At 41.4% G+C, this 72,089-nt stretch overlaps 5 protein-coding genes and 1 long non-coding RNA gene across 6 annotated transcripts; 3 read left to right on the plus strand and 3 right to left on the minus strand.

The window, feature by feature from the left end:
- Positions 1-17,514: 17,514 nt before the first annotated feature.
- Positions 17,515-19,276, plus strand: LOC149685290 (uncharacterized). Its single transcript, XM_089870993.1, has 3 exons — positions 17,515-17,874; positions 17,954-18,411; positions 19,080-19,276. Exons 2-3 carry the CDS (start codon positions 17,955-17,957, stop codon positions 19,274-19,276), a joined length of 654 nt encoding a protein of 217 aa, XP_089727119.1. The 5' UTR covers positions 17,515-17,874; position 17,954.
- A 3,621-nt stretch (positions 19,277-22,897) lies between these two features.
- Positions 22,898-24,235, plus strand: LOC149685291 (uncharacterized protein F54H12.2-like). Its single transcript, XM_089870994.1, has one exon. It carries the CDS (start codon positions 22,898-22,900, stop codon positions 24,233-24,235), a length of 1,338 nt encoding a protein of 445 aa, XP_089727120.1.
- Positions 24,236-24,709: 474 nt separating this feature from the next.
- Positions 24,710-29,273, minus strand: LOC149685292 (uncharacterized). The gene is made up of 9 exons (XM_089870995.1): positions 28,928-29,273; positions 27,563-28,770; positions 27,359-27,500; positions 26,983-27,298; positions 26,509-26,918; positions 26,131-26,448; positions 25,556-26,084; positions 25,231-25,433; positions 24,710-25,173 (listed from the first exon to the last, which is right to left on the minus strand). The coding sequence occupies exons 1-9, from the start codon at positions 29,271-29,273 to the stop codon at positions 24,710-24,712; spliced, it is 3,936 nt and encodes a 1,311-aa protein (XP_089727121.1).
- Positions 29,274-30,126: 853 nt separating this feature from the next.
- LOC149685293 (uncharacterized) lies at positions 30,127-31,046 on the plus strand. The gene is made up of 5 exons (XM_089870996.1): positions 30,127-30,329; positions 30,396-30,464; positions 30,523-30,630; positions 30,698-30,772; positions 30,866-31,046. Exons 1-5 carry the CDS (start codon positions 30,127-30,129, stop codon positions 31,044-31,046), a joined length of 636 nt encoding a protein of 211 aa, XP_089727122.1.
- Positions 31,047-31,086: 40 nt separating this feature from the next.
- Positions 31,087-32,061, minus strand: LOC149685294 (uncharacterized). The gene is made up of 2 exons (XM_089871117.1): positions 31,739-32,061; positions 31,087-31,644 (listed from the first exon to the last, which is right to left on the minus strand). Coding segments are annotated over exons 1-2 (546 nt in total). The 5' UTR covers positions 31,741-32,061; the 3' UTR covers positions 31,087-31,100.
- Positions 32,062-34,201: 2,140 nt separating this feature from the next.
- On the minus strand, positions 34,202-35,333 carry LOC149685295 (uncharacterized). Its single transcript, XR_016384062.1, has 2 exons — positions 35,066-35,333; positions 34,202-34,300 (listed from the first exon to the last, which is right to left on the minus strand). It is a non-coding gene; the product is annotated as an uncharacterized LOC149685295 (long non-coding RNA).
- Positions 35,334-72,089: the final 36,756 nt, after the last annotated feature.

Consider the following 72,089-nt stretch of genomic DNA (forward strand, 5'->3'; position numbering starts at 1 on the left):
CAGAATCAAAATCAACTACGGTAAAACCACCAAGCCCAGTTCAGAATCAGAGTTTTCAGACACCGGAAACATTTAGGGGAAGGGCCCAGGGCACCAAGAATATGTTTGGTATGACTGAAACAAAAACTCCTGTAACGGCCGAATATACATCTAATTTTCCGGAAACATTTAGGGGAAGGGCCCAGGGCACCAAGAATATGTTTGGTATGAGTGAAACAAAAACTCCTGAAACACCCGAATATACATCTAATTTTCCGGAAACATTTAGGGGAAGGGCCCAGGGCACCAAGAATATGTTTGGTATGACTGAAACAAAAACTACTGTAACGCCCAAATATACATCTAATTTTCCAGAATATCTTAAGAATTTAAAATAACCATTTTTGTTTTGATTTTTAATTGTTTATAAACTTTTCTTTATTGAATTAAATTAAAATTGTATAAAATGAAATTTTGTTAAAAGCGACATAATTTAATCAAATTTCTATTAACACATGAAAATGAAGTGAAACTATTATAAATAAATATCTGGAAAAATTATAAACAAGTTGAATTAATTAAAAAACACTTCCTAGCTTATTTCTAGTCTTGTTTAATTTTTTTTTCGTATGGTTCAGTGCAGTGAACTACTACAATCGGTATAGTAATGTACCGACTCTTACGGTCTCACTGCGCTATTGCACTGAACGCATATCGCTCAGTCTTCGTTCCTCGTTTTGTTTATTATTGGACGGTACGGTTTGGTTTGTTGACTTTCATTGTTTTTGCTTCTTAATTGTTCAATGATTAGTTCGGTTTCCATAATCTCGGATGTTCTTTACCCTGAATTACTAACTTAAAGCAAAAATAAATAGGGGAAAGTGTCGGACTCTCTCTTTCGTCTGTGACATGCATTTGGAAGGGTGAATGAATACTCGCGAAATCTGTTTCATCCCCTCGCCTATTCACCATGTACCTAAGATAATTTGTGATATTGCGCGTGAAGAAATAGTGCGGTTTTATTTTACATTAGTGGCTTTTGACTGAGGCTAACCGTGGCCACAATTTAATTTGATGATGTGCATGATTGTATTAATTTAGTTTGCTAATATTGATGTTATTTACTAATATTAAAACCATTTAGCTTATAATGACAACCCAGGGCCTAAGTTTGAACGAAATTCTGAAGGATTTTACCCATGAGTTTTTTGAAATAAATGATGATTTGCGGCATTTTTAAATTATTTTCGGCGTGCTAACGTTTTAAACAAATTTTAACCTCGTTCAAACGCGAAAATAACACTAAAGAAAATAGAACAGAGCGCTGAGGTCCGAGGTTGTGACTCTTCCTTGAGATACGCCTATGCCAAATTGTCCCGTTTGGTGGCGTACGAGCGTTATTTTCGGGAAGAATGACATCATCAACTTCAAATTTGATTGGCTAAACACCTCTCGAAATGCATGTCAAGCTTGACTAGAGTCAAAGTTCGGTATTAGTCCTACAGATGCAGCAAGTTCTGAAGTTAATGTTCAGCAGGACGTAGCTATCAAGAATGCAGTCAAAATTGTTGAGCCTGCGCCTAAAATTGAAACTGAAGCCCAGTTTCCTGCTAATGAGGAAATGCCTAAGCCCAATGAAACTCCAGAGACCCCAGTCAAAAAAGCAGCTCCTATGATAACAACTAAAACTCCCCTACGCAGAAAATTGTTTAGCACTATCGCGACTCCCGAAACCCCAAAGCTTTTATCAAATATGGAGGAGGTTCAGAAGTTGTTGGATCCAATGGCTACTTTTGAAAATAATACAGAATAAAAATCAACTACGGTAAAACCACCAAGCCCAGTTCAGAATCAGAGTTTTCAGACACCGGAAACATTTAGGGGAAGGGCCCAGGGCACCAAGAATATGTTTGGTATGACTGAAACAAAAACTCCTGTAACGGCCGAATATACATCTAATTTTCCGGAAACATTTAGGGGAAGTGCCCAGGGCACCAAGAATATGTTTGGTATGAGTGAAACAAAAACTCCTGTAACACCCGAATATACATCTAATTTTCCGGAAACATTTAGGGGAAGGGCCCAGGGCACCAAGAATATGTTTGGTATGACTGAAACAAAAACTGTAACGCCCGAATATACATCTAATTTTCCGGAAACATTTAGGGGAAGGGCCCAGGGCACCAAGAATATTTTTGGTATGAGTGAAACAAAAACTCCTGTAACGCCCGAATATACATCTAATTTTCCGGAAACATTTAGGGGAAGGGCCCAGGGCACCAAGAATATGTTTGGTATGAGTGAAACAAAAACTCCTGTAACGCCCGAATATACATCTAATTTTCCGGAAACATTTAGGGGAAGGGCCCAGGGCACCAAGAATATGTTTGGTATGAGTGAAACAAAAACTCCTGTAACGCCCGAATATACATCTAATTTTCCGGAAACATTTAGGGGAAGGGCCCAGGGCACCAAGAATATGTTTGGTATGAGTGAAACAAAAACTCCTGTAACGCCCGAATATACATCTAATTTTCCGGAAACATTTAGGGGAATGGCCCAGGGCACCAAGAATATGTTTGGTATGACTGAAACAAAAACTCCTGTAACGCCCGAATATACATCTAATTTTCCGGAAACATTTAGGGGAAGGGCCCAGGGCACCAAGAATATGTTTGGTATGAGTGAAAGAAAACCTCCTGTAACGCCCGAATATACATCTAATTTTCCGGAAATATTTAGGGAAATGGCCCAGGGCACCAAGAATATGTTTGGTATGACTGAAACAAAAACTCCTGTAACGCCCGAATATACATCTAATTTTCCGGAAACATTTAGTGGAAGGGCCCAGGGCACCAAGAATATGTTTGGTATGAGTGAGACAAAAACTCCTGTAACGCCCGAATATACATCTAATTTTCCGGAAACATTTAGGGGAAGGGCCCAGGGCACCAAGAATATGTTTGGTATGACTGAAACAAAAACTCCTGTAACGCCCGAATATACATCTAATTTTCCGGAAACATTTAGGGGAAGGGCCCAGGGCACCAAGAGTATGTTTGGTATGACTGAAACAAAAACTACTGTAACGCCCAAATATACATCTAATTTTCCAGAATATCTTAAGAATTTAAAATAACCATTTTTGTTTTGATTTTTAATTGTTTATAAACTTTTCTTTATTGAATTAAATTAAAATTGTATAAAATGAAATTTTGTTAAAAGCGACATAATTTAATCAAATTTCTATTAACACATGAAAATGAAGCGAAACTATTATAAATAAATATCTGGAAAAATTATAAACAAGTTGAATTAATTAAAAAACACTTCCTAGCTTATTTCTAGTCTTGTTTAATTTTTTTTTCGTATGGTTCAGTGCACTGCACTACTACAATCGGTATAGTAATGTACTGACTCTTACGGTCTCACTGCGCTATTGCACTGAACGCATATCGCTCAGTCTTCGTTCCTCGTTTTGTTTATTATTGGACGGTACGGTTTGGTTTGTTGACTTTCATTGTTTTTGCTTCTTAATTGTTCAATGATTAGTTCGGTTTCCATAATCTCGGATCTTCTTTACCCTGAATTACTAACTTAAAGCAAAAATAAATAGGGGAAAGTGTCGGACTCTCTCTTTCGTCTGTGACATGCATTTGGAAGGGTGAATGAATACTCGCGAAATCTGTTTCATCCCCTCGCCTATTCACCATGTACCTAAGATAATTTGTGATATTGCGCGTGAAGAAATAGTGCGGTTTTATTTTACATTAGTTGCTTTTGACTGAGGCTAACCGTGGCCACAATTTAATTTGATGATGTGCATGATTGTATAAACTTAGTTTGCTAATATTGATGTTATTTACTAATATTAAAACCATTAAGCTTATAATGACAACCCAGGGCCTAAGTTTGAACGAAATTCTGAAGGATTTTACCCATGAGTTTTTGAAATAAATGATGATTTGCGGCATTTTTAATTTATTTTCGGCGTGCTAACGTTTTAAACAAATTTTAACCTCGTTCAAACGCGAAAATAACACTAAAGAAAATAGAACAGAGCGCTGAGGTCCGAGGTTGTGACTCTTCCTTGAGATACGCCTATGCCAAATTGTCCCGTTTGGTGGCGTACGAGCGTTATTTTCGGGATGACATCATCAACTTCAAATTTGATTGGCTAAACACCTCGCGCGCGCTTGAGCGTCTCGAAATGCATGTGAAGCTAAGGCAAAGGCAGGAAAATATGGCAGTCCGACACTTTCTCCTATTTATTTTTGCTAATACTCGCGAAAATTTGATATTATTTGGTAATACAGAGTAAAGTGTACACCGGAAAACACATTTGACTAGCCCCTCGGGAAAACTACATTTGAAAACAAACTCTTTCATACCCGCAGTTATTGATTGAGAAAAGCTTAGGCGTATGACTACATAAGGTAGAAATATCTTAGAAAAGAAAGTAGTTTCAAATTCTGCGGGTTGGTTTAATTATATTTTATCGTAAATTCCGCAAGCGCCCATTTCTACAACATTCTGTTTGTTGTAGAAGGGAAATGTTAGAACTTCCGCCACATTTTCCTTCTCCATTGGTCCCACCACACAGAGGAGTATATACGTGTGTGAGCTTGGGGGGACAAAAGATGGCCGATGCACTTTTCAGTTTCCATCTCTCGGAACCGGTTTCTTAATTTTTCCTTCCGCCACAATAGAGATGTCCTTTTCGGTCGTTTCCGCCTTTCTTTTTGCTCCTTTTCTGGATTTTGCATTTTCTTGGGCTTTCGTTATGTAGGGGGGATCCTTACAAGTTCTACCTCTTGGTACTTGTGGCTCAACGATTTCCGGAAGGATGCAATTCTTGAAGAACGATACTAACTTCGGAACCATGTAATTCTTCCATAGATCTTCGTCGCGATCTATCACTTCAACATGAATTGGTACTTTCTCGTCAATGTAAACTATGAAGTAACACTTCGAGTGGTTTGCTATGTTTAGCTGGCCTTGTATTTGGTAGAAATACATGTGCTTTCGTTTTAGTTTCAAATTGTCGTCCAAGAGCTTGATTTTGCCTTGCTTCACGGCTTCGGCAACATCCAATCCAATGGCCGTTGGCACTGTTTTTACTTCCAATAGAGCGCCGTCCGACTCTAACACACCTATTTACGGGAAAAAGATTTCCCATATTGTATATTAAGCTAGTCGGGGAGTTAAATTGGGCAAGGAGATGACTGACGTATAGTTAAAACTTACCATCTGGACTAGCTGCCAGGAAACCGTTTTCTAAGTCAATGTAAAGTCCACTATCACGATAATCCTTTTGAATCTGAAGTCTAAATATCTCTTTAGCAACAGTTTCTTTGGTCTTTCCGTACTCTGTTGATTTGGTAAGTCCACGGGATCGGAATTCGATGTCAAGTTGCTCGGTTCTTGACACCTGAAATTGAAATATCAAAAAAAGTCAGTGCCTTCACCCTTATTTTCCATCACTTACTTGATAGCTATCGAGTCTGTTTGTCATTGACACATCCAATTCGTTTCGAGTCATTGGTAAAGCATCTGCAGAGTCCTTTTCAATCGCTGGAAGTACAGTTGCTTTTTTCCTCGGTAACCTTTTTTTGATTGTCAGCAGTTTAATTCGACGTCTATTCCAGTTTTCCCTTTTCATTCGACGCTTTTCTATGAACTGTTTAGTAAAATGCCCAGGACTTCTGTTCGTGGCTCGTTTCGTTGGGCTTTGAAACCATCCTTTGCCGCATTGATAAGCTAGTCCACTAACAATGCTTCTTCTGAGGAAAGATCCTTTTTGCGTAAAGTTAATCCTTTTTCCTGCGTTGACCTTTGCCAGAATGCTCATAAAAAGTTCGGCTCTATTGCTGGTTTCGTTACTAAATAAGCGATCCGCTTTTCTAACCAGTGGATCAACAGCCGCGACCAGGAATGGAAAAATGCCGTCAAATTTAATTTTTGGAAGCACATTTTCTTCTCCTTCTTTCGGTTTGCAGAAATAATCCTTGCATTTACGGTGGTCACCAAAAACGTGAGTACAGCCATTACGGAGGTCTTCCCGTAAGTCATTGACTGTCGAGTCACCTAGTGAATTACGCGTAATAGCACCACGAGCCGCCGCCGTATAACCTGTTTCAGAAGGGGCTGGTAATTTGACGTTGGCCGCAATTGTGTGCAGGCTCGACGTGTAATTTTTGACAGAGTGATTCGCGCATTCTAGTTTTGTGACAAACAAACCGTACGGAACTCTTTCCACAATTCGTGTATGCACGCTCGAATCTGCATTAGCGATGAACCGTTTGTATCGTAAGCCATGCATACTTTCGCTCTCTTTGAAACCTTCGACGATTATGTCCGCTTCCATCGCGGATGAGGACTTATCCCAATTCCTGTAGCAGACGTGATCCCGCGTTGTTTCATTTTTATTTGAGGCTCTAGCACAGACGGTGCAGTATTCGTTTCTGCATCCTAGCCAAAGGATTTCTTTGGTTTTATGCCCAATTATTACGGCCTATATAGATATATTTAAAGGAAACGAATTATTTCTCATTAACTTATTTTATTATATTCTAACTTACCACTCTGGATGCAGCATTGTAGTTGTGTCCATAACTTCTTTTACTCCATCCTCCATCTAAGTAAACAGTTATATATGGAACTCTGTCCGGGTCAACTTCATTTTTCTCTATCGCTAGTCTTCTCTCCTTCTCTCCAGCTGCTTTCATTTTTCGCCACAAACTTTCCTCCCAAAACTATAATATAATGTATTTTTTATTAGTGCATATAATATCACAATTAATCGTATTAATTTAACAGTCCCACACTCACCTTTCCAAGATTAGCTTCTTGAGCAGAGAATTTATCCCAATTCATTGATGGAATGTTCAAAACTCCGAGAAATTCATCAAGCTGGGAGTATCCATTACCAATGGCAACAGTGCCCCACACAGCTTTCGAAGTCATGTTTATTATTTTAATTTTTTCTTTCTTTGCTGCTTTTGGAATTTCTTCAGAGGTTTCAGTTATAATGCGTTTGCAAGTGACACACCGGAACTTAAATAAACTAATGAGTCCCGTTTTCTTCTCACTGTCGAATTTTAGATTTCCCATTGTACAAATTCTTCTATGCTTATCTTGGAGGTTTACCGCCCATTTTAAGACATGTTTAATGTCTACTATACGGTAACCTTCGATATCATCGGCTAAAGACCTACTGGGTTCCATATATTCATGTTGTAGATGATGACTTTGAATATCATCTGGTTGATATCTATAGAGCCAATAGCGGTAAGACATGTAATGTCAACAAATATTCGTATACTTTTAGATCTAAGAAATTACCCGCCCCCTTTTTTATTATAATCCCTGAGTAGGTTACTTACGTAGGCATCTTATTTTTCATCAGACGCTTTGGTGTGAGTTGCGTACTACAATCCTCTTGACTCGCTTGAAGCAAATTTTCGGCTCCTGTCATTGTTTCAGGTCTTTCTTCTAATACCGTACCTAGATCTGTTCTATTCCCCGTGACAACTGTACATATTTCGCTTAATTGTTCGCGCTTTTCGCGATACATTTTTCTAATCAATTGAGCCCGTTTGCTCCGGCTATTCATTACAACTCCCTTTTTTAAGGGCATTTTAATTTTTTAACAAAAACAATTAATGAAAACAAAGAGATATGAAACGCTCTTTATGGTTTTCAGAACCCCTTGAAGATCACAAAATTTCAGTCTTGTAGCTAAAGGGTGCTCTCCCTAAGAATGATTTCAAAGACTATGTTGCCCTAAGAACCATGACCTTCACGCATTCTAGATTATTCGAACAATAGGAGTAGGACTCTATGTATAGACAGTTCTGAATAGCTGAAACCTTTTCTAGGAATTTAGTTTGCCAATTTCGAGCGATCCCATGGAGCCGTAACAACAGGAGTTCTAGTTTAAAACGCCTCTACATATAGTTATTTGTAATCCTGGTATCCTTTGTTATTGTTCCATGCCCGCGTTACGAGAGAAGTAAAACGAAAACGCCAAAGAACACCCCTTCCCTAACAGGCAATAAAGCAAGCGTCTAACCATGAACGCTGGTAAACGGAATTGATTTTTCTCTATAGCACGTTTGCTATGTAAAAAAATAAATAAAAAAACGGGTACGGCCAAGGTCGTTTAAATTTCTTTTTAATAGGTTTATTCAGAATCACAAAAGACCGAATGGCCTTGAGTGTTCCCAAATTCACAACCGCCATCCCTTCCCCCGACGCTATGCTAGAGAGGACTCGGTTTGTACAGTGGAAGGCGGGCGTTTTCCGGTCCCTTTAGAGATCCAGCGTTCATGGTCTAACATCCTGGGGGTAACATGTCAAAAACTCAAAATACAGAGTGTTACACAATAGTGTATAACAAATTCTGTTTGGTATTTCTATACGTCAGAAAGAATAAAGAACTTAAGATATATACGTATAATTAAATAGTGCTGTCAAGAATGATTAAATTTACTCGAAAATTCAAATTGTTTTCAGAATTGTCAAATTATAACATTTTTATGAACACAGCACCCTGTACATACCCTGTATATTCAAGTCTCTTTCTGCCCTCGCTAGCCGCCAAAATTCGTATTACTCAACGAGCACCATCTGCGGAAAAAATCTGAGCTAGCGACCAAAACATAAAGCACTGAAAAATTAGGGGCTGAACATTCTAGGGAGCTAATCTAAACAAATTTAGGATTAAACAAGTTGGGAAAACCAAAATATTACCTCTCCGAGTCAAGAGGTCTACCACTACAAACTTATTTACCTAGATATGGAATTATTTCACTTTTGAAGTAAAAATTTACGAAATATTGAAGCAGTATTCCAAACATAGCGAATGTACAGTAAAGCAGACGACATTTTAGATCCAATATGGATAAATCTTGGACACATGGAAATCAGTCAATGGGGAAAAGAACAGGAAATGAAGTCTACGCTTCAGTTGTTTACCCTATATTCTGATAGCTACATTCACAACTGGTTTGCAGTGTAAACACTATCGTCTCGTCTCACCTCAACAATATTCTTAGTTTGCCAACATGAATGTTAACGTTAAATAACACCAAAGCTAAATTGTAGCTAGACGCACTAATAATCAATGCGCACCATAAAGAGAATAATAAGTCTGTAGCTACTACCCGTTTTTCATTAGCCCTTTTACTATTCTAATTGCCACCATGATCTTTTCTTCTATTATAAAATCTTAACCTGATTATTTAAGAGTGTATTTAACTTTCGGCAAAACTCTGAACCGTTAATGTCTATTCATTTCAGACACGAAAATTAAAGCCAAAATTTTACTTCACCTCAGGCCTCAATTATTTACTCTTTGTTTCACTAAGCCTATTGCGGATAATACTTGTTATACCGGCCGCAGTTTAGGTCTTAGATTTCTTCATGAAATCACTAAACCAAGGATTATTCTATGTACAGATGTAGTATAGCTTAAGTAATATATAAACAGCCATTTCAAATAACAATATTAAAAAAAATCTTTGAAATATCAAAATGAAACAGAGCTTTAAAGCTACAAAAGTACTAAATGCATCATAATTACGAAAAATACTTCCACATATTCACTTTATATTATGGAAAAAGGGAATATTAAGGTTCTGTGTGATTTCTTAACACATCAACACAAGGCTAACTGCTAACGCGACGCACTAGTGTAACAATGGACGGACACACACAGACAAAAACATAAGCTGCTTTTTAACTCTTTCCGTATTAATTTTGAGTTGAGAAACAAGATTATCTTAAATATTAAAATAAATATAATTAATATTAAATATTTTCTTCGTCACTTGTTTGCCTTATTGAGCGTTACATCGTTTTCATAAAGAACAATTAAACATTCTTGAGAGACCTGACTAATATTGGCGTTTGAAATGAAGCATACGCCGGTTGCTTCGCCTTACTCAAATAGGTAGTATATAAGGGTGTCGAACTACACTTTAAAGCAAGAACAACCGCATTTGCGAAAACCTTTGGTGGACAACCCACCCTAGGGAGGCTAGATGTTTCTCGTAACCCTAGCTGATCGCCGCGAATGTCTTAAACCAAACGATGACGATGGAGTTAGAAGCCAATGAGACAGATTGGTGTCTATGTGGAATAGACGGAAGACCAGTAGATGGTGGTGTTTAGAAGCCAGTGTGTACAGACTGGTGTCCAAGTGGGATGGACAAAGACCAGAAGATGGTGGTGATAAGAAGCCAGTATGTACAGACTGGTGTCCGTGTGGGATGGACAAAGACCAGAAGATGGTGGTGTGAGAACTCAAGTAGAGGAGCCATTTCCGTGGCTGTGAAAGCAGTTCGGAAATGGCGAACACTTTTGCTCCGATTTGGAAACTGCGAACGCGGTCACGTGGGTGTAACAACAGACAGACACACAGACACGTCAAAATTAGAACCTCTCCGCAAGGGCGATTTTCAGGTACTTATGGAAGATGACCCAGTCATATAGTTTTTACCGCCTTCTAGTAACAAGAATTAGTATTACTATATGCATTATAAGATGACCCCAGCTAATTTAGCTTTTCGGTTTTTTTTTCATTGTTTGTAAAATAGCATTCCTATTATGAATAAAATCAATCTAGTAATAAACTACAGTAACTTACTCATTAGGTTCATTTTAAACTTAACCTACAGAACTTTATCTTAATTAAATTTCAGAATAATATTTTTTAAACTAGGGTCGGTACTGGTAATTGTGAACGATTCTATTTTTTCTTTAACATTTTGTAGCTAATTTTTGGGCGGCTTAAATTAATTTTAAAAGGGCTCTATTTGTAGATTGAATATTGAGGATTACGATAAAAATGGTATGAACATTGTAGGAATACGTGGATGAAAGATACGAACCTATATACACACCAACTCGGACTAATCTTTTTTTTTTTTTGTTCCGTTTGAGGGTGACGAGCTAGGGCTTGACAAGCCTTACAGCTCCATAGGGAGGAAATGAGGGACTAGGAAGAGGAGGGTGCGAAAAGTAATTTTTTGAGACCTAATTTAAATTTTGTTAGGAACGTTAGGGAGGCGAGGTCTGAGGGTAGGGAATTCCATAGGGGAATGGACCGTCGAAAAAACGACTTAAGTTGATGCCAATTTTAGGTGTTGCTTAATACAATACCATCGGGGAATAAGCTCTAGGAAGAGTTAAAATAATCCCACGATAACAAACCTTTAATCGTTAGATAGATCACTTTTTTCACTATAAAATTGATATTAATATCTGTGTTTTCGATTCGGAATTCGAATTTAGAGTTGGAAAAAACCAGGTAAAAATTCAATTGTTTCAAGGTTAATTAGAATCCTTTTTAAGCTATTTTACTAAAAAATAAAAGTAAAAGTTATAATATTAACTTTAAAATACATCATTGACCCAAAAAAGACTCAAATTTCGCGCCATTAGTAAGTTTATCAATTTAGCGGTAAGAGGGCGGTAGCTACGACTACTTATTGGGCGGGAAAGCGAGAAAACGAGACAGCTGTTATGCGAGGTATCGAAATAAATGGGACTTCTCAACAAATTATTGAACATTTTGACTCGGTATTGATTTAACTATATTATCCTATTATCACTTATCACATCTGCGTAAACTTTAATCTAGGTGCATGGATTTAGGCCCTACGTAATGGTAGCTCCTTCAGGGTTGCCACGGAATTTTCAGAACCAAATTCCCTGACTTTTCCAGGTTTTCCCTGACCTTTTTCTCAGATTTTCCCTGACCTTTTAGGCCGAAAAGTGAATGTTTACTGCACGTTTTAAGTGGTTATAATTCAACATTAAATTTTCCCATGTATTTGTTGCACGAATACAAATAAAAAACATTTTAACTATAAATAACAGTCTAAGAGAGCATTTACTTTACAAAAACAATTCTAGACATTTTTAAGGATTAATCTAGAGTTTTCAGCGTTGAGAGAGCATGAGGAGAAACTTTCATTACTCTTTCAATAAAGACTTATTCCCAGAAGTTTTACCCACTAAATCAAATTCCCTGACTTTTCCCTGACCTTTTCGGCCCATTTTTAAATTCCCTGACTTTTCCAGATTTTCCAGGATTTCCAGGTACTGTGGCAACCCTGTCCTTTCCTAGGGCCTTTTTTATTCTTCCCATTTGATTATCATTGTTGTTCACATTTGGGTCCAGTGTTCATTCACTACCTCCTTCAGTATTTAGGGTCAGGGTGTTTACATTTACCAGCGATTGTTCACAATTGGGGTCCTCCGAGGGGATTGGGAAATAGGATATTGTGCAAAATTTAAGAGAGTTAATAGCTGAAAACATAGCGAATTGTGTATAAAGAATCATATTTCATATCCTGAAAGTTTCTGTTGTCTAACGTTAGCTCCACGGAAGTTATTCAAAGATTTGCAAAGTGTCCATAATTACCAGTACCAACCCTATAGTAACTTCCTCAATCGGTTAGTTTTAAACTTAACTAAACTACATCATTATTTGTAAAGTTATCATAAACTATAGTATCATGATAATATTAATTAAATTAAAGTATAATATTAATTAAATTAAAGTATAATATTAATTAAATTAAAGTATAATATTAATTAAATTAAAGTATAATATTAATTAAATTAAAGTATAATATTAATTAAATTAAAGTATAATATTAATTAAATTAAAGTATAATATTAATTAAATTAAAGTATAATATTAATTAAATTAAAGTATAATATTAATTAAATTAAAGTATAATATTAATTAAATTAAAGTATAATATTAATTAAATTAAAGTATATTATTAATTAAATTAAAGTATATTATTAATTAATCTAAAGTAAATTCCTCAATTAACTTACTTGAAACATCATTATTTATAATTATCATTAATCTCACTCGTGAATTTATATTTATTTTAATCTTAATTAAATTACAGAATAATTGTTATGAATCCGATCTAAATAGTTTTTTATGAATGTAACTCTTAAGCTTGTTAATCAATAGTTTTTTATGTATGTAACTCTTAAGCTTGTTAATCAATAGTTTTTTATGTATGTAACTCTTAAGCTTGTTAATCAATAGTTTTTTATGTATGTAACTCTTAAGCTTTGTTAATTTAATAATAGTTTTTTTGGCCTATTCTATACTATTTAAACTAATACTCCCTAAAGAATCGGGGTCTTGTTCCGTGGGTCACGATCGGTGATAGTTGTTTGTTTGTTCTTTTATTAATAAAGTCATTTTATTACATAATGAGTTGTCGAGGTAAAAGTTCTTAACGTTTTGAGTAACCGACAAACTCAACAGTGGCGACGGAGATGAGATATCGGCCTTGGGCGTGAACTCTACATTACCTTCTTCTAGTAAAGTCTACTCTGGAAGACCTCTTGCGCGTACTTATCAAGCAGAATGCGGAATCGGGGAAGCGTCACGACGAGCTTATGATACTCTGCTTCCTCGCACTACGGGCTTGCAGGATAAGGATTCTGTGGTCAGCCCACCGCGTTTCAATGCCATCGACGTTCCTCTTTTCAGTCCGGAGGACGATGGTTCCAATTTGGATCAATTTCTTAAGCGGTTCCAGTACTCTTTGGATGTCAATGCCCCGACTATGGATGACGAAACTAAAGTCAAGTGTCTCCTTGCCAAGCTGTCGATGGAAGCATTCAGTTAGTATGACAAGTTCTGCTCTCCCAAGGAACCGACAGATTTCGACCTCGACCAAACAATTTCACACCTGCGCAAGCTCTTCGGTAAAACGCATACGCTATTCATCGAACGGTTTAACACCATGCGTATTCAACGAAGCTTGGACGAAGACTACGCGCGCTATTTCAACCGCGTCAAGTATCAGCTTAAACGTTTTAATTTCGGCGACGTCACGGAAGAACAGTTTGGGATTCTGATTGCTCTCTCTGGGTTATCTCGACCTGAGGACGAAACTATTCGGACACGGATTCTGCAACGCTTAAACACAGAAGCCTCCGTGGCGCTAGAATCAGTTATCGAGGATATCCTAACTGTGGTAGCCACCAAATCCGAGCAGACCGTGTTTCAAGACCGCACGGCCCGACTTAATGTTGTCCAGTCTACCACTAAGCGTCCAAAGGGGAAGCCATCTCGAAGCCGTGCGCGGTCTCGTGCTCCACGGTCCTGCTCACCGACCAGCTCCGCAAGTGGAAGTGGATCTCTCAAACCACCACCCTCTCCTTGCTATCGATGCGGGAAATTGCATTGGATCCGGGACTGCCCCTATACACATAACGTCTGTTACAAGTGCGCCAAGGAGGGCCACTTGGAAAGTCAATGGGATAAGTGGCGGATACATAAACAATTCCCCAGGAGGTCCCGCAGACGGGTCAATTGCCTCGCGGTTCCAACGTTACGCCTCAACTCCGTTCAGGGGTCAAGACTAATCACGGGGAAGATCTTAGTCAATGGAGTGCCTGTCGAATTCCTTATGGATAGCGGTGCAGAAGCTAATATCATTGATGAAACGACTTACGAAGCTATAGGAAGGCCGTCACTGCAACCCTGCGAGGATGTTGGCCTTCTCTTTGATGGATCTACTGCTTCCTTCCTTGGAAAGGGTCTGGCGACGTTTCAACTGGGTCCCATCAAAGCCAATCAGTCGTTCTTTCTGGCCAAGAACGGGGCCTTAAAACTTCTAGGCGTAGGAACACTGGACGTGTTCGGGCTCCTTGATCAACTACGACGACCGTTCCAGTCTCTGAACCCTTGCATGCTACAGCGGCAGGAAGATGACCTCACGTCCCTGCGGAACGACTTCCCGGATGTCTTCGCAGATGGCTTAGGCCGCTGTACGACAGTAAAAGCCAGTCTAGAGGTCATTGAGGGGGCAGTGCCTGTTTTCTGTCGGGCCAGGCCAGTCCCATACGCTTCACGGGAGGTGGTAGATGCCGAAATAGACCGATTACTTACTCTGGGCGATATTACACCTGTCGATCACACCGAATGGGCAGCGCCAATTCTGGTAATACGGAAGGCGAATGGGAAGACACGACTCTGCGTTGACTACTCCACGGGGTTGAACGAAGCTCTTCGACCAAACCATCATCCACTCCCATTACCGGAAGATATTTTCTCCACTCTCAATGGCGGTCAAGTATTTTCCCAACTCGACCTATCGGATGCGTATCTCCAAGTCGAGCTGGACGATCCGTCAAAACGTCTATGCGGAATCTCTACCCACCGCGGAATGTTCCAGTTTCAAAGGTTATCCTTTGGAATTAAGACAGCTCCAGCTATCTTCCAAAAGATTATGGACAACATGCTCGCCGGGCTATCCTTTGCTGCGGGTTATTTGGATGACATCATTGTGGCAAGCAAGAACGTCGAGGATCATAGAGATCATTTGCGGCAGGTTCTTTCACGGATTCAAAGTTTTGGTTTCCGTTTGCGCCTGGAGAAATGCTCTTTGTTCAAGCCTTCAATTAAGTATCTGGGCATGATAATCGACAAAACGGGAAGAAGACCAGATCCAGCTAAGATCGACGCTCTCACTCATATGCCAGAACCTACCGACGTTCCTGGGCTTCGCGCATATCTGGGCATGATCAATTACTATCAGGCCTTCGTAAGCAACATGCGTCAAATACGGGCGCCACTGGACGCGTTGTTGCAGAAGTCTCAACCATGGCACTGGTCCCCACGTTGCCAAAAGGCGTTTGATGATCTGAAAGGGATCTTACAGTCTGATCTGCTTCTCACGCATTATGATCCAACACTGGAAATCATCGTAGCCGCCGATGCGTCTGAACAAGGAATTGGGGCTGTTCTGCTTCACGTCTTCCCGGATGGGACCGAGAAAGCCGTAACCCATGCCTCACGGTCGTTATTACCAGCCGAACGTAATTATGGGCAAATCGAGAAGGAAGGCTTAGCGCTGGTTTTCGCCGTCAAGAAATTTCACAAAATGCTTTACGGCCGGCATTTTACCTTACTTACGGATCACAAACCTTTGGTTTCTATCTTTGGCAGCAAGAAGGGAGTACCTATACACTCTGCTAATCGACTTCAGCGCTGGGCTGTTATCCTCCTTGCGTATGATTTTCGCATTGAGTACCGCGGAACGACTATCTTCGGTCAGGCGGATGCGTTGTCTCGCTTGATATCATCTCAGAAGTCGACAGAAGACGAGGTCATTATCGCCCACATACAAGTTGACTCTGATATGCGGGCAACTATTCGTCACCTCCCGTTGACTTATAAGGACATCCAGGCGGCCACTAGAGGTGATGATCTCCTGCAACGGGTCATGCACTTTACAAAAACCCGCTGGCCAGATTCTCGATCCTTGGGGTTCGGCAAAGGCAACGACGAGCTTCAACAATTATTTCGTCGACGTAATCAATTGGCCATACAAGAGGATTGTCTTCTATTTGACGATCGTATTGTCGTCCCGAAGCTGCTCCAACGAAAGGTTTTGGAACTTCTCCATAACGGACACCCTGGCAAAAATCGTATGAAGTCCTTAGCTCGACGCTACGCGTACTGGCCATTCATGGATCAGCAAGCTGAAGAATTGGTCCGTTCCTGTGCCAAATGCGCTCTAGCAGCCAAACTACCGACCAAAACTTTCCTCAAGTCTTGGCCTAAAGCGTCACGTCCGTGGGAGAGGATCCACATAGACTATGCAGGACCACATCATGGGGACTATTTCCTACTGGTCGTGGATGCCTATTCTAAGTTTCCGGAAATCTTCCTAACGAGGTCTACAACTACAGACGCTACGACAAAGATTCTAAGAGGCCTTGTTGCTCGTTATGGACTTCCAGACACTCTCGTTAGTGATAATGGTCCACAATTTACCTCAGAAGCCTTTGCTACGTTCTGCGCAAGTCACGGCATTCAGCATGTCTTTTCGCCACCGTATCATCCACAGTCAAATGGCCAAGTGGAACGGTTTGTGGATACGTTTAAACGGGCACTACTGAAGATTGAAGGCCAAGGCAAGGTTCAAGAGCTGTTGGAAGTTTTCCTTACGACGTACCGGACTACGCCAAATGACCGTATTCAAGGTCAGACTCCTGCGGAACTATTCCTTGGACGCAAACTCAGAACGTCCTTGGACCTTCTTCGTCCACCGGCCAAGCACGTCGCTGTCCGTGACATGGAAATGGAGCGCCAGTTTAACCGACGACATGGGGCACGTCTTCGCCGTTTTAATGCTGGTGATCTGGTCAGTAGTACTTAAATGCCGTTCCCAGCACAGGTACAGTGGAAGGCAGGGGAGGATGGGAGGATTGGAGGATGGGAGGATGGCAAGATGGCGGGAGAGAAAACGTAAACCTTTTGATTGACTCACCCCTCTCTCAGACCGGTAAGAGGGTGTTTATGATTGACTCACCCCTCTCATCCCCGCACCTGCAAGGGGTGTTTTTGATTGACAGGTCAATGAAGCGTGTTCGATTCTCGGATGTAGAAGTACATACATTGGAGTATGAAGATAGGGTAAATTATGATTTAAGAAATAAACAGTATTTTAATATGTTAATTAGATTAAAATTTGAACCATTAATTTCCCCTGTATTAATCAAATGGTTAAGGGGGTATGAAACTCCAGATGACGTTGGGGGAAAATAAAGAATCCCCGTAAAAACCCAGCTCTACCGATTTTTCTAGATCATTCCAGAAAATTTAAAATACCCCATAAAACCCAGGTTAACGTTGTTTAAGGCCATGACGTAAAATGTACAGTCAAAGTTGTAGATTGTTCGAGAATAATCTTCCCGAAAAAGCCCACCATTAATGTACAGTCAAAGCTAGGATGATGATTTTATTAATTGTATAAATAGCCAGGACCCTGAGTTAAACCATCATCACAATCTCTCTAAAGTCCGACGAGGAAGGAAGGACCATCCAACAAGTACAATGTAAGTATAAATTTTTGTGGACTTGGTGTTTTTTAAAGTTAAAGTTTGGATGTAAAACTTAGTTTTTTCTACTTGACAGAATGTCTGCCGTAGTGCTATTTCCCCTATCAGATGAGAAAGTAATTGAGGTTACCCCGAAGTTAGACGTACGACTAGGGTTCAAAGACAGTTCTACGGGACTCATACTTCACCAGTCCGATTTCCACGAGCTATACGCTAGGAAGGATGAAATATTCAAGTTCTTCGAAACCGACGACGCTCCGGAGACATCATGGTTCTTTACCGGTTCTGAAACGAAGCGTGTGGAGTTGCGAACATATCGAGACCGTAAGATTATAGACATCAGGGAACTATATCCTGGAACAGGTGCTATGTACGGCAAGTTCTTCCCAACAAAGAAGGGATTCGCCGTTGGACACTACCTTGCCAAGACGTTAATGGATACGTATAAAGACGTAGTCACTTTTCTTAACGAGGCGAGTCGAGTACGTGTGTTATTAAAAAATTGTATTGTAGAACAATTGAAATCAAACATCCGTAAATGTTGTTATGGATGTAGTATTGATCACCCCTCTCAAACTCAACACGATTGTTTGAATGGGTGGGAAATGCGTGTTTCAATGAACTTTGACACCGCGATAAGTAATCTTGATTATGTTGAAATTTATAAGATATTTACCCTAAGCACTTTTTTAAGTGACGAATTTTGTAAGTCTATGATTGGTCAAATCGTATGTAATTCTGAAAAAGTGATTCATTCCTTAAAATGGACTTCAGCTTACAACACCCATTTAATGGTCTCATAGCCGGGGCGACACAATCGGGAAAATCATACTTTGTAGCTAACCTTATAAAGTATAAAGATATATGTATATCACCCCCTCCAGATAGGATAATATGGTGTTACACTGAATATCAACCGAAATTATTTAATTCGGTATTAGATCACACACCTTCTGTAGAATTTCACGAAGGTATATTAAATGTGAATATATTAGACCCCAATATCAAGAATTTTGTTATACTTGATGATTTACTTTGTGAAATATCTAATAACAAGGATGTAACTAATTTATTCATACGGGGTTCGCACCATAAAAACACCTCTGTTTTTATTTTGATGCAAAATTTATATTACCCCGGGAAGGAAATTAGAACATTAAATTTAAACGCCCACTACTTGATAATATTCAAATCTCTTCGAGATAAATCGGCTATATTTCATTTAGCCAAACAGATTTGTCCCACTAATAGTAAATACGTTATCGACGCGTTCCATCAGGCAATCGCTAGATATTTTGGGTATTTATGGGTTGATTTAAAGCCAACGACGTCAGATGATCATAGACTACGGACGGGACTCATACCGGGCGAAGAAGCCGCAGTCTATATTCCAAAATGAAAAGAGTGCATACGCATCAACATTTCTTAAAGTATCTGACTACTTGTAATGCGTGTCAGAGAAAATACGCTATCAAACACGCTAGTAATGACTCTATCAAGGCCATAGTGGAATGTTGTATAAATGTCCTACGCGGTAACGTGAAGTTATCAGATGACCAGAAGAAACGATTGAAGAAGCACTGTCTAATGTTACGGAAGTTATCTAAACAAAGCACTGTAGCAAAACGAAAAAAGATCCTTATTCAAAAAGGTGGTTTTTTACCTCTTTTGTTAGCACCCCTCTTATCACTTGTTAGCACTGCTGCTGGTGCAGCTATAAGCAGAGCAATTAAAAATGGCTAGAAAGATGATATTGGTACCTGAAGAGGTTTACCGCCGATTAAACTCGCAACCAAAAGTTGAACATAGTGAAAATTTGGATACGAAGACTGTTTTGGTAGACAACAAATTGAACCAGACGCAAAAAGTTAACATGTACAATCATTTACTAACGAGTGCTATTAAAAAAAGAAAAAAGAAGAAACCTGTTAAACAACAGAAAAAGAAAGATTGGTATTCTGAAATAGCCATGACAATACCAGATTCACACCTCAAACCAGCCATTGCCTTATACAAGTGGATTGATATCAACTCCAAGATTAACTGGTCTCCCAACGGGGAACTCATATACAGGGGGCAACCAATCGTCAGGTCGAATATTATGGATATTTTACACGAATCCGTTAAAGGTTATAAAAGTAAACCGAAACACACTGTCGTTGGAATAAATCAGTTTTACGAAATGTTAATAAAAGAAAATGTACCAAAAACTATCGTGAGAAACAAATTCCCATTTGGAGACTCTACGAGTGTTGTACCAAATACCTATCTCGATGTATCTAAAAGCGAATTACCGAAAATTGATTATTATCCCCCAACCCCAGATTCCCACTACGGTAATGGTCTCCGCACCTGGATAAACTTGAAATAAAAAGAATATATATCAATATCACGTTTCATTTCTTTCACAAATTACTTACACGTTATCATGGAAGGATGTAACGACCCTTCTCCCACAGGGCTTCTAGCCTCCCTGTCCGTTTCATTTTTAAATAATCCCAAAGTTATTACGGCGCTTTTGATATTATTTCTTATTATAATTATCGAGTTATCTGATTTCGCTTATTGGTATACTCAAAAAAACCTTAAACTGCACGACTAATGGATAAACTAGAAGAAATATACTTCAATGAAAAAGATCCGGGGAGCTTCGGAGGTGTTCAAGGACTATATAGGGCTGCGAGGGAAAAGGGGATTAACGTTTCCTTAAATGATGTTATTGAGTTCCTACAACGTCAAGATACGTACACGCTACACAAACCCGCGAGACACAACTTCAGAAGGAACAAGACTATTGTGTACGGTATAGATGAACAATGGCAACTTGATCTGGCAGACATGCAAAACATTAAGCGTCATAATGACGGATATAGATTTCTACTGTGCTGTATTGACGTATTCAGTAAATTTGCTTTCGCCGTCGCTATTAAAGACAAGAAAGGACCTACGATGGTTGCGGCGTTTAGATCCGTATTAGAGTCTGGTAGAAAACCCAAGATTGTTCAGTCGGATCATGGGAATGAATTTCTAAATAAAGAACTGCAAAGTGAATTGAAACGTTTGTATATCAAGTTTTTCGCCACACACTCGGAAGTGAAATGCAGTATAGTTGAACGATTTAATCGAACCTTGAAGGAGCGAATGTACCGCTATTTTACGCAAAACGACACCTACAAATACATTGACGTATTACCCGACTTATTGGAATCGTATAATAACAACTACCACAAGTCAATTAAATGCAAACCCACTGAAGTGACAGAGGAAAATTCGAAAGAAATCTGGTTAAATTTGTACGGGAAAGTAAACTTTTCGCCGCCAGTTTCATACCCCTTTGAAATTGACGATTTAGTTAGAATTAGCAAAAATAAAAGAACGTTTGAAAAAGGGTATTTGGCCAATTATACCGAAGAACTATTCAAAGTAACAGAACGGATCCCGAGAGATCCACCGGTATATAAACTGAAGGATTTGAACTCCGAGCTCATTTCCGGTGTGTTCTACAAAGAGGAAATACAGAGAGTTGGCAAGGACCTAGAAAACTGTAAATTTAAAATTGAAAAAGTATTACGAAAACGTAAAAAACCTGACGGTACTAAAGAACTCCTCGTACGGTGGAGAGGGTATAGTTCCGAATTTGATTCCTGGGTGCAAGAAATCGACGTAAAATGAGTTTCTACATCACACTACCCTCTGACTCGTCAACGCAATATTTCAAAGGAAATACTATAAGCAAGTTCAGAACGTATCTACCAGAACCTATAATTCTAGAGGGATCTCACGAGGTTGCTCTGGCTGAAATAAGCTATCCTAGAACTTGGAATAATGTAAAAAGGGAATGCGCAGTTCGCATTTGGGATAATTCGTTCGTAGGTGTTGCTTCGGATGCAATGGATGAATTCCCAGAAGAGGGATCTGGTTTTGGTGAAAGTGGACAGACAATTAACGGAGTGAATGAAAACCGGGGTATATCGATAATTATACCTCCCGGATATTACGGTTCTGTAGAGGAATTACTCGAAATATTGTCAGCCGACGACGATGCTGGTGCTACTGAAAAAATAAAATCTAGGGTTGAGTTTTCATACAACAAACCAAATCGACGGGTGATGGTTGAGTTAAAAGGGACGAACCAACTTTATATCCCAAGCGAAATTGCCATTATATTAGGGTTCACGAGGAATTCCAAAAAAGACTTCACTGTGGTCGCCTCTATGACGGCCCCATTCAGTTGTGATATGGATGCTGGAATGCACTCCTTATTCGTATACTCTGATATAATTCAGTCTCGATCGGTAGGAGACTCTGACGTCCCTCTCTTAAGAATTATAAGTATCAACGGGAAAGATGGTGACACGGTGGAAAAAGAGTTTGCTAAACCCCATTACATGCCCATAGCGAAAAACAACTTCCAAACAATTGAAATAAACATTATGAGTGAAATGGGTAAACCGGTTAAGTTCGAACGTGGGAAAGTTCACGTCACTCTGCATTTCAGGCCCAGAAGAACTTGGCACTTGTTATAAGAACTACGTTGAATTCAATCTCCGCCCCATTTATGACGTGATTGCCAAAGTGTAAGGATGTCTCCATATAATACGGGTCACGTTTCTGTTAAGGATTATGAGGACTATTATCTAAATCAAATTGGACATGGATCCATCCCAGTATATAGAGGTTTGGCCGTGCAACGTGGTTATGGCCTGGGGTCAATTATCTCCTCGGCGTTCAGATCGGCCATGCCATTACTTAAAAGGGGTGCCACGTTCCTAGGTCGAAAGTTTTTAAACACTGGCGCGAAAATTGCGACGGATTATACAAGCGGTGTACCCATTAAACAAGCATTGAGAACTAGGGGTAAAGAAGCGGGTAAGGAAACATTGAGAAGGGCCGCCGAAGAAGTGACCAAGCTAACTGGAAACGGACGTAAAAGGAAACGCAAAGTGTCACCCATCATCAGTTCTGTTCGAGCTAAGAAGAAGAGAAGGTCGTCATCTTTACACCCGGATATATTTTCATAATGTCGCTCGCACACCCAAACTCTATGAACAGCGTCAGCTCGGAAATAAATGTTTTTCACGTACCCTATACCCAAACTGGGATAGTAGGAAGTCAATGGGTGGAGTATAACTCTACCTCCAATGTGGATGAAAATCAGGCTATTATATTTCCCGTCACCGGGAACTCCGAGACATACATGGACTTGAAAACCACGCTCCTGCATTTGCAAGTAAAAGTGGTTAAAGCCGATGGGTCTCTACCTAAAGCCTCTGTGTACGAATCGAATGGTGATATAACTACTCAGGCGGATAAAGTTGGACCCGAAAACCTATTACTCTCCAGTCTTTTTAGTGAACTACACGTATCGTTGAATGATAGATCAGTTACATCATGTCCTCAACAATACGCATACAAGAGCATGATTCAAACGCTATTGACATTTGGTGGTCCAGCGAAAAAGAGTTTTTTGACCGGGGCACTATTCTACAAACATACGGCGGGACATTTTGACGACTTTTCCGAAAATGAAGGGTTTTTGAAACGGAGTGAATTCGCCCAAAATGGGGTTATAGACTTGATTGGCGTCGTACACGCCGATATATGTCAGCAAAATCGCTTTATCCCCAATCTGGTCGATGTGAATTTTAAATTTATCAAAAGTCCCAACGAAATCTGCTTACATGCGGATGGAAATAAAGCGAAAGCTATATTTACCCACGCTTCGTTATTCATAAGAAGAGTTAAACTAACCCCCGAGATTATGATATCACACGCCAAAACCCTGGAATTGGCCACGATGAAATACCCCATAACACGTACGGAATGTAATACGTTTTCCATATCTCAAGGAAGTAAAATAGCAGTCAAAGACAATTTATTTAGCGGTCAACAACCGAATAAAGTTGTAATTGGATTTGTAGACCAGAACGCGTTTTTGGGTGATTATAAAATGTCGCCTTTTAATTTTAAAAATGAAGCGGTGACTCAAATCACCTTATCCGTTGATGGGGTTAGCGTACCCCATAAACCCTTAAGCCCCAACTTTAAGGATAACCTATGTATGAGATCGTACGCCAATCTCTTTCTTCAAACCGGAGAATGGAATATCGACGAGGATAATTTCATTGACCGTGACGAGTTCGCCAATGGTAATGCTCTTTTCGTATTCGACTTGACCCCCGACCTGAATGGTAGTTCGACTGAAAGTTTCAACTTTATAAAGAACGGTAGTGTCCGATTGGAGTTAATATTTGCCGAAGCGCTACCGGCTACAATTGCCGTCGTTTACTATTCCGAATTCCAATCTTTGATTGAAATTGACAAAAACCGAGCCGTTTTATTCGATCAAAGTTCATAATGGACTCTCGACAACTTGAGAGAATATTAAGGCGCGATCCATACACTAGAAATTTGTTCCGGGGAATATTTCCGGCGGATAAACTACCACTAACTGTTAAAACATTTCCATCGCTGTACATTGTGAACACTGATACGTCTAAAGGGGGAGGAAAACATTGGACGGCTATATACATTTCGAGGAAAAAGAATACTGAATTCTTTGAAAGCTATGGAAATCCTCCGGATTTATTTAAATTTAATGATTTTGTAGAGCGAAACAGCCTAACTGTTACGTTTAATTCGCGCCAACTACAAGGGGAATTAAGTCATACTTGTGGCGGATATTGCGTTTACTTTTCATTGTATCGGTGTAGGGGAGTTAAAATGTTTGATATAATAAAACGATTTTCTAAAAATAAAAATGTTAACGATCGTATGATATCTGAATATATGTATAAGAATTACTCAATAAATTTGTCATAATTTTTTCTTTTTATTCCGCATTTTTATGCCCGTGGGCTAGTGTGGTAATACCATCATTCATTATGTAACGTTTATCGTCACAGGGATTGAGACATAGTTTGTTTTGCCGTACCGTTTTTAAAATGTGTTTGTCACTCACAATTCTAACCATTTCCGCGGTGGTCAGCTCGCGGTTCTGCAAGCATTCGCGGTAATGCGCGTGCCGGACGCGTTTCTTTACGACGCGCTTGCACACGCCCTTACAAGTCTTCTTTTCTCCTTTGGCGGACAAAATGCTATACATTTTTGGCCTAAGCCCACAAAACTCCTGGATCGGTGTCCCATCTAGTTCATCCTTGAATTTCCCTAGACGCTTTTTATTCACGTCACTGTGGAGAGGATGGTCACGAGGATAGCCGGAAAAGTCGTACATGTTGGATTGGGCAGCAAAGTCCGCGTACAGATCCTCTGTCTGGATGTGGTAGGTGAGGCTATCTGTAATTTTACATAATGTTAGTACAGGTATATGTTAAATATTCACGTAATACATACCAGTATCCGTGAAGAGGAGTTTTGCCCTATCTCCATATTGTCTCCGGATGACGTCATAATGAAATTCGTACATCAATAATTTTGACAGATCCAAGATGGCGAACCCCGTGTATATCGGTCGGTTTAACACCAACTTCTTCTTGGCGGAATGAATACCGACCAGTTCATTATGAAAAATTGTGAATTTTTCAAAGGCGGGTGAGCTTCTCGGGAGTGGTTACCAATTTGAAATCTTGGCGATTCCTAAGGTTCTCCATGGTTTTACCTGAAAAAGAGAGAGAGGAAATATAATAAAAGAGCTTGATATAGTAATAATTAATTTTACTAAACACCGAATACAGCGTTGTTCATTAGTTTAAAGAGATCCTTTTCAAAATCGTCCGTCGCCTTGGTTCTCTTCTCCGTGTTAAAACTTATATATTTTTTTAACCAAGCCCCCTGTTCGAATTTCAATATCCGGTGAATATGGGTGATTTTTAACCCTTTTGCTACGTAATATTTCAGGTTGCGATAGTGCACCACATATCGTTCCTTTTTGAAAAAGTTGGGGACGAGTTTAGGTAGTGATTCCTTGATTGGGATGTTAAGAGCCGTCATCTGCTCCTTAGAATATTCGGAGAGGAATTCCGATTTTATTGTCATTGATTCCGGGGCTAGTGGGTAGCAGTTGTGGTTATCATGGAGGTCCTCAGGGTACTCCAAATCAACCTCAACTATAAAACCCTCCGGTGCAGCGTCGGGACAGTCCAATATTTCCCGCTCCGAGTTCAGGTTCGGTTCAACCCATCGAAATTGCTTCATTGGTAGGGCGTCGCACATTACAGTGCCGTAGAGGTTGTTGCAATCTATTGATACTATTCGTTAATACCATGATGTACAGAATTGTCTCAAAATTCATACCTAGGTAACATATGTAGCTATCTGATTTTGTGTTGTCGTACGTCTCCAGATATTTGTTATTAGCCTCTGCGAATCGATGACTAATCATCGACACCCCACCCCGAATCCCCTTTTCGATAAAAAGGTGCATGTCCTCGTCTAGGAATAGGTCCAAGCACACCTTGGTCATACACAAAGCGGCGTTCCAGGCGTAACCAGGTAGTGTATAGGCATGGGCGGGATCTAGACGGTAATACGTCATGCACATTTTGCGGAAGTTTTGGAACACGTCCGCTAGGAGGAGTGTGTCTGATAGCACGTACAAGTCGTGATACCCGCCTAATATATGGAATAATTAATTTCACCTGTTTGAATATGTTTATTTATATATATATTTACCTAAATTTCGAATTTTAAATGATTCCCACACATTCTGGGCATGCGTATAGTCGTCGGAGCTCAGCGGTTCATCCGTTAAGTCATTATGGAAGCTTTTGATTGGTGGTAATTGCGCCTCCTTAAATCGATCCTCGGAATCCATGTATGAATATGGGTATACACCCTTCCGTAGAAGTAATTTTACTTCTTCTGGTTTAAAAACCGAGCTCAATAAAGGGAATTTTTGAGCACCCCCCTTAGCCAAATTTGAAACCAGCGTTTCCAGCGAGGCGGGTTGAAAACGTATGCTATCTATAAAGCGGAGATTGCTCAGTGAGAATGAAATATTTGTCTCGCTATTAGACGCTATGCAGTCTATCCTCGTGTTTTTCACGGTAGCGATATGTTGCATAATGAGATGAGCATCGTATCTGTTGATTAAAAATGTTTGGTAAACACCTCCCCTTATGGTAAATGATGAATAATCTATATTACCTGCTTAAATTATGCATCACGACTGGGATGAATTTTGGCGCTTTTAGCTTCAAATTACAGCTTTGACAAGCGCTTCCCCTACACGCTCCAGTATAGTGATCATGGTCACGTGTTTTGACCGATGTTTGAAGGAATGGTTCTTCGCATACGTAACAGCGACTTGAGGATTGGAATGAGGCCTCCTCTTCCACCGTTAACTGCATTGGAATGTTTTTCTTCAATTTTTCCATTATAGTTTTGGATTCATCCATGAGCATTTTTAGAAATTTTATGCCACCATCGCACCCTCTATATGTCTTGTGTTTAACAAGTTTTCCTGAAAATAGTATATCGTTAGATGACTGTATAATATCTGTACCCACAGGCTTTAACTTACCAGTAGGACCAATAATCGTGTATGAGAACCCGCATGCTGTATGAAGCGCCAAAGTTGTTGTGGAAGATAATGTTGCTTCCGGGAGACACGTTGTCACCTTTGCCAACAACGATTCAAAATCAGCTATTATGATGTATGGAACCTATAAATAAACGTGTAACTATTATAGAATTCTACCAAACTTTTATATTGTTAATAAATTACCATTTGATTCCACCCGTAATTTTTGAATTTCAAAATGGGTTCATCATGCGGCATTAATACTCGCTGCGGGTCGTGTACGTTACATTCCCGAACGTGGTTGTTATGGGTGGCCTCGGTGGCACTTCTTTTCAAACAATACCGACAATAAAACGATTGGTGGGAATGTTTCGTGAAGCCGTTAAACAGTCGACTAATGCTACGAATTAAAACATAGTGCTTTGATTTCCCATTGGAAACCAAGAGAAGGTCTATTTGTCTCGATTCACGCACTTTATTCTCGCTCACGTAACGAGGGAAATATCCTTTTTCGTAGGCGAAGATATTCACGGATAAATTGTTTTTTAATTCGAAACGTTTCAGTTTAAAAGAGTCTAACTCAAAAGGGAAAGTGATTCCGCATAGGTCTAGTTCGTTCTCGTATGGTCTATAATGTGATACGCGGTTTGCGTTGACTAACGCTGGGTGAAGTTTTGCTAAAACCGACCATAGGAAACACTTGTTATCCTCTGGATCTTCCGGATTAACATTTACAGTAGCCCGTTTATTAGCGATCACGTCTGGCAGTTCAAAGTACGTTCCACCAACGAGGGGTAGATACTGGATAATATTAATTTGTAGAAATAGGATTCTATCCAATATCCAACCACTCCCCTTAGCCGTGAACGTATTCATGCTTTCGGCGATCTTATCCCTACTGACATTGATTTGTCCCGGAATGACTTCCGGCGTCAAAGTTGCGTGCGTGAACCCACGGAAGAATGGCGAGGTTTCCGTCTCAGTCCCGGTGTTTCCCAACTCGCGGGTGTACCGCGCTTGTATGACTATGTACCATTTGACGCCTCGTTTTTCGTTTAATTTGTTTCTAATATATCTCTCTAGCTTATGCATATGTTCATTTATGAACAAAATTGGATCCGTAACACCTTCGGGCGCGGTGATTCTGGCCGAGAAAATCGCATCGTTCAACGCGTTAATTTCCTCAATGTCCGGTTGTTGACTCCCGGGTTGTTCTACCGCGTTTTGTTCGGCCTCCCAATTGTCCATAAATTCATTTAACCCGACGTCATCTTGCGAGAGCATAACATCACCATCTACGTCCTCCCTACCTCCACCATCTAGATTATGTCTATCCTCCCACATCTTTATAAACTCATCAAGCCCTTCGAGATCTTGGGTAGATAACGGGTCATCAGACCTTGATGCATCTTCTACATAAATATATTAGGATTTAATTCTTGTACCGATTGTAAGTTCAATGTTTTATACTACTAAGCCCCTGGTGGGTACCTACACCCTGTACATCAATGTGCGGGGAGTGAGAACCTTTACAGGGTATGACTAATTATATTTTAACAAAATAATTACCATTTTCAACTGTGATTCGTTTTCTTTTCTCTGGAGTCGGTTCTCCCTTCCTCTTAACGGGGGAATTAGGAGGGGTTACACGGTGTGATGGCCCGGGTTGAGGAGATGCTGGACGCGTGTTGTTTTCCGCGACGTTATTTACCGCGGCTCCATCGTGGTTCGTTCGCCGTTGATGACGCAATAAATTATCTCTCCGCGAAAATGACTTATCGCAAACTGGACACGCAAAAGAAATATTACCGTGTTTGACCCGCATATGTCGAGTGAGGTTCTGCTGGTTCGTGAAGACATCGGCGCATGTGGAACAGGAGTACATCTTGAAATCGAATGTGGCCATAGGACCCATTTCACCTCCCTTTTATACAATTTTTAGGCCTACGTATATATTGTTTCACCCTTTCCCGTGATTCCAATTGGATAAAAATATAGCCAGCTTTAAACAGTGTCTTTTCCTTGGCTTTTCCGGGGTTTCCCCATCAACGTACAGAAATCCAATTGCACCTGGTTTAAGATGGTGTAATATGGAAGACCTAAAAAGAACCTTCTAGAAACAATGGAATGTTCTGGAATCGGAAAGAATATTCTAGATGGTTCGAGGTGATCGACACTTCATTGTACATCCGAATTCGGTCTATATTGTAGGTAGTGTAAAGTCAACAATGACGCTTTGATGTGAAGACTCCCTCGAGTCTAAGAAATTTACTCCTATGATGAAAAACCCAAACGGTATCTTTAACTATAGTAGCAGGTACGTTCGTACACGAGGGGTTTGTCGAGACGTCAAGTTGACATGTTAGGTTAAGACGCACGTGTTTTCGCCTTCTAGATGGTTCGAAACGAGGGGTCGGATACGTACTAATTCTATGTACCATGTCCTTTAAGTTATCAGTATATTTTGAACTAGTAACCGACCACCCAGCATCGGGCTTGATTTCTTCGCGGTTTTTGGGTTTTTTGGGGGAATCCCGATTGAAACCAGTGATTCATGTGTGTATGGTTTTTAATCCTACAATTCATACTAACTGTTTGAAGTTCTATTGTGATTTTTGAAAAAAGGGTTAGAGGATTTCATACTACATGATGGACCAGGGACATGGGCCATTTTCAATATTCTACTCACAACGATTTTTTCTGTCCTTGTTACAAGTCGAGTCAAATTTATTTAAAAAAAAAAAAAACTTTTATAAATTAACTTAATAATGGTTCTGGGTCGCGTCCCTATGGGTGACATGTCTTGGGTGTACGCACCAGATGATCAGCCCATAATACAAATAGAAATGGAAGGAGAGATATTTATAGATGATGAAGAGGAGGTACTTAACTTCATTGTCGAGAATGATGAGGATGAGGTTACAAGTGTTGATTCACTCGTCACGTTTCCGATTCTCCATCCAGGGGACATGTAAGTGAATTTTTCCCATTTATTGTTTTTTAGTATCAATAATTAAGTCAACTTCTATATAATTAGAGCCGATCTCGGCGATTTTGATGATTTTAATGAAGAAATAGTTTTAAACGTAAACTGCGATGGCTACCGGTAAATACCTCCATATTTATGAATCCTACCATAAATAGCGCTAATTGATTTCGTTTAGGATCATAGACACCGTACGTGTCCTACTATTACCTAGTATGGGCACCCCCACGGTCCAGGCCCTTTTAACAAGCCTGGAAGATTTAATTGCTAGGTACATACGTCCAAGGTGTGTATTGAAAATATAGCCGAGTTTCAGATTGTTTTATTAATATATTTTGGGATCCCCCCCTTAGCCCGACTAGGGATGCCGATGGGGCTTACCCCACCCCAGATGCTTGGCTCCCAACGCCTAACTGTGATGGATACGGGTATGATACATTAAAAATATTTAATCTTATTTACATTAATTACAATACACATATATCCATTAAAAAAAAATACCTCTTATTTATTGTTATCAGTGTTCAAAACGCCGTGTTCACACATATTATCAGAAGGCGGGACAACCGCAACCGTTCAGGAGGGCTAACCCCGGAAGAGTTGGAAAATGCAACCCAGCTCGATAGAGCGTTGGTTCAGCACATCGGTGTTGCGATTAATCGTAGTGTGTGTGAAAATTTAAATTTAGCATATCAAATTTAAAAAAAAAAATAAAGAAAAAAAATATATAAAATAGACTATATATTGTTTGAATTTTTATTCATCTCCTAAATTTTCATTTACAACATTCTTATGATTATAAATCCACTCAGAAAATAGTATACATTTAGAAAGTGCACATAAATACTTTTTATTATTACGGACAGTTTTATGATTTAACATGCATGTAATCATCGGACCATCATCATCGATTTCGTTAGCTTTTGGACATCCTACTCCATTCAAGTCTATAACTTCTCGATTAATAAGGTTCAACAAAAAGAAACACTTTTCCTCCCCTTTACAGAATACCCGTTCGTAGCCTTGTACTGCAGTCCGGAGGCACTCCCCGAGTTTTTCGTAGGGCGTTACTCCATCATCCCATCCCAAACCATGCAGGTTGTTAAGAAGCCACCTGTTCTGACGCACAGTGTCGTATGTAAGTTCTTTTTCACTGTACGGGGGCGCGAAAGACCATGATCCAACTCTCGGAGTTTTCTCCACGCTGGTTACCGCCACCTCTTTCGCGATTTGTTCCCGTTCAACTCCAACAATTCGCCCGGTAAGAAAATCAAAATCAACGACCACGGATTTCTTAAGCCTTGGTGAGGGTAAAAAAATCTCCCATTAACACTGATATTTACGGTTCAAACTTTAACTTTAAAAAACACCAAGTCCACAAAAACTATACTTACATTGTACTTGGTAGCTGTTCCTTCCTTCCTCGTCGGACTTTAGAGAGATTGTGATGATGGTTTAACTCAGGGTCCTAGCTATTTATACTATTTAATATGGTCACCATCCTAGCTTTGACTGTACATTAATGGTGTTTACGCAGTGGGTTTTTTCGGAAAGATTTTTCTCGAACAATCTACAACTTTGACTGTACATTTTACGTCATGACCTTAAACAACGTTAACTGGGTTTTATGGGGTATTTTAAATTTCTGGAATGATCTAGAATAATCGGTAGAGCTGGGTTTTTACTGGGATTCTTTATTTACCCCCAACGTCATCTGGAGTTTCATACCCCCCCCTTAACCATTTGATTAATACCGGGGAAATTAATGGTTCAAATTTTAATCTAATTAACATATTAAAATACTGTTTATTTCTTAAATCATAATTCAACCTATCTTCATACTCCAATGTATGTACTTCTACATCCGAGAATCGAACACGCTTCATTGACCTGTCAATCAAAAACACCCCTTGCAGGTGCGGGGATGAGAGGGGTGAGTCAATCATAAACACCCTCTTACCGGTCTGAGAGAGGGGTGAGTCAATCAAAAGGTTTACGTTTTCTCTCCCGCCATCTTGCCATCCTCCCATCCTCCAATCCTCCCATCCTCCCATCCTCCAATCCTCCCCTGCCTTCCACTGTACCTGTGCTGGGAACGGCATTTAAGTACTACTCTGGTCTGGGCAAGGAACGCCTTAGTACCCACTTGGACTGCCGGTCGGGTAACAAAATCCCGAGGGCTCGTGTATACGGTTCAACTCCAGGATGGAGTTTCTCGTGATTTTCATGCAAATCATCTTCAGCATAGGGCTGAGGCAGAAGAAAGCAGCGACCCTTATTCCATTATCTTGGATTCGTTCCAATTAACACCATGTACGGAGCCATTGGAAGTGACGGAAAACCCGGAACGTCATGTTCAATTTAATTTGCCGCACGACGCGGTCGACGAGGATCCGGACACCATCCCGCGCCGGTCGGGCCGCGAAGTTCGCAAGCCATCGCGTCTTCAAGTCAATCCGAGCCAGCGATGCTATACCTCATCTCGCGCTTCGCTTCCTCGAGAAAGGGAGATGTTATGAATCCAATCTAAATAGTTTTTTATGAATGTAACTCTTCAGCTTGTTAATCAATAGTTTTTTATGTATGTAACTCTTAAGCTTTGTTAATTTAATAATAGTTTTTTGGCCTATTCTATGCTATTTAAACTAAAACTCCCTAAAGAATCGGGGTCTCGTTCCGTGGGTCACGATCGGTGATAGTTGTTTGTTTGTTCTTTTATTAATAAAGTCATTTTATTACATAATGAGTTGTCGAGGTAAAAGTTCTTAACGTTTTGAGTAACCGACAAACTCAACAATAATATATATTGAACTATTGTAACTTCCTCAATTTTAATTAAATTAAAGTATAATATTAATTAAATTAAAGTATAATATTTATTAAATTAAAGTATAATATTAATTAATCTACAGTGAATTCTTCAATTAACTTACTTGAAACATCATTACCTATAATTATCATTAATCTCACTCGTGAACATATATTTATTTTAATCTTAATTAAATTACAGAATAATATATATTGAACTATTGTAACTTCCTCAATCGGTTAATTTTAAACTTAATTAAACTACATCATTATTTATAAAGTTATCATTAATCTCACTTGTAAACGTGGACTGCTCGCTTAACAAAGTAGAGTAGCAGACGAGTTTTCAAGAGACGATATCATTGGTTAACTCATGGTGAACTTTGCCTGCTAATTCGTTTCTCTCTACATTCAAGACTGATAAGGTTTTAGGAAAAGAACTCTAAGCTTCAGACGTGACTTTGAGGCCGACTTAACATCATATTAACGTGGTAGTGGGCAATTATTAAATTTCTCTCTCTTAGCGCGAAACGCGCCTAGACTCGAGATGGATTTCTATCCCAGCTCATATCTTATGAAAGCAAAGGTCTATATAAGCATTCGGTGGCGCAGTTCTAGCGTGCCGGGTTTCTGAACTGTAGCGTTAACGTTGGTACGTTCGAGTCCCGTCGGGGATTTGGAAATTTGCGAAATAAAATAATATGAAGGTTAGCTACCCTAGGTCCATCTGTTAGCGTTTAAGAGCATTATATATGAACTATGAATAAATTTGAATAAATTAACGCGAAAATGGGCGGGGTTAAGACGCCCAACCAGCCGTAACATAGGATATAATGGGGGAAAAAAGGGGGGAATATAGGGGGGAAAGGAACTAAAAAAAGGGGGAAATGGGGGGAAAAAGTGGGGGTGAAAGGGGTAAAAGTGGGGGTAGTAAATCTTCGGTATAAATGCATTAGTTTTTAGCCCATCAATAGATGGCGCTAAAAACTAAAAAGGACGTAATTTTATTTGTAACCGACTTCTGTAATTATAGGAATCTTTAATATTACCTCAATCAAAGCGGGATTTTTTCTCTTTTCTGCCTTATTTGGCCTTGTTATTCCCGGACATTATCTTATTAATTTTTTTTTCCATTTCCGCTGAAGTTCCTAAATATATTATAATTAAATTTTGAAAGTAAGACTTCCTACTACCATATTTTGTTCAAGGACAGTTAATACATTGTTATAACCAGATTTTGCTCAAGGACTGTTAATACATTGTTTTTCCTGGCCCCTGATAAAAGCTTGCAACATATTCTATACTCGCTGTGAAATTCCCTACATTCATAGTTCCTAAGTGTTTATTGCCTTAAAAACTCCACTCTCACGTTTCTTGTGGCAGCTTAAATGCCGTGAAACGGCGAGAATGGTTCTAGTCAAAACTGAAAACCGAGCAACTAATTAATGGGCGATCGTGCTCAAAAAATTCTGGTTAAATTCTAGACTATGAACTTTTTCCACTGAAAATGCTATTTTTATCTCAATGAACGTCATAAGTTCAACTTTGATAAAATGTTTTTGACGATAAAACCCTAGGAGCCACAAAATAAGGATTTTCAGGCGTTTTTCACCCAGTGTGAAGCATTTGCAACATTTATACATGCACGTAGTGTAATTCAAGTACTGCACGCCCGATGTTCAGGATAAAAACCGTTAATATTTGTATTTCAGAGGCCTTAACTGTCAATTAACACTGATGAATATTTTTTGTAAATAAAGTGGGTCGTATACACTCCTGTTCAATCGGACTTGAGTACAACAATTTTCTTTCCCACGAAAATTAACATTAAGTATTCATCAAATTTACCTTCTAATAATACATCAAGTCCAACTAAACACAACTTTAGTAAAATAAAAGAAATTTTGACTTACCAAATGCTAGTAGTTGTGCTGGAGCAGTCTCATCTTTCCACTTGATGTCCGTTACCAAATTAATATATTTTTTGTAATCCACTGCATGTGCGATTTCTGTTGCGAGTGCTTCATTAGCGATTGTTCTAACTGAATAGTTATCATAGGTTTCACTTTCTTCGATCCACTTAATTAAAATGTGCAGTTTCTGTGTCGATTTAGCCATCCTTTTCTAACACGTAAGCTCAGAATTCCGAATTTACGCCTATAATCACACGAACGGTTTGAAACTGCTTACTGCTCTTTCACTTTCAAAGTTGAGAAATGGAACTCTTTCATCGCAAGTCCCCAGTGTGGACTATCTCAATAGAAAATATTTTTTTACCTTTACTCTGAGACCGTCCATAAACTACGTCACACTCTTATGGGGGGGAGGGGGTTTCTAAATTTGTGACGGTCCGTGACAAGGAGGGTTCTTCGATGCGTGACGTCACATTTAGCATTGATTTTGTTACGAAGTCAGTAAGAGGCCGATTGGCTCTCTTATGTTATAGATGAAGAAAGACAACATTCCATAGCCCACCATTACAATAATTTACCAAAATTGTTATTCCATCATCGCTTAAATAGTAGAAAATTTCTACTATTTACACCTTTATATAGCCAATTTAAATAGCGCATTTAAAATAAATAGCGTAAACTCTCTCATGTCCCTGTTTATACGCCCCTATTATTTGTGAGGATGAATCAAATCCCCCTGCCGATTGAAATGGTTTCGATTCTTTGGCAAATTTTCTAAATATCACGCTCGATTAGTCTGTTTTCGGTGACAGTGTCGAAACCTAAAAAGTGTACCCCTTTAACTAAGCTTCGTGGAACTTTTTTGAATCTTATAAAAAGCACATCCAGACATTAAAATTCTAAAGGTCAATCAGAGGGAAAAAGCTTAAAACGGAAGAGAATTTGAATTTTCAGCCGAGCCAAATATTTCTGAGAGGGTGGAATATCACTCAATAAATTAATGAAATTAAATTTGTAAATTAAGACAAATCATAGTGAGGAGGGGGGGTTAAAGAAATGTGACGTGGTTTTTAGGGGAGGGGTCTGAGAAAAGCGTGACGAAGCTTGATCTGGGGGGACGGGGGGGTCAGAAAATGCTTTTTTTCGCGTGACGTAGTTTATGGCCCAAAAATTCTTTCTCTAAAAATAGACACACAGTTCAAAGGGGTTGCGCGCAACGACCTTGAGACCAAAAAAACGAAACTTCTTTTCATGGGCATGTTTTTGCTTCCCGACTTCTTCAATTCCGCGAATCTTGTGTAAAATCGAGGGGTCCCTCGCTTGAATAATTCAGGACGCTTTCTTATCAAAACAATGAACAACAAATGTTTTAAGACATTGAGATTATAATTAATTGAATCTTAGTTCCGAGAAAACGTTAAATTTCACAACATTAATAAAAATTCGTAAATTTCCTTCAAGTTAGAGAATTTTAGCTGTGCTCTTTACGCACATATTTGTTAACTGTCATCCAAAGTGAATTGGACCAAGGTATTATGTAAAGTAGCTTACGTGCGTTAACTTCTTACTATTAAAAAAATCCCCGACCTATATTTTTTGTCTATGAAATTTGTCTGCCAGTTGTAGAAAATGGATTCCCAGTAAATTATACTTAAGTCTGTGAAAGTTAAATTTTCCAATTGAGTTCACTGAAGTTAAAAATATTACTTTCGAAAAATTTTCAAATAGTGTTTTTTTTTTCATTACTTGGTTCGCCTCAAACAATTATTAAAGTTTTGAAAATAATTTTTGCAGGGAGTGTGTTGAAACCTAAAAGTGTTTTGGATTTTTCTCTTATATATTTCTTATTTTTGAATTTTGTGTTAAAATTTCTTGTAATACAAAATTTAGCTAAAGGGCAATTTCTCTTCACGAAAAGCATTAGATTAAAAATGACGGTACAAAGGGGTTGGAATCCGCCGTACAGTCCCTGGTACCTTGGGGATGATTCTATTCAACCAAAAACACGTGCAAAAATTTGGCAATGACTGTGGGTCGAGATTCTAAAGGCCAGGGTCGTTCGTTTTCGTCCCCATTCTGGACTCTAGAGATGTACTGCTTTCAAAACCCAGCTTTTTGTATATAAACTTAGCAAAATAAGATGGTTATAACCACTTTAATGCACATCGTACGAACTGTATGTACATTCCAGAAGAATATGTTTTTTATGGCTTATTCAATGTCATAATCCCGCATCTTAATACATCTTTAGCCATATATGGTTGACCTTAATGTGTACTATTTATAAGTTTTTCACAACTCATATTTTTGCAATAATAATCAGGTAAAATAAAACATACCACAAAATTTCGCCTACTACAGCTCGGGAAAAACTAAAAGTCTCAACGGTACCGAGAAAATTTAAAAGTGGCTGAATAAAATTGTCGTTGAAATGTCGCTCTAAAAACCACACTATATGGCCAGGTGGGTTTCTGGTTTAAGACCTAAATCAAGGGGCCAGTCACTAAGCGTAATTTGCGTACACGCAGTACCTATGGCTGTACTAAAGTGATTAGGCGAAATGATTAAAATCCCTGCCTTTGAGAATGCTTAAATGATTACGCATATTCCGTAAGCGGTGTACATATAATCCGAGAGTGATTAGCCCCTCGGCATAAACACAGTCGCCTATATTGAAATTCACCTTGAAATGTCTTGTCAGCAGGCAAAATGCCACGGCGAAGGGATATTATATGTCCTAAATCTCATAGAGAAAAAATGGTCCCTGACAGTTGAAAGTGATTTTGATTACAGCTAAAGATGTGGAAAATAGACTTGGTTTTTTTTACATCAAGTCAGACATAACACAACTATATCACGGAAACTGTTACTCGGCCAAAAAAATTATTAATTATCTGTCCGATTTATCCGAAGGACGGTCGAAACTGAAAAGACAGTGTTGACGGAATATGCAAGTTTACAAATATCTCTAGCAATTTAAGGATTCCATGGCAATGCTTCTTAGGGTCCAATGCTCATTTTTTGCACCACTAAACGATATGGTAGGGGTCGCTTCTATGGAAGCTAGTTTTGAAAAATAACATGTTGGTTGCCGCAAACATACCTTCATAAGCGTGTTAAATCGAGTGCCATACTTATTTTCGTTACGTTACATAAATGTTTATTAAGCCTAGACAGAAGCAATTACAAGTACATTTAGGTAATTACAAAGGTCAACAATATTTTAAAACTGCATCTTGACACGTTCGAGGTATACATGTGAAGTTTTTGTGTTTTGAATAAAAAAGGTTCGAAAGATCTCAATCCTGTGTTAATGGTATTGAAACGTGTTAAAATTCTTACAATACAAGTTATGAAATAGTCCTTTTCGAATAAAAGGTAACGAATCCTGGGTGATTGGACATATGGCTAAAAGCGCCATCGCAGTTACGCTAATTTAAAGGTGACTTTATAATTGAAACGAAGAACTAACCTGATTTCGACGTTAAAAGACTCAGCCGCTCACGTTTATCAACTTTATACGCACGCGGCAGGACCATTTCAAAAATATGCCCCGAGCTATTAAAATGTTTTTCGGACTGGCCTATTATTATTTAATATATCTATAGGAGGGTCTGACAACCCCAGAGTGTCACTGTGCTTTTCTCATGCGCTGGATGGGTTATTTTTACAATAAATACTAAATAAATAATAATAAATACGATATGTACAATTTATCAAGCTTTCACTTTCATTTATCGACTATGGCATTGTGAGAAATACTGAAACTAGCAATCTTAGGCGTGGCTCCTCTATTCAAAACGTTTCAAGGAACCGTAAAAAAAATTCCCCTTAATTTAGTAGAAAATTCGTTAATAAATACTACTAAACAAGTTGGGAAAACCAAAATATTACCTCTCCGAGACAAGAGGAGAACTACTTTCAAACTAATTTACCCAGATATGGTAATGTTTCTTTTTGTATAAACAAATACTGAAGTTAAAATTTATGAGATATTAAAGCAGTATACAAAGCATAGCAAATATACTGTAAATCAGACGACATTTTACATCCAATAAGGATATACTTGTACACATTAAAATCATCCGATGGGGGAAAACGGGAAATGAAGAGATAAAACTTTGGAGGGATATTACCTTTACGTGTTTGTAAAGGCCCAATTTGCTACTCCTCAACTGTATACCCTCTATGTTCAAAGACATATTCACAACAGGGTTGCCATGTAAACACTATCTTCTCGTTTCACCTCAACGATTTTCTTAGTTTGTCAACATGGTTGTTAACGTTACATAGCACCAAAGCTTATTTGTGGCTACACACACTGAAAGTAAATGCGCAACATTAAAAGCATGAAAACACGAAGCTATAATCCGATTACGATCAGACCTTTCACTATTCTGGGCTGCGTTCAGAAGAGCTCACCAATAAAGAAAGAGGATTTTGAAAAACGTTTACCGGTGAGCTCTGTCGTCATAGCTTTTCTCCGGTCATCGGTGTTTTAAAAATGACGCTAGCACTATAAAGCGTGCAAGGTACCAAGTAACAAAAAGTGTATGATAACATATTTGTAGAGATAGATAAGAACAACTTTTATAATTAAAATTAGAAACTAACATGTCTCTTAAAGTTTTCGCGTGATCAACTGGTTTCACGCCAATCAAAGAGAGTATAGGGGAGGAGTGGAAGGAATGCCTCAACTTGTTGCTCCTTTTTCCCGGTACAGGGCGACTTCCGCTAAGAAAATGAAACGGGCCGGAAGCTCTCATGTACCAATTTAGGAGCAACATCATTATTGGCGTTTGTGGAGCGGGGTAGCTTCCACTCCTCCCCTTTACTCTCTTTGCGCCAATTGAATTATATCGTTTTAGTTCCTCCATGTTTTTCTCGCCAAGCTGAGAACTACGCTTTTTACGTTGCGTTATCCACAAACCCGACTATTTTCTATTGTGACCGCGCTGGCTCAGCGCCAAGCACCGTGACGTCAAAATTCAAAACCAAAACCCCGTTCTGTACGACACAGCTAACAGCGCTGAGCTCTGCTAAACGCGGTCCAGATTTCCACCATGATGCTTTCTTCTTATATAAAATCTAAGCCTGATTATATAAAAGTGTATTTAACTTTCGGCTCACTCTGAACCGTTAATGTCTCTGCATTACAGAAACGAAAACCAAGCGTTTACTTTTGGTTCACTAGGCCTATTGACAAACAAAAGTTCATTTGACTAACATAGGAGCGTTCTTCTTGTAATCACTATAGAAAGGATTATGCTATAAGCAGATGTAGTATACCTTAAGTAATTTTTTTCGAACTCCCCGTGGTCTAATTAATCAGAATCAAGTGTTGTTTGGGTTAAAATCCTACCAAAGAGGTACAAACTGGTATTCTAAAACCCTACACAGAGGGGATTTTTATGCTGGAAAAAGTGATTCGGACAGTCGTCGTGAAAGCTTACTTTTCACTTGCAAATGTCAAGTATTGGCTTACTTAACTACAAATCTTTTCGATACTAATCTCATTCTCATAAATTCGACGATATTCCTTTCGCCATTAATCCAAATTTTCTAAAATATTTTCGACACTATTCCAATGGCGGGTTTGACGCCCTCGATGCTATTCCTTTCGACACAATTCTATTCGATGCTAAGAATTTCGATTCACTTCTATTCGGTGCTATTGCTCCAAAATAAAATTTTCGACGCTATTCTCATTCGATGCTAATCTTTTCGACGCTAATAGTACGCCCCTAGTTACCATCACCACTCTAAGATCAGAGATTAAAAGACGAGGTTGCCCTTGAAGTGCAACGGCTTCGGGCCGATTAGTCGGTTGGCACTCAACCCAGCATGAAAATGAGTCATGTGGAGAATGGGTCATGTGGATGGCCGGTGCCGAGTCAAAATATCGCACCCGCCAAACATTCGGCCGGCTTTTTGTATCTTCAAAAAAAAGAGATAATTGTCCTTCTCTTACGACAGCGTTGATTTCATTCAAAAATGTAATTCAAAATCTTTACTTTCCTAATAAGCAGCAGCCGAAGCGTCTTTATTTTTATTTTATTCTCTATATCATTAAAACTAATGACCAAGAAGTGAATAGACCATTTCGGTATTACGCGCAGCATCATTCCCCGTCGTAATGGAGCCCGTAAATTGAGCGTTCAGCATTGAAAAAATGCGGTAATTAATATGTTGTTTCCTCCCTGCTTTGCTTTAATAAATTTACACATTATCATAAGTGGATCATATTACAGCTCCCTATAAGTACTGGACGTAGGTTATGCTTTTATAAACAGCGTTTTCTTCCAGAACATCCAAGCCCGGCATCTATAAATCAGTTTCAATAGTTTAGTTAACCGGATCTGGAGTTACGTTAGACTACGGATGTTCCGGTTGATGGGAATGGCTGTCAGACCGCTGTCAGTGTCGTGATTAGTGTGAAACTTTTTATCGTGTTATAATTTTGATTTAGAATGGCTTTTTTTTGCTAATTAGGAAAAGGGACTAGTATCAATGTACTTAATTTCAATGCCCAAATGAAAGACACATCTGAACAAGATTTATGTGATATTATAAGCACTTAACCGTAAGCGACTAAAACGTTTTGTAAAACTGAAAAATATTGACCAGCATCTTTCGCAAACGGAAAACGTTAAAGCATTGAAGAAATTTGTCAGACTTAATTAAGTTGGGAAAACCAAAATATTACCTCTCCGTGTCGAGAAGATTATATAAACTTAAGTATCCAATGAAAACGTCGACCTTTTTGCCCTCATCCTTTCCCGCGCTTTGCGCTTCCGCATTTCATCCTTACATCCTTACTCTCAACATTATCTTCCTCCATTTTACATACAAAAATCAAATACTCACAAAAAGAAGCGGCAAATACCTGCTGGCTCTTTACAACCACTTAATTTGACTTAATATCCAACTTCCAAACACAAATATTTACTGGTAGATAAATTGACAACCTACAAGCAAAGAAAAATTCTCAAGAAGGCTCGCGCAAATTTAAAAGGTCTATTTTCAACTAGGTGGGCGTATCTGATTAGATTTAAAATATATATTTTTGAAATTTTTGGTCTGGCTGTTATCTACACCTAGATGGTTTTCAGTCAAACAAACAAGGAGCATAAACACAATAGTGGAAGCTTCAGTCTTATTTAAAACATGTAAATAAATTATCATCTCTGCAAAAAGCTTACACAATACACATGTCTTTTTTTACCAATGCCTAACCGTTTGGATTTTTCTAAAACAATCTTAGCACCAAAAAATATTTTTTGATACAAAATAAATGTTTTATATTCTTATTAAGAATAAATCAAGAGGATAAAAAAGGTCTGTCCTCTTGTAATTTTTTAAGCTTTTATCATGATTACTCTATACAACAGTAACAAGGATTATAAACCCATTAGTGGAAGCAGTATTTTTTTTCCGAAACAATCTCGCTTGTGTTTATCCTCTCTAGACTTCGCTAAAAACGTTTTACTCCTACGTAAAATATTAATAGACAGGCAAGGATTCATACCATTAAAGGAGCGCAATATTATCCATATTTTCATTTCATATACAGAGAAAAGAAATTATTATGTTTCTGAGAGGAGCTTCCCATTTTGGTTGTTGTTTTGAAAAATATATCGAAATGCACGGGCCTTGATAGATATAGGAAACAATGAATGAAATATATCACAATGCACGGGCCTTGGTAGATATAGGAGGCAATGATAATCTCTCTCTTTGCACGAGAGGTTTATCTTTAATATTTAAATAAATATAATTATTTTTAATTATTTTTAATTATTTTAATCTTCAATAATTAACACTAATAATAGTTAAATCGTTTAAAATAAAGTTATACCTATTATCTTCTCAAACTTTGCTAATATTGACGTTTAAAGTGAAGCGTACCCCTCTTGCCCGCTTTCTTCAAATTTTGGGGTATATATACGATTCGTTTCCATTATAATAGTAAGGAAAAAGCGCAATTGCGAAAACCTTTGGTGGCCGATCCCACCTTAGGGAGGCTAGACGTTTCTCGTAACCCTAGCTGATCGCCGCGTATATCCTAAAACCAAACGATGATAATGGAGTAGTAGCCAATGATACAGATTGGTGTCTATGTGGAATAGACGGAAGACCAGTGGATGGTGGTGTTAGAAGCCAGTGTAAGTGCAGACTGGTGTCAATGTGGGATTGACAAAGAACAGAAGTACAGACTGGTGTCCAAGTGGAATGGACGAAGACCAGAAGATGGTGGTGATTAGAAGCCAGTATGTACAGACTAGTGTCCGTGTGGGATGGACAAAGACCAGAAGATGGTGGTGTGAGATCTCAAGTAGAGGAGCCATTTCCGTGACTGTGAAAGCAGTTCGGAAATGGCGAACACGTTTGCTCCGATACGCAAACTGCGAACGCGGTCACGTGGGTGTAACAACAGACAGACAGACACGGCCGTTACAGAACCTCTCCTGGACTACGTCACACGGAGAGGTAAAAAGGAAAACAAATTTCTGTCTACGCACATAATCTATAATTATTAATAAATCGGTACAACTATCCCCGCTAAAAACCTTTAAATCGGTGGAAACTCAGTGCTGTATTAGGAATGCATGAAAAATGTTCTAGCAGATGAAGGCTATTTTGATCATTAGAATTCATATTAATTTCCATTCCAACACAAGCGTTTAAAAATTGCGCAAAATACCTATTAATTTTTTTTAAGTCGGAAAAATAAAGTGGACTTCTACTATTATATTCACATCCCAACAACTATGTATGGAACAACTTGTTTCCTTTGGCGCTTTTCTCTCTCAAACCTTTCCACATTGGCTATCACTTACTTCCGTTTGTTTGCCCCGCTTATTAAAAAATATCTTTCGAGCCAAAATCATTCCTCTTGTTTAGTTCACAAATTCGCCGCTGGGTTTCGCATATACCCTTTTCCCTTCACTGCTGGGAGACAATGCTGATGCACAGCGATATTATATCGTCCAGTACTTCTAGGGAGCTGTAATATGATCCACTTCTGACATTATCAAAAACCGAGAATTATTTTTGGTCGTCTTTATTTTCTCATAAATACATTTAGAAAGTATTTATTTTCCCACAAATACACTTAGAAAGTATTTATTTTCCCACAAATACATTTAGTAATTATTTATTTCCCCACGAATACATTTACTAATTATTTATTTTCCCGCGAATACATTTAGGAATCATTTATTTTCCCACAAATACATTTAGTAATTATTTATCTTCCCACAAATACATTTAGTAATTATTTATTTTGTCACAAATACATTTAGTAATTATTTATTTTCTCACAAATACATTTAGTAATTATTTATATTCCCACAAATACATTTCTTAGAATACATCTCTTAATATCAGAAATACATGAACCGAAATTATCGGAGACAAATTCCTCTAACGCTAGAGACAAGTTCTCTCTGTTTCCCCTCCTTCGGCGCCGTATTTTATAGCTCTCGCCTGTTAGAAATACAATCATCTCTGATTCAAGAGGGAGCTTTGAATGCGCTACCTAGCGATTGCTACAAGAAGCTTTGTTTATACACAGACTAAAAATATACTGTGGGGAAAGTGTCTCTTTTAGTCTTTGTAATAATGGCAGTCTGCTTTTCTTGTAGGGATTAACCAGAAGTGAATATTTAATCATGTGCCTTATTTTTTAATCAAAATTGAGAAATAAATGGTCTTGAAAGGTTTTTTAAGTAAGTTACTAATTCTTCCACGTTTAGCATAATTGCAAACTAACCACCGACCAACCAGTGCACCATTGACCACTAGGCTTAGGTTTGCAGACGACGTCACGACGATTTTAAAGAAAGAAGAAAAATTGTTTGGCTGTGACCATGGCAACGAAATTACCCATGATTCCAAAAATATTTTTACCGCTGCCGCGGGAGGGTAAAATTTACTAACCTTCCTTCTAGACTCCCTCCCCATTCACTCGAAGACATTGCCTGTGGCGAAAAAAAGCCTCGTAGATAATTCCGGTTCATTCTAGGAGAGCGATAGCTCTCTTAGATAAGACTTCATACTGACTTTAATGTATAAGGAGGGTTTTTTGTTTGGATGTAACTTTTTTTGCATTGTTTCAACTGTTTTGAAAATATTCCACAGAACTACAATTCAGGCCCTCAATCTGTGTTTAAAATTTCAAAAAGATCCACCCATTAGTTAATTTTATAAAAAATAAAGTTGCTAAGGGTGGTTTTCATTTCATTAAAATTAGTCAGTGTTTTTTGTGAAAACGTTCAAATTTTCCCATAGAAATAACATGGGAGTTTTTCTCCATTTTACCCATTTTGTCGCAACCGTTTTGAAATGAAATATTCGTTTGTTACGTTTGGGAACGGTTTTATATCAAAATATAAACCTTTTTCTAGGACAATTTTTAAGGTTTTTGAGAATAATTAAGTTTAAGTGCTAAATTTCATGTTTTTTAATCATGCTTTGACTTACGTTGTTGCACCCTATATGTCATACTGTTGGACCTACGGCGTTTTACCGTGGATAAAGCCGAGGAGAAAGCCACTATTGCACATACGCTGTTTTACCGCGGACTTTTATCTGATTTTACTCTCTTTCGTTGCAAAAACTGAATGATTTTAGGTAATTAAGCTAGACTAACGATTACAGGTAATTAAGCTAGACTAACGATTACAGGTAATTAAGCTAGATTAACGATTACAGGTAATTAAGCTAGATTAACGATTACAGGTAATTAAGCTAGATTAACGATTACAGGTAATTAAGCTAGAGTAACGATTACAGGTAATTAAGCTAGAGTAACGATTACAGGTAATTAAGCTAGATTAACGATTACAGGTAATTAAGCTAGAGTAACGATTACAGGTAATTAAGCTAGAGAAACGATTATAGTTAATAAAGCTAGAGAAACGATTACAGTTAACTAAGCTAGATTAACGATTACAGGTAATTAAGCTAGATTAACGATTACAGGTAATTAAGCTAGATTAACGATTACAGGTAATTAAGCTAGATTAACGAATACAGATAATTAAGCTAGATTACCCGTGGTGGGTAATTAAGCTAGATTACCGTTGGCAGGTAGTTAAGCTAGATTACCGGTGGCGGGTAGTTAAGCTAGATTACCGGTGGCGGGTAATTAAGCTATATTACCGATGGCGGGTAATTAAGCTGGATTACCGATGGCGGGTAATTAAGCTGGATTACCGATGGCGGGTAATTAAGCTAGATTACCGATGGCGGATAATTAAGCTGGATTTACGATGGCGGGTAAATAAGCTAGATTACCGATGGCGGGTAATTAAGCTAGATTACCGATGGCGGGTAATTAAGCTAGATTACCGGTAGCGGGTAATTAAGCTAGATTACCGATGGCGGGTAATTAAGCTAGATTACCGGTAGCGGGTAATTAAGCTAGATTACCGGTAGCGGGTAATTAAGCTAGATTACCGGTGGCGGGTAATTAAGCTAGACTACCGATGCCGGGTAATTAAGCTGGATTACCGATGGCAGGTAATTAAGCTAGATTACCGATGGCGGGTAATTAAGCTAGATTACCGATGGCGGGTTGTTAAGCTAGATTACCGATGGCGGGTTGTTAAGCTAGATTACCGGTGGCGGGTAATTAAGCTAGATTACCGATGGCGGGTTGTTAAGCTAGATTACCGGTGGCGGGTAATTAAGCTAGATCACCGATGGCAGGTTGTTAAGCTAGATTACCGGTGGCGGGTAATTAAGCTAGATCACCGATGGCGGGTTGTTAAGCTAGATTACCGATGGCGGGTAATTAAGCTAGATCACCTATGGCGGGTTGTTAAGCTAGATTACCGATGGCGGGTTGTTAAGCTAGATTACCGGTGGCGGGTAATTAAGCTAGATTACCGATGGCGGGTAATTAAGGTAGATTACCGATGGCGGGTAATTAAGCTGGATTACCGATGGCGGGTAATTAAGCTAGATTACCGATGGCGGATAATTAAGCTGGATTACCGATGGCGGGTAATTAAGCTAGATTGTCGATGGCGGGTAATTAAGCTAGATTACCGATGGCGGGTTGTTAAGCTAGATTACCGGTGGCGGGTAATTAAGCTAGATTACCGATGGCGGATTGTTAAGCTAGGTTACCGGTGGCGGGTAATTAAGCTAGATTACCGGTGGCGGGTAATTAAGCTAGATTACCGGTGGCGGGTAATTAAGCTAGATTACCGAAGGCGGGTAATTAAGCTAGATTACCGATGGCGGGTAATTAAGCTAGATTACCGGTAGCGGGTAATTAAGCTAGATTACCGATGGCGGGTAATTAAGCTAGATTACCGATGGCGGGTAATTAAGCTAGACTACCGATGCCGGGTAATTAAGCTGGATTACCGATGGCAGGTAATTAAGCTAGATTACCGATGGCGGGTAATTAAGCTAGATTACCGATGGCGGGTTGTTAAGCTAGATTACCGATGGCGGGTTGTTAAGCTAGATTACCGGTGGCGGTTAATTAAGCTAGATTACCGATGGCGGGTTGTTAAGCTAGATTACCGGTGGCGGGTAATTAAGCTAGATCACCGATGGCAGGTTGTTAAGCTAGATTACCGGTGGCGGGTAATTAAGCTAGATCACCGATGGCGGGTTGTTAAGCTAGATTACCGATGGCGGGTAATAAAGCTAGATCACCTATGGCGGGTTGTTAAGCTAGATTACCGATGGCGGGTTGTTAAGCTAGATTACCGGTGGCGGGTAATTAAGCTAGATTACCGATGGCGGGTAATTAAGGTAGATTACCGATGGCGGGTAATTAAGCTGGATTACCGATGGCGGGTAATTAAGCTAGATTACCGATGGCGGATAATTAAGCTGGATTACCGATGGCGGGTAATTAAGCTAGATTGTCGATGGCGGGTAATTAAGCTAGATTACCGATGGCGGGTTGTTAAGCTAGATTACCGGTGGCGGGTTGTTAAGCTAGATTACCGGTGGCGGGTAATTAAGCTAGATTACCGATGGCGGATTGTTAAGCTAGGTTACCGGTGGCGGGTAATTAAGCTAGATTACCGGTGGCGGGTAATTAAGCTAGATTACCGGTGGCGGGTAATTAAGCTAGATTACCGAAGGCGGGTAATTAAGCTAGATTACCGATGGCGGGTAATTAAGCTAGATTACCGGTAGCGGGTAATTAAGCTAGATTACCGATGGCGGGTAATTAAGCTAGATTACCGATGGCGGGTAATTAAGCTAGACTACCGATGCCGGGTAATTAAGCTGGATTACCGATGGCAGGTAATTAAGCTAGATTACCGATGGCGGGTAATTAAGCTAGATTACCGATGGCGGGTTGTTAAGCTAGATTACCGATGGCGGGTTGTTAAGCTAGATTACCGGTGGCGGGTAATTAAGCTAGATTACCGATGGCGGGTTGTTAAGCTAGATTACCGGTGGCGGGTAATTAAGCTAGATCACCGATGGCAGGTTGTTAAGCTAGATTACCGGTGGCGGGTAATTAAGCTAGATCACCGATGGCGGGTTGTTAAGCTAGATTACCGATGGCGGGTAATTAAGTTAGATCACCTATGGCGGGTTGTTAAGCTAGATTACCGATGGCGGGTTGTTAAGCTAGATTACCGGTGGCGGGTAATTAAGCTAGATTACCGATGGCGGGTAATTAAGGTAGATTACCGATGGCGGGTAATTAAGCTGGATTACCGATGGCGGGTAATTAAGCTAGATTACCGATGGCGGATAATTAAGCTGGATTACCGATGGCGGGTAATTAAGCTAGATTGTCGATGGCGGGTAATTAAGCTAGATTACCGATGGCGGGTTGTTAAGCTAGATTACCGGTGGCGGGTTGTTAAGCTAGATTACCGGTGGCGGGTAATTAAGCTAGATTACCGATGGCGGATTGTTAAGCTAGGTTACCGGTGGCGGGTAATTAAGCTAGATTACCGGTGGCGGGTAATTAAGCTAGATTACCGGTGGCGGGTAATTTAGCTAGATTACCGAAGGCGGGTAATTAAGCTAGATTACCGATGGCGGGTAATTAAGCTAGATTACCGGTAGCGGGTAATTAAGCTAGATTACCGGTAGCGGGTAATTAAGCTAGATTACCGATTTCGGGTAATTAAGCTAGATTACCGAAGGCGGGTAATTAAGCTAGATTACCGGTAGCGGGTAATTAAGCTAGATTACCGGTGGCGGGTAATTAAGCTAGATTACCGATGGCGGGTAATTAAGCTAGATTACCGATGGCGGGTAATTAAGCTAGATTACCGATGCCGGGTAATTAAGCTGGATTACCGATGGCGGGTAATTAAGCTAGATTACCGATGGCGGGTAATTAAGCTAGATTACCGATGGCGGGTAATTAAGCTAGATTACCGATGGCGGGTTGTTAAGCTAGATTACCGATGGCGGGTTGTTAAGCTAGATTACCGGTGGCGGGTAATTAAGCTAGATTACCGATGGCGGGTTGTTAAGCTAGATTACCGGTGGCGGGTAATTAAGCTAGATTACCGGTAGCGGGTAATTAAGCTAGATTACCGGTGGCGGGTAATTAAGCTAGATTACCGATGGCGGGTAATTAAGCTAGATTACCGATGGCGGGTAATTAAGCTAGATTACCGATGCCGGGTAATTAAGCTGGATTACCGATGGCAGGTAATTAAACTAGATTACCGATGGCGGGTAATTAAGCTAGATTACCGATGGCGGGTTGTTAAGCTAGATTACCGATGGCGGGTTGTTAAGCTAGATTACCGGTGGCGGGTAATTAAGCTAGATTACCGATGGCGGGTTGTTAAGCTAGATTACCGGTGGCGGGTAATTAAGCTAGATCACCGATGGCGGGTTGTTAAGCTAGATTACCGGTGGCGGGTAATTAAGCTAGATCACCGATGGCGGGTTGTTAAGCTAGATCACCGATGGCGGGTTGTTAAGCTAGATTACCGATGGCGGGTAATTAAGCTAGATCACCGATGGCGGGTTGTTAAGCTAGATTACCGATGGCGGGTTGTTAAGCTAGATTACCGGTGGCGGGTAATTAAGCTAGATTACCGGTGGCGGGTTGTTAAGCTAGATTACCGGTGGCGGGTAATTAAGCTAGATTACCGATGGCGGGTAATTAAGCTAGATTACCGATGGTGGGTAATTAAGCTAGATTACCGGTGGCGGGTAATTAAGCTAGATTACCGAAGGCGGGTAATTAAGCTAGATTACTGATGGCGGGTAATTAAGCTAGATTACCGATGGCGGGTAATTAAGCTAGATTACCGATTGCGGGTAATTAAGCTAGATTACCGATGGCGGGTAATTAAGCTAGATTACCGGTAGCGGGTAATTAAGCTAGATTACCGATGGCGGGTAATTAAGCTAGATTACCGGTAGCGGGTAATTAAGCTAGATTACCGGTGGCGGGTAATTAAGCTAGATTACCGATGGCGGGTAATTAAGCTAGATTACCGAAGGCGGGTAATTAAGCTAGATTACCGATGGCGGGTAATTAAGCTAGATTACCGGTAGCGGGTAATTAAGCTAGATTACCGATGGCGGGTAATTAAGCTAGATTACCGGTAGCGGTTAATTAAGCTAGATTACTGGTAGCGGGTAATTAAGCTAGATTACCGATGGCGGGTAATTAAGCTAGATTACCGGTAGCGGGTAATTAAGCTAGATTACCGATGGCGGGTAATTAAGCTAGATTACCGGTAGCGGGTAATTAAGCTAGATTACTGGTAGCGGGTAATTAAGCTAGATTACCGGTGGCGGGTAATTAAGCTAGATTACCGATGGCGGGTAGTTAAGCTAGATTACCGATGGCGGGTAATTAAGCTAGATTACCGATGCCAGGTAATTAAGCTGGATTACCGATGGCGGGTAATTAAGCTAGATTACCGATGGCGGGTAATTAAGCTAGATTACCGATGGCGGGTAATTAAGCTAGATTACCGATGGCGGGTAATTAAGCTAGATTACCGGTAGCGGGTAATTAAGCTAGATTACCGATGGCGGGTAATTAAGCTAGATTACCGGTAGCGGGTAATTAAGCTAGATTACTGGTAGCGGGTAATTAAGCTAGATTACCGGTGGCGGGTAATTAAGCTAGATTACCGATGGCGGGTAGTTAAGCTAGATTACCGATGGCGGGTAATTAAGCTAGATTACCGATGGCGGGTTGTTAAGCTAGATTACCGGTGGCGGGTAATTAAGCTAGATTACCGGTGGCGGGTAATTAAGCTAGATTACCGGTGGCGGGTAATTAAGCTAGATTACCGATGGCGGGTAATTAAGCTAGATTACCGGTGGCGGGTAATTAAGCTAGATTACCGATGGCGGGTAATTAAGCTAGATTACCGATGCCGGGTAATTAAGCTGGATTACCGATGGCAGGTAATTAAGCTAGATTACCGATGGCGGGTAATTAAGCTAGATTACCGATGGCGGGTTGTTAAGCTAGATTACCGATGGCGGGTTGTTAAGCTAGATTACCGGTGGCGGGTAATTAAGCTAGATTACCGATGGCGGGTTGTTAAGCTAGATTACCGGTGGCGGATAATTAAGCTAGATCACCGATGGCGGGTTGTTAAGCTAGATTACCGGTGGCGGGTAATTAAGCTAGATCACCGATGGCGGGTTGTTAAGCTAGATTACCTATGGCGGGTAATTAAGCTAGATCACCGATGGCGGGTTGTTAAGCTAGATTACCGATGGCGGGTTGTTAAGCTAGATTACCGGTGGCGGGTAATTAAGCTGGATTACCGGTGGCGGGTTGTTAAGCTAGATTACCGTTGGCGGGTAATTAAGCTAGATTACCGATGGCGGGTAATTAAGCTAGATTACCGATGGTGGGTAATTAAGATAGATTACCGGTGGCGGGTAATTAAGCTAGATTACCGATGGCGGGTAATTAAGCTAGATTACAGATGGCGGGTAATTAAGCTAGATTACCGATGGCGGGTAATAAAGCTAGATTACCGATGGCGGGTAATTAAGCTAGATTACCGATGGCGGGTAATTAAGCTAGATTACCGATGGCGGGTTGTTAAGCTAGATTACCGATGGCGGGAAATTAAGCTAGATCACCGATGGCGGGTTGTTAAGCTAGATTACCTATGGCGGGTAATTAAGCTAGATCACCGATGGCGGGTTGTTAAGCTAGATTACCGATGGCGGGTTGTTAAGCTAGATTACCGGTGGCGGGTAATTAAGCTGGATTACCGGTGGCGGGTTGTTAAGCTAGATTACCGGTGGCGGGTAATTAAGCTAGATTACCGATGGCGGGTAATTAAGCTAGATTACCGATGGTGGGTAATTAAGCTAGATTACCGGTGGCGGGTAATTAAGCTAGATTACCGATGGCGGGTAATTAAGCTAGATTACTGATGGCGGGTAATTAAGCTAGATTACCGATGGCGGGTAATTAAGCTAGATTACCGATGGCGGGTAATTAAGCTAGATTACCGGTAGCGGGTAATTAAGCTAGATTACCGATGGCGGGTAATTAAGCTAGATTACCGGTAGCGGGTAATTAAGCTAGATTACCGGTAGCGGGTAATTAAGCTAGATTACCGGTGGCGGGTAATTAAGCTAGATTACCGATGGCGGGTTGTTAAGCTAGATTACCGGTGGCGGGTAATTAAGCTAGATTACCGATGGCGGGTTGTTAAGCTAGATCACCAATGGCGGGTTGTTAAGCTAGATCACCGATGGCGGGTTGTTAAGCTAGATTACCGGTGGCGGGTAATTAAGCTAGATCACCGATGGCGGGTTGTTAAGCTAGATTACCGATGGCGGGTAATTAAGCTAGATCACCGATGGCGGGTTGTTAAGCTAGATTACCGGTAGCGGGTAATTAAGCTAGATTACCGGTGGCGGGTAATTAAGCTAGATTACCGATGGCGGGTTGTTAAGCTAGATTACCGGTGGCGGGTAATTAAGCTAGATTACCGATGGCGGGTTGTTAAGCTAGATCACCAATGGCGGGTTGTTAAGCTAGATCACCGATGGCGGGTTGTTAAGCTAGATTACCGGTGGCGGGTAATTAAGCTAGATCACCGATGGCGGGTTGTTAAGCTAGATTACCGATGGCGGGTAATTAAGCTAGATCACCGATGGCGGGTTGTTAAGCTAGATTACCGGTGGCGGGTAATTAAGCTAGATTACCGATGGCGGGTAATTAAGCTAGATTACCGATGGTGGGTAATTAAGCTAGATTACCGGTGGCGGGTAATTAAGCTAGATTACCGATGGCGGGTAATTAAGCTAGATTACTGATGGCGGGTAATTAAGCTAGATTACCGATGGCGGGTAATTAAGCTAGATTACCGATGGCGGGTAATTAAGCTAGATTACCGGTAGCGGGTAATTAAGCTAGATTACCGATGGCGGGTAATTAAGCTAGATTACCGGTAGCGGGTAATTAAGCTAGATTACCGGTAGCGGGTAATTAAGCTAGATTACCGGTGGCGGGTAATTAAGCTACATTACCGGTAGCGGGTAATTAAGCTAGATTACCGATGGCGGGTAATTAAGCTAGATTACCGGTAGCGGGTAATTAAGCTAGATTACCGATGGCGGGTAATTAAGCTAGATTACCGGTAGCGGGTAATTAAGCTAGATTACCGGTAGCGGGTAATTAAGCTAGATTACCGGTGGCGGGTAATTAAGCTAGATTACCGATGGCGGGTAATTAAGCTAGATTACCGATGGCGGGTAATTAAGCTAGATTACCGATGCCAGGTAATTAAGCTGGATTACCGATGGCAGGTAATTAAGGTAGATTACCGATGGCGGGTAATTAAGCTAGATTACCGATGGCGGGTTGTTAAGCTAGATTACCGGTGGCGGGTAATTAAGCTAGATTACCGGTGGCGGGTTGTTAAGCTAGATTACTGGTGGCGGGTAATTAAGCTAGATTACCGATGGCGGGTAATTAAGCTAGATTACCGATGGTGGGTAATTAAGCTAGATTACCGGTGGCGGGTAATTAAGCTAGATTACCGATGGCGGGTAATTAAGCTAGATTACTGATGGCGGGTAATTAAGCTAGATTACCGATGGCGGGTAATTAAGCTAGATTACCGATGGCGGGTAATTAAGCTAGATTACCGATGGCGGGTAATTAAGCTAGATTACCGATGGCGGGTAATTAAGCTAGATTACCGATGGCGGGTTGTTAAGCTAGATTACCGGTGGCGGGTAATTAAGCTAGATTACCGATGGCGGGTTGTTAAGCTAGATCACCAATGGCGGGTTGTTAAGCTAGATCACCGATGGCGGGTTGTTAAGCTAGATTACCGTTGGCGGGTAATTAAGCTAGATTACCGATGGCGGGTAATTAAGCTAGATTACCGATGGTGGGTAATTAAGCTAGATTACAGATGGCGGGTAATTAAGCTAGATTACCGATGGCGGGTAATTAAGCTAGATTACCGATGGCGGGTAATTAAGCTAGATTACCGATGGCGGGTAATTAAGCTAGATTACCGATGGCGGGTTGTTAAGCTAGATTACCGATGGCGGGAAATTAAGCTAGATCACCGATGGCGGGTTGTTAAGCTAGATTACCTATGGCGGGTAATTAAGCTAGATCACCGATGGCGGGTTGTTAAGCTAGATTACCGATGGCGGGTTGTTAAGCTAGATTACCGGTGGCAGGTAATTAAGCTGGATTACCGGTGGCGGGTTGTTAAGCTAGATTACCGGTGGCGGGTAATTAAGCTAGATTACCGATGGCGGGTAATTAAGCTAGATTACCGATGGTGGGTAATTAAGCTAGATTACCGGTGGCGGGTAATTAAGCTAGATTACCGATGGCGGGTAATTAAGCTAGATTACTGATGGCGGGTAATTAAGCTAGATTACCGATGGCGGGTAATTAAGCTAGATTACCGATGGCGGGTAATTAAGCTAGATTACCGGTAGCGGGTAATTAAGCTAGATTACCGATGGCGGGTAATTAAGCTAGATTACCGGTAGCGGGTAATTAAGCTAGATTACCGGTAGCGGGTAATTAAGCTAGATTACCGGTGGCGGGTAATTAAGCTAGATTACCGATGGCGGGTTGTTAAGCTAGATTACCGGTGGCGGGTTGTTAAGCTAGATTACCGGTGGCGGGTAATTAAGCTAGATCACCGATGGCGGGTTGTTAAGCTAGATTACCGATGGCGGGTAATTAAGCTAGATCACCGATGGCGGGTTGTTAAGCTTGATTACCGGTGGCGGGTAATTAAGCTAGATTACCGATGGCGGGTAATTAAGCTAGATTACCGGTAGCGAGTAATTAAGCTAGATTACCGGTAGCGGGTAATTAAGCTAGATTACCGGTGGCGGGTAATTAAGCTAGATTACCGATGGCGGGTTGTTAAGCTAGATTACCGGTGGCGGGTTGTTAAGCTAGATTACCGGTGGCGGGTAATTAAGCTAGATCACCGATGGCGGGTTGTTAAGCTAGATTACCGATGGCGGGTAATTAAGCTAGATCACCGATGGCGGGTTGTTAAGCTAGATTACCGGTGGCGGGTAATTAAGCTAGATTACCGATGGCGGGTAATTAAGCTAGATTACCGATGGTGGGTAATTAAGCTAGATTACCGGTGGCGGGTAATTAAGCTAGATTACCGATGGCGGGTAATTAAGCTAGATTACTGATGGCGGGTAATTAAGCTAGATTACCGATGGCGGGTAATTAAGCTAGATTACCGATGGCGGGTAATTAAGCTAGATTACCGGTAGCGGGTAATTAAGCTAGATTACCGATGGCGGGTAATTAAGCTAGATTACCGGTAGCGGGTAATTAAGCTAGATTACCGGTAGCGGGTAATTAAGCTAGATTACCGGTGGCGGGTAATTAAGCTACATTACCGGTAGCGGGTAATTAAGCTAGATTACCGATGGCGGGTAATTAAGCTAGATTACCGGTAGCGGGTAATTAAGCTAGATTACCGATGGCGGGTAATTAAGCTAGATTACCGGTAGCGGGTAATTAAGCTAGATTACCGGTAGCGGGTAATTAAGCTAGATTACCGGTGGCGGGTAATTAAGCTAGATTACCGATGGCGGGTTGTTAAGCTAGATTACCGGTGGCGGGTAATTAAGCTAGATTACCGATGGCGGGTTGTTAAGCTAGATCACCAATGGCGGGTTGTTAAGCTAGATCACCGATGGCGGGTTGTTAAGCTAGATTACCGGTGGCGGGTAATTAAGCTAGATCACCGATGGCGGGTTGTTAAGCTAGATTACCGATGGCGGGTAATTAAGCTAGATCACCGATGGCGGGTTGTTAAGCTAGATTACCGGTAGCGGGTAATTAAGCTAGATTACCGGTGGCGGGTAATTAAGCTAGATTACCGATGGCGGGTTGTTAAGCTAGATTACCGGTGGCGGGTAATTAAGCTAGATTACCGATGGCGGGTTGTTAAGCTAGATCACCAATGGCGGGTTGTTAAGCTAGATCACCGATGGCGGGTTGTTAAGCTAGATTACCGGTGGCGGGTAATTAAGCTAGATCACCGATGGCGGGTTGTTAAGCTAGATTACCGATGGCGGGTAATTAAGCTAGATCACCGATGGCGGGTTGTTAAGCTAGATTACCGGTGGCGGGTAATTAAGCTAGATTACCGATGGCGGGTAATTAAGCTAGATTACCGATGGTGGGTAATTAAGCTAGATTACCGGTGGCGGGTAATTAAGCTAGATTACCGATGGCGGGTAATTAAGCTAGATTACTGATGGCGGGTAATTAAGCTAGATTACCGATGGCGGGTAATTAAGCTAGATTACCGATGGCGGGTAATTAAGCTAGATTACCGGTAGCGGGTAATTAAGCTAGATTACCGATGGCGGGTAATTAAGCTAGATTACCGGTAGCGGGTAATTAAGCTAGATTACCGGTAGCGGGTAATTAAGCTAGATTACCGGTGGCGGGTAATTAAGCTACATTACCGGTAGCGGGTAATTAAGCTAGATTACCGATGGCGGGTAATTAAGCTAGATTACCGGTAGCGGGTAATTAAGCTAGATTACCGATGGCGGGTAATTAAGCTAGATTACCGGTAGCGGGTAATTAAGCTAGATTACCGGTAGCGGGTAATTAAGCTAGATTACCGGTGGCGGGTAATTAAGCTAGATTACCGATGGCGGGTAATTAAGCTAGATTACCGATGGCGGGTAATTAAGCTAGATTACCGATGCCAGGTAATTAAGCTGGATTACCGATGGCAGGTAATTAAGGTAGATTACCGATGGCGGGTAATTAAGCTAGATTACCGATGGCGGGTTGTTAAGCTAGATTACCGGTGGCGGGTAATTAAGCTAGATCACCGATGGCGGGTTGTTAAGCTAGATTACCGGTGGCGGGTAATTAAGCTAGATTACCGATGGCGGGTAATTAAGCTAGATTACCGGTAGCGGGTAATTAAGCTAGATTACCGGTAGCGGGTAATTAAGCTAGATTACCGGTGGCGGGTAATTAAGCTAGATTACCGATGGCGGGTTGTTAAGCTAGATTACCTATGGCGGGTAATTAAGCTAGATCACCGATGGCGGGTTGTTAAGCTAGATTACCGATGGCGGGTTGTTAAGCTAGATTACCGGTGGCAGGTAATTAAGCTGGATTACCGGTGGCGGGTTGTTAAGCTAGATTACCGGTGGCGGGTAATTAAGCTAGATTACCGATGGCGGGTAATTAAGCTAGATTACCGATGGTGGGTAATTAAGCTAGATTACCGGTGGCGGGTAATTAAGCTAGATTACCGATGGCGGGTAATTAAGCTAGATTACTGATGGCGGGTAATTAAGCTAGATTACCGATGGCGGGTAATTAAGCTAGATTACCGATGGCGGGTAATTAAGCTAGATTACCGGTAGCGGGTAATTAAGCTAGATTACCGATGGCGGGTAATTAAGCTAGATTACCGGTAGCGGGTAATTAAGCTAGATTACCGGTAGCGGGTAATTAAGCTAGATTACCGGTGGCGGGTAATTAAGCTAGATTACCGATGGCGGGTTGTTAAGCTAGATTACCGGTGGCGGGTTGTTAAGCTAGATTACCGGTGGCGGGTAATTAAGCTAGATCACCGATGGCGGGTTGTTAAGCTAGATTACCGATGGCGGGTAATTAAGCTAGATCACCGATGGCGGGTTGTTAAGCTTGATTACCGGTGGCGGGTAATTAAGCTAGATTACCGATGGCGGGTAATTAAGCTAGATTACCGGTAGCGAGTAATTAAGCTAGATTACCGGTAGCGGGTAATTAAGCTAGATTACCGGTGGCGGGTAATTAAGCTAGATTACCGATGGCGGGTTGTTAAGCTAGATTACCGGTGGCGGGTTGTTAAGCTAGATTACCGGTGGCGGGTAATTAAGCTAGATCACCGATGGCGGGTTGTTAAGCTAGATTACCGATGGCGGGTAATTAAGCTAGATCACCGATGGCGGGTTGTTAAGCTAGATTACCGGTGGCGGGTAATTAAGCTAGATTACCGATGGCGGGTAATTAAGCTAGATTACCGATGGTGGGTAATTAAGCTAGATTACCGGTGGCGGGTAATTAAGCTAGATTACCGATGGCGGGTAATTAAGCTAGATTACTGATGGCGGGTAATTAAGCTAGATTACCGATGGCGGGTAATTAAGCTAGATTACCGATGGCGGGTAATTAAGCTAGATTACCGGTAGCGGGTAATTAAGCTAGATTACCGATGGCGGGTAATTAAGCTAGATTACCGGTAGCGGGTAATTAAGCTAGATTACCGGTAGCGGGTAATTAAGCTAGATTACCGGTGGCGGGTAATTAAGCTACATTACCGGTAGCGGGTAATTAAGCTAGATTACCGATGGCGGGTAATTAAGCTAGATTACCGGTAGCGGGTAATTAAGCTAGATTACCGATGGCGGGTAATTAAGCTAGATTACCGGTAGCGGGTAATTAAGCTAGATTACCGGTAGCGGGTAATTAAGCTAGATTACCGGTGGCGGGTAATTAAGCTAGATTACCGATGGCGGGTTGTTAAGCTAGATTACCGGTGGCGGGTAATTAAGCTAGATTACCGATGGCGGGTTGTTAAGCTAGATCACCAATGGCGGGTTGTTAAGCTAGATCACCGATGGCGGGTTGTTAAGCTAGATTACCGGTGGCGGGTAATTAAGCTAGATCACCGATGGCGGGTTGTTAAGCTAGATTACCGATGGCGGGTAATTAAGCTAGATCACCGATGGCGGGTTGTTAAGCTAGATTACCGGTAGCGGGTAATTAAGCTAGATTACCGGTGGCGGGTAATTAAGCTAGATTACCGATGGCGGGTTGTTAAGCTAGATTACCGGTGGCGGGTAATTAAGCTAGATTACCGATGGCGGGTTGTTAAGCTAGATCACCAATGGCGGGTTGTTAAGCTAGATCACCGATGGCGGGTTGTTAAGCTAGATTACCGGTGGCGGGTAATTAAGCTAGATCACCGATGGCGGGTTGTTAAGCTAGATTACCGATGGCGGGTAATTAAGCTAGATCACCGATGGCGGGTTGTTAAGCTAGATTACCGGTGGCGGGTAATTAAGCTAGATTACCGATGGCGGGTAATTAAGCTAGATTACCGATGGTGGGTAATTAAGCTAGATTACCGGTGGCGGGTAATTAAGCTAGATTACCGATGGCGGGTAATTAAGCTAGATTACTGATGGCGGGTAATTAAGCTAGATTACCGATGGCGGGTAATTAAGCTAGATTACCGATGGCGGGTAATTAAGCTAGATTACCGGTAGCGGGTAATTAAGCTAGATTACCGATGGCGGGTAATTAAGCTAGATTACCGGTAGCGGGTAATTAAGCTAGATTACCGGTAGCGGGTAATTAAGCTAGATTACCGGTGGCGGGTAATTAAGCTACATTACCGGTAGCGGGTAATTAAGCTAGATTACCGATGGCGGGTAATTAAGCTAGATTACCGGTAGCGGGTAATTAAGCTAGATTACCGATGGCGGGTAATTAAGCTAGATTACCGGTAGCGGGTAATTAAGCTAGATTACCGGTAGCGGGTAATTAAGCTAGATTACCGGTGGCGGGTAATTAAGCTAGATTACCGATGGCGGGTAATTAAGCTAGATTACCGATGGCGGGTAATTAAGCTAGATTACCGATGCCAGGTAATTAAGCTGGATTACCGATGGCAGGTAATTAAGGTAGATTACCGATGGCGGGTAATTAAGCTAGATTACCGATGGCGGGTTGTTAAGCTAGATTACCGGTGGCGGGTAATTAAGCTAGATCACCGATGGCGGGTTGTTAAGCTAGATTACCGGTGGCGGGTAATTAAGCTAGATTACCGATGGCGGGTAATTAAGCTAGATTACCGGTAGCGGGTAATTAAGCTAGATTACCGGTAGCGGGTAATTAAGCTAGATTACCGGTGGCGGGTAATTAAGCTAGATTACCGATGGCGGGTTGTTAAGCTAGATTACCGGTGGCGGGTTGTTAAGCTAGATTACCGGTGGCGGGTAATTAAGCTAGATCACCGATGGCGGGTTGTTAAGCTAGATTACCGATGGCGGGTAATTAAGCTAGATCACCGATGGCGGGTTGTTAAGCTAGATTACCGGTGGCGGGTAATTAAGCTAGATTACCGATGGCGGGTAATTAAGCTAGATTACCGATGGTGGGTAATTAAGCTAGATTACCGGTGGCGGGTAATTAAGCTAGATTACCGATGGCGGGTAATTAAGCTAGATTACTGATGGCGGGTAATTAAGCTAGATTACCGATGGCGGGTAATTAAGCTAGATTACCGATGGCGGGTAATTAAGCTAGATTACCGGTAGCGGGTAATTAAGCTAGATTACCGATGGCGGGTAATTAAGCTAGATTACCGGTAGCGGGTAATTAAGCTAGATTACCGGTAGCGGGTAATTAAGCTAGATTACCGGTGGCGGGTAATTAAGCTACATTACCGGTAGCGGGTAATTAAGCTAGATTACCGATGGCGGGTAATTAAGCTAGATTACCGGTAGCGGGTAATTAAGCTAGATTACCGATGGCGGGTAATTAAGCTAGATTACCGGTAGCGGGTAATTAAGCTAGATTACCGGTAGCGGGTAATTAAGCTAGATTACCGGTGGCGGGTAATTAAGCTAGATTACCGATGGCGGGTTGTTAAGCTAGATTACCGGTGGCGGGTAATTAAGCTAGATTACCGATGGCGGGTTGTTAAGCTAGATCACCAATGGCGGGTTGTTAAGCTAGATCACCGATGGCGGGTTGTTAAGCTAGATTACCGGTGGCGGGTAATTAAGCTAGATCACCGATGGCGGGTTGTTAAGCTAGATTACCGATGGCGGGTAATTAAGCTAGATCACCGATGGCGGGTTGTTAAGCTAGATTACCGGTAGCGGGTAATTAAGCTAGATTACCGGTGGCGGGTAATTAAGCTAGATTACCGATGGCGGGTTGTTAAGCTAGATTACCGGTGGCGGGTAATTAAGCTAGATTACCGATGGCGGGTTGTTAAGCTAGATCACCAATGGCGGGTTGTTAAGCTAGATCACCGATGGCGGGTTGTTAAGCTAGATTACCGGTGGCGGGTAATTAAGCTAGATCACCGATGGCGGGTTGTTAAGCTAGATTACCGATGGCGGGTAATTAAGCTAGATCACCGATGGCGGGTTGTTAAGCTAGATTACCGGTGGCGGGTAATTAAGCTAGATTACCGATGGCGGGTAATTAAGCTAGATTACCGATGGTGGGTAATTAAGCTAGATTACCGGTGGCGGGTAATTAAGCTAGATTACCGATGGCGGGTAATTAAGCTAGATTACTGATGGCGGGTAATTAAGCTAGATTACCGATGGCGGGTAATTAAGCTAGATTACCGATGGCGGGTAATTAAGCTAGATTACCGGTAGCGGGTAATTAAGCTAGATTACCGATGGCGGGTAATTAAGCTAGATTACCGGTAGCGGGTAATTAAGCTAGATTACCGGTAGCGGGTAATTAAGCTAGATTACCGGTGGCGGGTAATTAAGCTACATTACCGGTAGCGGGTAATTAAGCTAGATTACCGATGGCGGGTAATTAAGCTAGATTACCGGTAGCGGGTAATTAAGCTAGATTACCGATGGCGGGTAATTAAGCTAGATTACCGGTAGCGGGTAATTAAGCTAGATTACCGGTAGCGGGTAATTAAGCTAGATTACCGGTGGCGGGTAATTAAGCTAGATTACCGATGGCGGGTAATTAAGCTAGATTACCGATGCCAGGTAATTAAGCTGGATTACCGATGGCAGGTAATTAAGGTAGATTACCGATGGCGGGTAATTAAGCTAGATTACCGATGGCGGGTTGTTAAGCTAGATTACCGGTGGCGGGTAATTAAGCTAGATTACCGGTGGCGGGTTGTTAAGCTAGATTACTGGTGGCGGGTAATTAAGCTAGATTACCGATGGCGGGTAATTAAGCTAGATTACCGATGGTGGGTAATTAAGCTAGATTACCGGTGGCGGGTAATTAAGCTAGATTACCGATGGCGGGTAATTAAGCTAGATTACTGATGGCGGGTAATTAAGCTAGATTACCGATGGCGGGTAATTAAGCTAGATTACCGATGGCGGGTAATTAAGCTAGATTACCGATGGCGGGTAATTAAGCTAGATTACCGATGGCGGGTAATTAAGCTAGATTACCGATGGCGGGTTGTTAAGCTAGATTACCGGTGGCGGGTAATTAAGCTAGATTACCGATGGCGGGTTGTTAAGCTAGATCACCAATGGCGGGTTGTTAAGCTAGATCACCGATGGCGGGTTGTTAAGCTAGATTACCGTTGGCGGGTAATTAAGCTAGATTACCGATGGCGGGTAATTAAGCTAGATTACCGATGGTGGGTAATTAAGATAGATTACCGGTGGCGGGTAATTAAGCTAGATTACCGATGGCGGGTAATTAAGCTAGATTACAGATGGCGGGTAATTAAGCTAGATTACCGATGGCGGGTAATTAAGCTAGATTACCGATGGCGGGTAATTAAGCTAGATTACCGATGGCGGGTAATTAAGCTAGATTACCGATGGCGGGTTGTTAAGCTAGATTACCGATGGCGGGAAATTAAGCTAGATCACCGATGGCGGGTTGTTAAGCTAGATTACCTATGGCGGGTAATTAAGCTAGATCACCGATGGCGGGTTGTTAAGCTAGATTACCGATGGCGGGTTGTTAAGCTAGATTACCGATGGCGGGTAATTAAGCTAGATCACCGATGGCGGGTTGTTAAGCTAGATTACCGGTGGCGGGTAATTAAGCTAGATTACCGATGGCGGGTAATTAAGCTAGATTACCGATGGTGGGTAATTAAGCTAGATTACCGGTGGCGGGTAATTAAGCTAGATTACCGATGGCGGGTAATTAAGCTAGATTACTGATGGCGGGTAATTAAGCTAGATTACCGATGGCGGGTAATTAAGCTAGATTACCGATGGCGGGTAATTAAGCTAGATTACCGGTAGCGGGTAATTAAGCTAGATTACCGATGGCGGGTAATTAAGCTAGATTACCGGTAGCGGGTAATTAAGCTAGATTACCGGTAGCGGGTAATTAAGCTAGATTACCGGTGGCGGGTAATTAAGCTACATTACCGGTAGCGGGTAATTAAGCTAGATTACCGATGGCGGGTAATTAAGCTAGATTACCGGTAGCGGGTAATTAAGCTAGATTACCGATGGCGAGTAATTAAGCTAGATTACCGGTAGCGGGTAATTAAGCTAGATTACCGGTAGCGGGTAATTAAGCTAGATTACCGGTGGCGGGTAATTAAGCTAGATTACCGATGGCGGGTAATTAAGCTAGATTACCGATGGCGGGTAATTAAGCTAGATTACCGATGCCAGGTAATCAAGCTGGATTACCGATGGCAGGTAATTAAGGTAGATTACCGATGGCGGGTAATTAAGCTAGATTACCGATGGCGGGTTGTTAAGCTAGATTACCGGTGGCGGGTAATTAAGCTAGATTACCGGTGGCGGGTTGTTAAGCTAGATTACTGGTGGCGGGTAATTAAGCTAGATTACCGATGGCGGGTAATTAAGCTAGATTACCGATGGTGGGTAATTAAGCTAGATTACCGGTGGCGGGTAATTAAGCTAGATTACCGATGGCGGGTAATTAAGCTAGATTACTGATGGCGGGTAATTAAGCTAGATTACCGATGGCGGGTAATTAAGCTAGATTACCGATGGCGGGTAATTAAGCTAGATTACCGATGGCGGGTAATTAAGCTAGATTACCGATGGCGAGTAATTAAGCTAGATTACCGGTAGCGGGTAATTAAGCTAGATTACCGGTAGCGGGTAATTAAGCTAGATTACCGGTGGCGGGTAATTAAGCTAGATTACCGATGGCGGGTAATTAAGCTAGATTACCGATGGCGGGTAATTAAGCTAGATTACCGATGCCAGGTAATCAAGCTGGATTACCGATGGCAGGTAATTAAGGTAGATTACCGATGGCGGGTAATTAAGCTAGATTACCGATGGCGGGTTGTTAAGCTAGATTACCGGTGGCGGGTAATTAAGCTAGATTACCGGTGGCGGGTTGTTAAGCTAGATTACTGGTGGCGGGTAATTAAGCTAGATTACCGATGGCGGGTAATTAAGCTAGATTACCGATGGTGGGTAATTAAGCTAGATTACCGGTGGCGGGTAATTAAGCTAGATTACCGATGGCGGGTAATTAAGCTAGATTACTGATGGCGGGTAATTAAGCTAGATTACCGATGGCGGGTAATTAAGCTAGATTACCGATGGCGGGTAATTAAGCTAGATTACCGATGGCGGGTAATTAAGCTAGATTACCGATGGCGGGTAATTAAGCTAGATTACCGATGGTGGGTAATTAAGCTAGATTACCGGTGGCGGGTTGTTAAGCTAGATTACCGGTGGCGGGTAATTAAGCTAGATTACCGATGGCGGGTTGTTAAGCTAGATCACCAATGGCGGGTTGTTAAGCTAGATCACCGATGGCGGGTTGTTAAGCTAGATTACCGGTGGCGGGTAATTAAGCTAGATCACCGATGGCGGGTTGTTAAGCTAGATTACCGATGGCGGGTAATTAAGCTAGATCACCGATGGCGGGTTGTTAAGCTAGATTACCGGTGGCGGGTAATTAAGCTAGATTACCGGTGGCGGGTAATTAAGCTAGATCACCGATGGCGGGTTGTTAAGCTAGATTACCGATGGCGGGTAATTAAGCTAGATCACCGATGGCGGGTTGTTAAGCTAGATTACTGATGGCGGGTAATTAAGCTAGATTACCGATGGCGGGTAATTAAGCTAGATTACCGATGGCGGGTAATTAAGCTAGATTACCGGTAGCGGGTAATTAAGCTAGATTACCGATGGCGGGTAATTAAGCTAGATTACTGATGGCGGGTAATTAAGCTAGATTACCGATGGCGGGTAATTAAGCTAGATTACCGATGGCGGGTAATTAAGCTAGATTACCGGTAGCGGGTAATTAAGCTAGATTACCGATGGCGGGTAATTAAGCTAGATTGCCGGTAGCGGGTAATTAAGCTAGATTACCGGTAGCGGGTAATTAAGCTAGATTACCGGTGGCGGGTAATTAAGCTACATTACCGGTAGCGGGTAATTAAGCTAGATTACCGATGGCGGGTAATTAAGCTAAATTACCGGTAGCGGGTAATTAAGCTAGATTACCGATGGCGGGTAATTAAGCTAGATTACCGGTAGCGGGTAATTAAGCTAGATTACCGGTAGCGGGTAATTAAGCTAGATTACCGGTGGCGGGTAATTAAGCTAGATTACCGATGGCGGGTAATTAAGCTAGATTACCGATGGCGGGTAATTAAGCTAGATTACCGATGCCAGGTAATTAAGCTGGATTACCGATGGCAGGTAATTAAGGTAGATTACCGATGGCGGGTAATTAAGCTAGATTACCGATGGCGGGTTGTTAAGCTAGATTACCGGTGGCGGGTAATTAAGCTAGATTACCGGTGGCGGGTTGTTAAGCTAGATTACTGGTGGCGGGTAATTAAGCTAGATTACCGATGGCGGGTAATTAAGCTAGATTACCGATGGTGGGTAATTAAGCTAGATTACCGGTGGCGGGTAATTAAGCTAGATTACCGATGGCGGGTAATTAAGCTAGATTACTGATGGCGGGTAATTAAGCTAGATTACCGATGGCGGGTAATTAAGCTAGATTACCGATGGCGGGTAATTAAGCTAGATTACCGATGGCGGGTAATTAAGCTAGATTACCGATGGCGGGTAATTAAGCTAGATTACCGATGGCGGGTAATTAAGCTAGATTACCGATGGCGGGTTGTTAAGCTAGATTACCGGTGGCGGGTAATTAAGCTAGATTACCGATGGCGGGTTGTTAAGCTAGATCACCAATGGCGGGTTGTTAAGCTAGATCACCGATGGCGGGTTGTTAAGCTAGATTACCGGTGGCGGGTAATTAAGCTAGATCACCGATGGCGGGTTGTTAAGCTAGATTACCGGTGGCGGGTAATTAAGCTAGATTACCGGTGGCGGGTTGTTAAGCTAGATTACTGGTGGCGGGTAATTAAGCTAGATTACCGATGGCGGGTAATTAAGCTAGATTACCGATGGTGGGTAATTAAGCTAGATTACCGATGGTGGGTAATTAAGCTAGATTACCGGTGGCGGGTAATTAAGCTAGATTACCGATGGCGGGTAATTAAGCTAGATTACTGATGGCGGGTAATTAAGCTAGATTACCGATGGCGGGTAATTAAGCTAGATTACCGATGGCGGGTAATTAAGCTAGATTACCGATGGCGGGTAATTAAGCTAGATTACCGATGGCGGGTAATTAAGCTAGATTACCGATGGCGGGTTGTTAAGCTAGATTACCGGTGGCGGGTAATTAAGCTAGATTACCGATGGCGGGTTGTTAAGCTAGATCACCAATGGCGGGTTGTTAAGCTAGATCACCGATGGCGGGTTGTTAAGCTAGATTACCGGTGGCGGGTAATTAAGCTAGATCACCGATGGCGGGTTGTTAAGCTAGATTACCGATGGCGGGTAATTAAGCTAGATCACCGATGGCGGGTTGTTAAGCTAGATTACCGGTGGCGGGTAATTAAGCTAGATTACCGATGGCGGGTAATTAAGCTAGATTACCGATGGTGGGTAATTAAGCTAGATTACCGGTGGCGGGTAATTAAGCTAGATTACCGATGGCGGGTAATTAAGCTAGATTACTGATGGCGGGTAATTAAGCTAGATTACCGATGGCGGGTAATTAAGCTAGATTACCGATGGCGGGTAATTAAGCTAGATTACCGGTAGCGGGTAATTAAGCTAGATTACCGATGGCGGGTAATTAAGCTAGATTACCGGTAGCGGGTAATTAAGCTAGATTACTGGTAGCGGGTAATTAAGCTAGATTACCGGTGGCGGGTAATTAAGCTAGATTACCGATGGCGGGTAGTTAAGCTAGATTACCGATGGCGGGTAATTAAGCTAGATTACCGATGGCGGGTTGTTAAGCTAGATTACCGGTGGCGGGTAATTAAGCTAGATTACCGGTGGCGGGTAATTAAGCTAGATTACCGGTGGCGGGTAATTAAGCTAGATTACCGATGGCGGGTAATTAAGCTAGATTACCGGTGGCGGGTAATTAAGCTAGATTACCGATGGCGGGTAATTAAGCTAGATTACCGATGCCGGGTAATTAAGCTGGATTACCGATGGCAGGTAATTAAGCTAGATTACCGATGGCGGGTAATTAAGCTAGATTACCGATGGCGGGTTGTTAAGCTAGATTACCGATGGCGGGTTGTTAAGCTAGATTACCGGTGGCGGGTAATTAAGCTAGATTACCGATGGCGGGTTGTTAAGCTAGATTACCGGTGGCGGGTAATTAAGCTAGATCACCGATGGCGGGTTGTTAAGCTAGATTACCGGTGGCGGGTAATTAAGCTAGATCACCGATGGCGGGTTGTTAAGCTAGATTACCTATGGCGGGTAATTAAGCTAGATCACCGATGGCGGGTTGTTAAGCTAGATTACCGATGGCGGGTTGTTAAGCTAGATTACCGGTGGCGGGTAATTAAGCTGGATTACCGGTGGCGGGTTGTTAAGCTAGATTACCGTTGGCGGGTAATTAAGCTAGATTACCGATGGCGGGTAATTAAGCTAGATTACTGATGGCGGGTAATTAAGCTAGATTACCGATGGCGGGTAATTAAGCTAGATTACCGATGGCGGGTAATTAAGCTAGATTACCGATGGCGGGTAATTAAGCTAGATTACCGATGGCGGGTTGTTAAGCTAGATTACCGATGGTGGGAAATTAAGCTAGATCACCGATGGCGGGTTGTTAAGCTAGATTACCTATGGCGGGTAATTAAGCTAGATCACCGATGGCGGTTTGTTAAGCTAGATTACCGATGGCGGGTTGTTAAGCTAGATTACCGGTGGCGGGTAATTAAGCTGGATTACCGGTGGCGGGTTGTTAAGCTAGATTACCGGTGGCGGGTAATTAAGCTAGATTACCGATGGCGGGTAATTAAGCTAGATTACCGATGGTGGGTAATTAAGCTAGATTACCGGTGGCGGGTAATTAAGCTAGATTACCGATGGCGGGTAATTAAGCTAGATTACTGATGGCGGGTAATTAAGCTAGATTACCGATGGCGGGTAATTAAGCTAGATTACCGATGGCGGGTAATTAAGCTAGATTACCGGTAGCGGGTATTTAAGCTAGATTACCGATGGCGGGTAATTAAGCTAGATTACCGGTAGCGGGTAATTAAGCTAGATTACCGGTAGCGGGTAATTAAGCTAGATTACCGGTGGCGGGTAATTAAGCTAGATTACCGATGGCGGGTTGTTAAGCTAGATTACCGGTGGCGGGTAATTAAGCTAGATTACCGATGGCGGGTTGTTAAGCTAGATCACCAATGGCGGGTTGTTAAGCTAGATCACCGATGACGGGTTGTTAAGCTAGATCACCGATGGCGGGTTGTTAAGCTAGATTACCTATGGCGGGTAATTAAGCTAGATCACCGATGGCGGGTTGTTAAGCTAGATTACCGATGGCGGGTTGTTAAGCTAGATTACCGGTGGCGGGAAATTAAGCTGGATTACCGGTGGCGGGTTGTTAAGCTAGATTACCGGTGGCGGGTAATTAAGCTAGATTACCGATGGCGGGTAATTATGCTAGATTACCGATGGTGGGTAATTAAGCTAGATTACCGGTGGCGGGTAATTAAGCTAGATTACCGATGGCGGGTAATTAAGCTAGATTACTGATGGCGGGTAATTAAGCTAGATTACCGATGGCGGGTAATTAAGCTAGATTACCGATGTCGGGTAATTAAGCTAGATTACCGATGGCGGGTAATTAAGCTAGATTACCGATGGCGGGTTGTTAAGCTAGATTACCGATGGCGGGAAATTAAGCTAGATCACCGATGGCGGGTTGTTAAGCTAGATTACCGGTGGCGGGTAATTAAGCTAGATTACCGATGGCGGGTAATTAAGCTAGATTACCGATGGTGGGTAATTAAGCTAGATTACCGGTGGCGGGTAATTAAGCTAGATTACCGATGGCGGGTAATTAAGCTAGATTACTGATGGCGGGTAATTAAGCTAGATTACCGATGGCGGGTAATTAAGCTAGATTACCGATGGCGGGTAATTAAGCTAGATTACCGGTAGCGGGTAATTAAGCTAGATTACCGATGGCGGGTAATTAAGCTAGATTACCGGTAGCGGGTAATTAAGCTAGATTACCGGTAGCGGGTAATTAAGCTAGATTACCGGTGGCGGGTAATTAAGCTAGATTACCGATGGCGGGTAATTAAGCTAGATTACCGATGGCGGGTTGTTAAGCTAGATTACCGGTAGCGGGTAATTAAGCTAGATTACCGGTAGCGGGTAATTAAGCTAGATTACCGATGGCGGGTAATTAAGCTAGATTACCGGTAGCGGGTAATTAAGCTAGATTACCGGTAGCGGGTAATTAAGCTAGATTACCGATGGCGGGTAATTAAGCTAGATTACCGGTAGCGGGTAATTAAGCTAGATTACCGATGGCGGGTAATTAAGCTAGATTACCGGTAGCGGGTAATTAAGCTAGATTACCGGTAGCGGGTAATTAAGCTAGATTACCGGTGGCGGGTAATTAAGCTAGATTACCGATGGCGGGTAATTAAGCTAGATTACCGATGGCGGGTAATTAAGCTAGATTACCGATGCCAGGTAATTAAGCTGGATTACCGATGGCAGGTAATTAAGCTAGATTACCGATGGCGGGTAATTAAGCTAGATTACCGATGGCGGGTTGTTAAGCTAGATTACCGGTGGCGGGTAATTAAGCTAGATTACCGGTGGCGGGTTGTTAAGCTAGATTACCGGTGGCGGGTAATTAAGCTAGATTACCGATGGCGGGTAATTAAGCTAGATTACCGATGGTGGGTAATTAAGCTAGATTACCGGTGGCGGGTAATTAAGCTAGATTACCGATGGCGGGTAATTAAGCTAGATTACTGATGGCGGGTAATTAAGCTAGATTACCGATGGCGGGTAATTAAGCTAGATTACCGATGGCGGGTAATTAAGCTAGATTACCGATGGCGGGTAATTAAGCTAGATTACCGATGGCGGGTTGTTAAGCTAGATTACCGGTGGCGGGTAATTAAGCTAGATTACCGATGGCGGGTTGTTAAGCTAGATCACCAATGGCGGGTTGTTAAGCTAGATTACCGATGGCGGGTTGTTAAGCTAGATTACCGATGGCGGGTTGTTAAGCTAGATTACCGATGGCGGGTTGTTAAGCTAGATTACCGGTGGCGGGTAATTAAGCTAGATTACCGGTGGCGGGTAATTAAGCTAGATTACCGATGCGGGTAATTAAGCTAGATTACCGAAGCCGGGTAATTAAGCTGGATTACCGATGGCAGGTAATTAAGCTAGATTACCGATGGCGGGTAATTAAGCTAGATTACCGATGGCGGGTTGTTAAGCTAGATTACCGATGGCGGGTTGTTAAGCTAGATTACCGGTGGCGGGTAATTAAGCTAGATTACCGATGGCGGGTTGTTAAGCTAGATTACCGGTGGCGGGTAATTAAGCTAGATCACCGATGGCGGGTTGTTAAGCTAGATTACCGGTGGCGGGTAATTAAGCTAGATCACCGATGGCGGGTTGTTAAGCTAGATTACCTATGGCGGGTAATTAAGCTAGATCACCGATGGCGGGTTGTTAAGCTAGATTACCGATGGCGGGTTGTTAAGCTAGATTACCGGTGGCGGGTAATTAAGCTGGATTACCGGTGGCGGGTTGTTAAGCTAGATTACCGGTGGCGGGTAATTAAGCTAGATTACCGATGGCGGGTAATTATGCTAGATTACCGATGGTGGGTAATTAAGCTAGATTACCGGTGGCGGGTAATTAAGCTAGATTACCGATGGCGGGTAATTAAGCTAGATTACTGATGGCGGGTAATTAAGCTAGATTACCGATGGCGGGTAATTAAGCTAGATTACCGATGGCGGGTAATTAAGCTAGATTACCGATGGCGGGTAATTAAGCTAGATTACCGATGGCGGGTTGTTAAGCTAGATTACCGATGGCGGGAAATTAAGCTAGATTACCGATGGCGGGTTGTTAAGCTAGATTACCGGTGGCGGGTAATTAAGCTAGATTACCGATGGCGGGTTGTTAAGCTAGATTACCGATGGCGGGTTGTTAAGCTAGATTACCGATGGCGGGTTGTTAAGCTAGATTACCGATGGCGGGTTGTTAAGCTAGATTACCGGTGTCGGGTAATTAAGCTAGATCACCGATGGCGGGTTGTTAAGCTAGATTACCGATGGCGGGTTGTTAAGCTAGATTACCGGTGGCGGGTAATTAAGCTGGATTACCGGTGGCGGGTTGTTAAGCTAGATTACCGGTGGCGGGTAATTAAGCTAGATTACCGATGGCGGGTAATTATGCTAGATTACCGATGGTGGGTAATTAAGCTAGATTACCGGTGGCGGGTAATTAAGCT

This window comes from Phalangium opilio, unplaced genomic scaffold (assembly GCF_054372755.1).
Source record: "Phalangium opilio isolate 3A_F unplaced genomic scaffold, DU_Popi_V2 ptg000032l_1, whole genome shotgun sequence".
Taxonomy (NCBI): Eukaryota; Metazoa; Arthropoda; class Arachnida; order Opiliones; family Phalangiidae; genus Phalangium; species Phalangium opilio.

Excerpts from the sequence above, each read along its gene's own strand:
- LOC149685290 (XM_089870993.1), top strand. The coding sequence starts at position 17,955 with ATGTCTGCCGTAGTGCTATTTCCCCTATCAGATGAGAAAGTAATTGAG. Across the intron at positions 18,412-19,079 it reads ACAATTGAAATCAAACATCC|ATAAATCGGCTATATTTCAT; the intron begins GTAAATGTTGTT and ends AATCTCTTCGAG.
- LOC149685291 (XM_089870994.1), top strand. The coding sequence starts at position 22,898 with ATGTCGCTCGCACACCCAAACTCTATGAACAGCGTCAGCTCGGAAATA.
- LOC149685292 (XM_089870995.1), bottom strand. The coding sequence starts at position 29,273 with ATGGGTCCTATGGCCACATTCGATTTCAAGATGTACTCCTGTTCCACA. Across the intron at positions 26,919-26,982 it reads GTGATGCATAATTTAAGCAG|ATACGATGCTCATCTCATTA; the intron begins GTAATATAGATT and ends TTTAATCAACAG. Across the intron at positions 25,434-25,555 it reads AACGCTGTATTCGGTGTTTA|CTCACCCGCCTTTGAAAAAT; the intron begins GTAAAATTAATT and ends ACTCCCGAGAAG.
- LOC149685293 (XM_089870996.1), top strand. The coding sequence starts at position 30,127 with ATGGTTCTGGGTCGCGTCCCTATGGGTGACATGTCTTGGGTGTACGCA. Across the intron at positions 30,330-30,395 it reads ATTCTCCATCCAGGGGACAT|AGCCGATCTCGGCGATTTTG; the intron begins GTAAGTGAATTT and ends CTATATAATTAG. Across the intron at positions 30,631-30,697 it reads GCTAGGTACATACGTCCAAG|CCCGACTAGGGATGCCGATG; the intron begins GTGTGTATTGAA and ends TCCCCCCCTTAG.